Raw genomic sequence first — 72089 nt, 5'->3', positions numbered from 1 at the left:
TGGGAGTCGAAGGGAAAATCAGGAAACATCATAACCTCCTTAGGTAGGTTGGTTCTAAAAAGAGAACATACATGAATATTTAAGCGGTATGGCTTACATAAATACACATACAGTATAACCATGGCCTGTTTGTATATTTTTTAAACCGCCTGACCCACAGGCTTTCAATCCTGGTTCCTTGTTCCAAAAAACGCTTAAACAAATAAGGGCTTGGAATCTCCTTCAGCTGCAGATTTATTATTCAGTTGTTAACTTTATAATGTTGTAACTACAACATAAATTTCACAACTGCATACTGTTTTCATTGTAATATCGGGATCGCTGAAATGGTCATTTTATAAATGAGAGATGGTTTTAAGTTTTTAAAATATATGCTTCCTTCTTATTACCTTCTATTTTTTAGAGGTTTCTGTATATTTATAAAAGATGTAGATATCTTCCATCCTTCTAAGGCATTTGATGAGTTTGATGGCCTACCTGAGGTCTCTGTACATGCTGCTTTGAACAGGGAGGCCATTGTCATAAGTGCCCACACGTTCCTCATAGAACCATGTACCACCGATGTGGTTAGTCAGTTCGTACACCACAGGCGGCTCAAATGTTTTGTTTCGCGACAAGATGTGTTTGGCGGCACACAGCCCTGCAGCTCCTGCACCCACCACTGCCACACGAAGCCTCCCCATCTGAGTGAGAGAGAATACTAAAGAGGGGATGGACACACAAGCAAAAAGACACAGAAGAGGATAAAGTGTAATGACATTCACGCACACAAGCCACACTGTGGGAATGACAAACCAAACTCAGTGACTCAAAAGTAGCAGGCCATTGCGTGATCTTCTCAGATGCTGGTAAATCACACATGCAATCATGTGTACAAATCATATGTGTACTTTTGTCAATTACCCAGCAGTACAATAAAATTTGGACTCAATATATTACATATCCATAGCCTAAAACACACACACACACACACACACACAAGGTTACCCAGTAAACAAGGAACGTCCCTGGACGTTCAAAATAGGTCTAAAAGTAGTCTGTCCGTTAAGGGCATATTTTAAACAATAGTAGACGTCCAAAATGCGTTTTATACAAGTAATTTATTTCGGGACCAATTAATAACGTCAATGGACGTCCAAAATACGTCTAATAGCCGTCTTTTCAATGTTTGTGTTTGGACGTCTTTTCAACTTTCATTTTCAAGCTTAAGAGAACGTTTATTAGACGGCAGTCATTACGTTATTTCAACGTTGAATCAACGGCTAAATGTTTACTGGGTAGGGCAGTGAAAACCCTGGAGATCTCTCTCTCCCTTACACACACAAACATTGATGTACACAAAAGTCATGGCTAAACTTAAAACTGAAATATTACAATTAGTAGGTATTGTTCTCTATATTATACAGAAAATTGGGAAATTTAGGTTTTGACATTTGTAGAGTCTCATACCTTGTGACCGATGTGTTGCTTCAGTATGTTCTCGCGTTTGACTAGAGTTGCTCACACATATACTGTTGCTTTTTACCTTTCCACGCGTGTCAGGGTGAGAAACGTTGAACTGGAGAAATCTATTGCCGTGCGTCTATTTTATTGTTGATGTGGTGGAAATATTTGCGGCGTTCGCCATTTTGGACTGACTGAACCGGTCATTTCCAGTATTTTGTGTAGTATAATGTCAGAAACGCGGACTTTGATCCTTAGATAGCTGTCTTTTTAACGGGTTTAGCGAGATATGCAAACTTTAAAATCATGCTAATATGGGTAAATGTGTCTTTACGATATGAAAAGCAACAGTGAAAATGTAAGAGTAACGGTGTTATGGACTAGCACACTTTTGAAGTAAATTCCACAGTTGTGTCCTTGCAGCCCAAAGGTTGGTGTTGGAGTAATCGCCTGCGGTCTCTTCCTCTTCCCCCCACAGGTTTCACTGACCAATGGTTTTCAAGCGTTCTCCCAAACTTTCGCCCATTGCCCGCTCACATGGTTTATTTTGTGTTATCAGGTCGTTACTGTAATACTTCTACAGTTGTTCAGTAGCCCACTCCCACAGCTTTCCAACAGTCTCTACAACTTCCGTAATATACTGAATAAAATTGTACTAGGAAGATGCTCTCTCGAATTGTAATTGCAATGTGAAAACAAGTTGTCTCCTCGAATTTATATTTTTCTTTGGAATATTTTATTCGGTGTTTATTCGCTTGAGCTTGTAGTATGACTTTGAATGGTCTGGAGTCGACTCCTACAACCGGTGTTCTACGTCATTGGAAACGATTACTCGACTTTATTTGCAATGTTTGCAAATTAACAAACAAATAAATAAAATAATTGTTTTATTCATGACTGCACCACTGTCAGAGTATGCCAAAGTTGTATCTATAGTTGAAAATGGCGTGAAGAATGCACAACCCCGAACTGAGTTGACTCCACGTGTTTTGGCATTCAGAATCGTTTCCAAAGGGTCGACACAGATGCATTGATTCTTTGGAGTCGAAGAATCAAGTATTTGGGATTCGACTCCTCAGTATTTCTTTTATTGTATAACACGACCTAGATGGCTTTCTAGCATCAAGTTAATGGAAATTATTTTACATGTATCATCCTCCTTCGTAATGAAATGGACTACAACCTGCAAGTATAGATCTATGAAGTGCACTTATATGTTGAAAAGGGACTTTAAAATAACATATGTGTGCTTTGCGAGTAATTATTTTTTAAATGAATACAAATAAACAACGTCAGCCAACATAGTTTATTGTTTTTAAAGGTATTGATGTTAATATGCGCCATGGCAGGAATTTAACCTTTAGCATTATTTCTACAAAACCACAGAGAATTTAAAAATCAGTTTTTTTACTTAGTCCCATCTTAACAAAGCATGTGATAATGTGGTCTATTATTCTCTATCTGCTCATTGTGTTTGGCAAGTAATGGGAAATTAATATGTGTGTTATGCAATCAAAAGGAATATTTATGTGCCTCCATGCAGTTTAAGAGACAATATGAACACTCTTAAGTATTTTGCCTGTACTGTATTTAACTTTTTTTTCAAATTTATTTATTTTATTTTTTTTATTTTAATGAGCATTCTTTCTTCCAGAAGATCCTGTTACTGCAGGGAACGTGCCACTGCAGGGAATGCACAAACCTCTTCTATATCTGTAAGTAAGGATGTGTGCATGTATACAATTACCGCCATTCTTCCTTTAACCTCCACCTGCACCTTCTCTAGATGTGCAAGCAGTGCTCTGTGTGCCAGAGCAGAATCTGTTCCAAACAAGTAATTTCTCACTGTCCATCTCATTAGACACACCTATATTGTTGGTCCATCATGTAGATGTAAAATCAGAGACAGCAGCACATCTGTTTCTAAACTGTTTGTGTGGGTCATCCATTAGTCTTTCACCAGTAGTCACTGGACGCTGCCCACAGGATGCTGACACTGAGGGGTCTAAACAATCCAGCAGCACTGCTATGTCTGATCCACTCTTACCGTTACAACACACACTAACAAACCACCACCACCACATCAGTGTCTCTGTAGCCCTGAGAATGATCCATCATCCAAATCATTCCTACTAAGAATTAGACTGAAAATTAATTGTGTTTATTTATTTATTTATTTAATGTTAGTAGGATAAAACTTTTTCTCCTGATTTAAAATGTATTCTAGCAATTACAATCCATCACTAGCACATTCAAATGAACTTAATACACTGAAACAAACTGATTAGTGAATATGGGATTGGATGGTGTCTGTAAATATTAAGCATCCTCAAGTTCAGGTTTGGACATTGTTTAATTATAACACTGACCCATAAAATCACCACATTGGCTTTATAAATAATTGTATAAAATATCAAAGATGTTTGCACAGTACTGTACATTTATTTTCTTAAGAGTTTATATTCAGAATTCTATTCATTACTATGTTGGGATATATTTTTTGTGGGTTCGAGTCCCGCTCCGGGTAACTGTCTGTGAGGAGTTTGGTGTGTTCTCCCAGTGTCCACGTGGGTTGGCTCTGGGTGCTCGGATTCCCTCCCACAGTTCAAAAACACACGTTGGTAGGTGGATTGGAGACTCAAAAGTGTTCATAGGTGTAAGTGAATCTGTGTGTGTAAGTAAAGTAAAGTATATTTTATTGTCCTCAAGTGGGAAATTCATCTTGGGCTTCACAGTCACTGCATCACAAACTTACACAGCTGATACTTACATAAAAATTAACAATAAAACCTACAGCACCACTCACCACAGATACACCAGCAGACAACTCAATCAATACTGTACGCTGCATAACAGATTATAAGCAAAAATAGTCTGCTGTCTATTTTTAAGCATCTTTATAGCAGTTTTTATATTTATTTAATCTCCAATTTGATGTCCTAAAGTGTCTGCCCAAGGGTAGCAGAGCAAGTTCCTGATACAGGATGTGTGTGGGGTCGTCTAAAATCTTCATTGCCTCCCTAAGTATTGACTTTACATGTAGCCCTGGTCTGGGTGACCTACAATCTTCAGTGCAGTTTTGACCAGACGTTAAAGATTAAAGTTAAAGACTTGGACTTTAACTGAACTGTCATGTTACCATACCAGGTTTGCATGCCATATTGTATCACACTCTCTAAGATCATTTGAAAAAAATAAAAACAGAGCCTGCTACTGACACCATACTGTCACTATCCTCTTAAAAAATACATCCTCTGCTAAAGCTTAGTGCAAAGACTTTCTATATGGACGTGCTATGTGAGTGAGCAATCCATAAAAACACCAAGATATTTATATGAAGAGACCTTATGGGAATGTGTTGCACTGTGATGGACTGCCACCCCCTCCAGGGAGTGTTCCTGCCTTGCACCCAACAATTCCGAGTAGGCTCCGGACCCACCGCGACCCTGAACTGGATAAGCGTTTACAGATAATGAATGAATGAATGAATGAAATACTATCCAACTTCATAAACTGGCTCGGTTTGCCTGGTTTCTGATCAAAACTGCGATTAATTCAACAGCAGTGGAGCAGATGTGTTGAATGTAGTGTTTTTCAAAATCATGGATCTTCACAGTCAATCCTTGCCCTCTCTCATCAGACCTCACCCTCAGGCCTTGAGGCACCAGGGTGTGTCCACCTGCCACACATTATATTTTCACAAGCTTTCAGTTTTGTTTCAGCATTTCTCACATAGTGTGCATGTTAAACCAATAGCATCATCATTTGACAGTGCATCACTAGTACTGTATACATGCATTTAGGTAAACAGTTAATTCAGGTTTGTCTCACCAGTTTCTTTTCCTTTTTGGCCAGGATGATCACTCTGTTAAGTTCTACTAAAAATAAGGCATATTATCTATACCAGAGAAAACATCTTTAGAGATGGCCATAACATCATCATAATTCTCTGGGCCAACAATATTACATTTATGTCATCTTTCTTCCAGATGAAGCCTTTTTCTATTTTGTGACTTGATGAATTTTGGAAGCTCTAACAAAACAATCAGATTATCAGTTTCAAAACAGGGAAACCTAGTGAGAAACAGTAATAACTGTGTTTGTAAGTGTCTCAGTGGATGTTGAGTTCCTGATTCTGATTTAGGAGAGGCTCCTTGAAGCTACCCTGAAGTAATGGGGCTTCTAGTGGTTTTGATATTCATCTGTAACAGTGTACTTGAGCAAGGTTGTTAATGCAATGTTGATGGCTAACAGCTCCCACTTTGCTCAACAACCACAACCTCTTTATGGTCCTCCACAGCACAGTGGCCTTGAAAGATATGTGACAACTTTATACCATCATTCTGCTATGAAGTATAAAAAAAAATCAATATGAAAAAACAAACAATACATAAACAGTGCAACAGCTTAAAGATTATATCTGACTAAACACGTATACATAATACAAGTTAATACAACCTTTAATTTGAACATTAAAACAAACCACCCTATTTATTGCTATTTGGAGTTAAGCTATCCTATTTGGAATACACATGGAACAGATCACTACACCAAGAAACAATGTTTTAAAATCATGCATTACTGAACGTAACTGTCACTGTCACACTGTCATTGCATCCTGGCATGGCCTGCCCAAAACTAATGCCATTGGCCCCTTTGGATTTTGGCACTGTGAATGCTCTTCTGGAAAATCAGAGTGACTTTAATTCACACAAGCACTGTGAGGCCCCTACTACAACAAGACACTCTATTTAGAACAATATTAGCAGAGAATTTTTCATTACTGAAAGTGCTTGTAAACTTGTCAAAACACTTATTGCCAAAATTTGACTTTCTGAAGTTTCCACATTCTTTCATGATGTAAAGACACTCACAGGTCATATCTTTTGGGCTGATTGGATTTTAAATGTTGGACAACACTTTAATATTTAAACTAGACTAATTTGAACTGATACATTTTAATCATTCTTACTGTCATGCACTACACAACGCCCATTCATAATATATCTAAGGCATATTGTATTTTAATATGTCTCTATAAGAATATGAGAATGTTAATTTGTTTGTCCAAATATATGGATTACATTACATTTTTTAGAGCCATGAATATGAATTTCGCAAGCAGGCAATGATTGGTAATGAAAAGATGTGCAGTTCAAGACTTACCACCTTTGTTCATTCACAGGCAAGCTGGATAGGACCTAACAAAATAGAGTCTGTAGATGATAAGTCTCACCTGTCACACTTAATCATTGTCTAGAACTGCCTACTATAGCAGAATTTGTTTTTTGATTGACACACAAATGAGTCTGCTACATTGGCACAACATATGGAGGCAGTTTTTTATGTCAGACCAGTACCAGAGCCAGGATGTGCATGTACAGAATGTAAGTGGCAGGTAGTTTAATGCACTGAAAGTTTTAGACTTTAGACGCTCTGTCGCTGAGTCTAGTAGGTGATTAACTTTGTACTTACTACTTTCCTTAAAAAAAAGTCAAAGTCAATTTCTACCCAATCATAAATCATTGCAAATTTGCTGCAAAATGTATTCAGAACCCTTATAAATATGTGTATAAAATTGGATAAAAAAGCAATTTTTAATTGCCATACATCAGCATTTCTCATGCCATATTTGTGTCATCTAAACATAAAATATGCTCCATCTGCCAGGGACAGCTGATATATGTGAACTGTCTTCATCCAGTCATTCATATTCATGGTCAGACCAGACAAATCCACAGACAATATCAGTTGATAAACCAGCGTTGACATCAGTGCTCCTTCTGAAACGCAACCCCTGCTCCCCCACAATCACACACAAACACACACACACACACACCAAATTCATGCACATTATAAAATACTCACCCCTAATCCCAGGTTTTGCCCTAAAGCTTTTCATTAAACAAGGCACTGACAGGCTTATCTACTTTACTTGCAGTAGCATTTTATCAATCAAACATTCATGTTCCTTCATTGATAAAATATAAAGTTGCTTGCTTTTAGTAATGTAGTTTTGTAATTTGGTATGAACAGACAATAACATGCTTTCCATTATCATTCACTGTCCTGAACTGCCTGGTTTACATACGTTAATATCAGTATGGAAAGTTAAACAGTGCCTTTTACCCTAACTTCAGCATGTTTAAAAAAATGACTCAAACCACATATGTCTTCTAGTAAAAGAGGTTATAGTTACACTTAAAAAGTTAATGTTTCTCTGATTTTCAGTATGCCTTGTTACTGGTTCATGTGAGGAAGGTCTCGCAGTAGAACATGGTAATTCCCTTCATGAAAATGTTTGATGCAAGAGGGGTGCATCAAATATACACAGTGGTGTTTGTAACCCCCCTTGCTAGGGAATATTAAAGAATAGGGACAACTTGGCACGCGTACACATACAAATGAGACTCCTTTGCTGGTTGGCTGGAACAGTGTTGTGTTTTTTGGTCAGAGCCATTTTGTTTGTTTTCCATTTACCGAGCCAGGGCTGAGTATAAACACTGGATTTTTTCATTGTGCAAACAAACAGGAGAGCTCAAATTAAAGAAAAACTCAATTTAAAAAAGTGCACTGGATTGAAATTGCATAGAGTAGCATTCATTTATATGATAACAAGTGTATGTATTGACAATATGTTCCTATTTATGTGCACATTTTTTCTTCATTTAAATTTGCATGCAGCAAATTTATGCCTCTGTTGGAAGTCCACGGTGGATTTGAGATATGGTTTTGAGCATTACCTTGTTGTGGAATTATTTAGGAAAAGCCTTTTAACAGATGGATTGATATTTGTTTCAAGGACATGCTGGTGTTTTGTACCAAGATGTATTGTGTTTTAATTATAATTCGTTACAGAGACTGTGTTTACTTCTTAATTAAAAGAAAACAAAGTGAAACATGTCATGTGGCAAAGGGTGCCCAAACATTTGCATACAACTGCATTTATGCACTTATCTATTATATTGTACAATGAAGCAAATGTTCACAACTGAACTGCTTAAAAATGTAACTTTTCATCTTGGTGAGGACACAAGTGTACAGCATCGCAATCATTTGATAATTCAGTTTTGAAATTCTACAGGTAACTGAATACATGTAAAAATCAGGACATGTCTCCAGTTTTTTCATGATGAATGATGCTTAGATATTCATGGGCGGTCCACACATTCATTACATTTGTGTGGATTGCCCATGAAAGTGTCATACATTCAAACAAATCTACAACTGAGTTGCATTGTAGGTGCACACTGCGGATACGATTGGGGCAGAATTCTCACAAGAACTTAAATAAACCTGATGTTTATGATGAAAAATAATAGAAATGAAGCAAAATTGCCACAAAATACATGCTTCCAAATACGTGATTGAAGAAACATAAATGCAGTGATTGATTAAATATGTTTTTGAGAGGGTATATATGGATTGTATCAGGAGAAAAAGAAAGAAGAGAAGGGCTTGGTGTGTAGTATGATTTTAGTTGTTAGGGGCTCACCCTCTGGCAGAAGTGTGTGGTGCCCTTGAATCTAGGAACTCCACATTTTGCCCAGTATGCACCTTCCTGCACTAGGGTCCTTGTTAAGGCCCTTAATATACGTTGCTTATAGCACTATGGCTGTGTCTCAATATCCATCTCTGTGCAAGCCACAATTATAATTCCATGGAGGTTTGTAAACATGGGAAGACAATTATCCACACAGGGATGGATGGCTTATTCTGGAACGCCAATCAAAAGGAGTTGCAGTAGTCCAGTCATGATAAGATAAAAGCTTGAACTAGACTTTCAGCATTTTTTATGGTGAGCATGAAGCGAAGATGAGCAATGTTACCGAGCTGAATAAAGCAGTTATGACCAAAGCCCTAATGTGAAACTTAAATCAAAGAGCAGGCAGAGATTGCGAACAGTTGCTGAGGATATTAGAAAAGACTGTGTTTTTATACACATCTTTGGAATCATTGGGAGAGTGGAGAGTGGAGATCTGGCAACCCGTTTGGCTGTTTCTGTACCCGTTTGGAAGCTGTTTTGATCGCTCGGGTTTTCCTGTTTAATCGTTTCCATTGTTATTTCTATATTTATATCTGTTTTTATAACCTACTAACCATCCATAGATCTATCTTTTAGATTGTCTCCGCAGGAATATTCATTACAGAGGCACTAAAACTGCCACCGGACCCTGGAGTAACGTTCTTGGTGTAAGTTACTAAAATTCACTAAAAGCGGTAAGTACCTGCAATTCCATGGCTACTACTGGCTGTTTTGCCTGTTCAGAGTGTGGCATGTTTAGTTTAACGCCCTTTTCCACCTCTAGCGATAAATATAGTGGTTGTATTTGTAGTAAGTGTCAGCTAGTTAGCTCTCTGGTGGATAAAGTGGACCAGCTAGAAGTGCGCATCCGGAGCTTATTATTGTTGAGGGATAAACAGCGAGATTCAGTGTTAGCAACTCCGGGTGCCTTAGGGAGAGTTAGCACCCCCACGACTCCGGCGTTAGAGCCCTCACAGCGGGGTGAATGGGTGACGTCTCGGCGTCATAGCCGGAAAGCTAAGGCTGATGCTAACGCTGAGGCCAAAGCTAGCCCACCGGGACACCACGCTCCTCCGATTCGCGTGTCAAACAGGTTTGCCCTGCTCAGCGAAGCACCCGCTGAGGAGCCTGTTAAGAGTGCTCTGGTTATAGGAGACTCTATTGTTCGGCATGTGAAATTAGCTACTCCTTTAGGGGCGCCGGCAGTAACAGTTAGCTGTTTATCGGGAGCCAGAGCGCCGGATATTAGTGGCAACCTTAGACTGTTAGCTAATAGGAGATATTCGAGGGTAGTCATTCATGTAGGGGCCAATGATATTCGTCTGCGGCAGTCTGAGGTAACTAAGGGTAATATTACAGAGGTGATTAAACTGGCCCAGACTATGTCCGATGCCGTAATCTGCTCTGGTCCCATACCAATGCGGCGTGGCGACGAAGCTTACAGCAGACTTTGGGCGTTAAACTGCTGGATGTCCAAGTGGTGTTCCGAAAATCAAGTGGGCTTTATAGACAATTGGTTACGTTTTGAGGGCAAGCCTGGTCTTATAGGTAGGGATGGTATCCACCCCACGCGGGAGGGTGCTGCCTTACTTTCTTGCAGTATAGCACATAGTCTTTTAGTTAGTCGGCAGAGTAGTGTAGATAGCTGCTGACAATCCAGAGCCGGGACCAGGCCGCAGACAGACAGGCTAAACCGACCGTCTGCGAACTGTCTTGAGGCGTCACCCAGGTTCAACTGTATTGAGACTGTGTCTTTCCCCCGAACTAAATGTAAAAGTAGAAAAACAAAATCAGCCTGTTTCAGCAACCTAATCAATATTAAATCATACACAACACCTAGCAGCAACACCTCAGAACTAAAATTTGGGTTACTCAACATAAGATCGCTAAACTCAAAAGCACTCATCGTAAATGATATTATAAGTGATCATAAATTCAATGTTTTCTGTCTCACGGAAACGTGGGTTAAACCAAATGAATATTTAGCACTAAATGAAGCCACCCCCCTAGGCTATAATTATGCACATAGCCCAAGAATATCAGGCAAAGGAGGTGGAGTATGTGTAATTTACCAAAATACCCTAGAAATTAGTCTTAAACAATGTGACACCTTTTCTTCTTTTGAGGTTCTCTCCACTATTATTACAAATCCGGTCACAAAAAAGGACGCATTTTTATTATGCAACATTTACAGACCACCAGGGCCTTACTTAGAATTTCTGAAAGAATTCAGCGATTTTGCTACAAACCTAGCGGTGTGCAATCATAAAGTTATAATTGTAGGAGATTTCAATATCCATTTCGAGAAGGAAAGTGACCCACTAAAAAAGGCATTTACCTCAATCTTAGACTCTATTGGTATTACTCAAAATGTAACAGGGCCTACACACTACTGCAGCCACACTTTAGACTTAGTTCTGACACTAGGTCTTAACATTGACAAAATTAATATCTTACCGCAATCCTCAGCAATCTCCGATCATTACTTAATTTCATATGAGCTACGTTTTAGCCATAATATATGTAAGAACCCTCGCTATTCTACAAGGCGTATAATAAAACCATCTACCGCCCTACAATTTAAAGAAAACCTACCAGAACTATCGACCCCAGTTCCAACTCCATCAGACCCAATGGACCTAGATGTACTAACTGACTACCTAGAAAATACCTGTCGATCTACTTTAGAAAAGGTAGCACCACTTAAACATAAAAGTATAAGACAGAAAAAGCTCGCACCATGGTATAACGATAAGACCCGTACTTTAAAACAAACATTACGAAAACTAGAGCGGAAATGGCGATCAACCAAGCTTGAAGTGTTTCATTCTGCCTGGAAGGACAGCCTTATAGAGTATAGAAATGCCCTCACTAAAGCTCGCTCAGCATATCTGGCCTCGCTGATCTCCAATAATAAAAATAATCCGAGAGCACTGTTTAGTGTGTTTTCTAGAATTACAAAAAATCAAGCAGGTTCTGAACAACTAATTCCAGCAACTCTCACCAGTAAAGATTTTATGGACTTTTTTAATAATAAAATTGAGAATATTAGACAACAAACTCTAGCCACAGGATCAAATCCATCCTGGCTGCCACCTGATGTGAATGAAATAAAACATAATATAACTGTAAAAGAAAGACTTGAAACCTTTTACCCACTCCCACAATTAGAACTAGAGAAGATTATCACCTCCGCAAACTGTACAACTTGCACACTTGACGCAATTCCCACAAAGTTGCTCAAAGAAGTACTACCAGCTATTATTGATCCTCTTTTAACTATAGTAAACTCATCGCTTAGTCTGGGCCATGTACCCAAAGCTTTTAAACTAGCAGTTATTAAACCTATGATCAAGAAACCAAATCTTGATGCTAGTACACTGTCTAATTACAGGCCTATTTCTAATTTGCCATTTCTGTCTAAGATCTTAGAAAGAGCTGTGGCCCAACAACTTAGTTCATATCTACATAAGAATCATATATATGAAAAATTCCAATCTGGATTCAGGCAACATCATAGTACAGAGACAGCTCTAGTCAAGATAACAAATGATCTTCTTCTTGCCTCTGATCAAGGCCACGTATCCCTGTTGGTGCTTCTTGACCTAAGCGCAGCCTTCGATACAATAGACCACAATATTCTCATAGAAAGGTTAGAAAACATGGTTGGAATCACAGGGACAGCCCTATTATGGTTCAAATCTTACTTAACGGAACGTTATCAATTCGTAAAAGTAAACAATCTAAATTCAAATTATTCTAAAGTAAGATTTGGAATTCCACAAGGCTCTATTTTAGGACCATTATTATTTACATTATACATGTTACCGCTAGGCACAGTTATAAGAAACCATGACATTAACTTTCACTGTTACGCAGACGACACACAATTGTATATTTCAGCCAAGCCCGATGACAAACACAGATTAAAGAAAATAGAGGACTGTGTAAAAGACGTGAAAGGCTGGATGTTGCGTAACTTCCTCCTTCTAAACAGCAACAAAACAGAGGTCCTGCTTTTGGGTCCAAAAGTGACAAGAAATAAATTATCAGATTTAATTTTAGATCTAGCTAACTTTCCAGTTAAACCTGGTTCAGCAGCAAAAAATCTTGGTGTCATAATTGACCCGGATTTATCATTTGATCAACACATAGGTAGTATCACTAGGACAGCTTTTTTACATCTTCGCAATATTGCTAAGATTAGAAATGCCTTATCCCTCCAGGACGCAGAAACATTAGTACATGCCTTTATTACTTCAAGGCTTGACTACTGTAACGCACTACTGTCAGGATGCACCAGCAGCAATTTAAGAAAACTTCAACTAGTTCAAAATGCTGCAGCTAGGGTCCTCACTAAAACTAGAAAATTTGAACATATCAGCCCAGTTTTATCATCACTTCATTGGCTGCCTGTTAAATTCCGCATTGACTACAAAATTTTGTTATTAACATATAAAGCTCTACATGGGCTTGCTCCTGAATATCTTCAAGATACAATTTCCTATTTTGAGCCTCCACGTTCACTCAGATCACAGAATACTGGATTTTTAAATGTTCCCAGAATTCAGAAGGCCTCAGCTGGGGGAAGAGCCTTTTCTTATAAAGCCCCCCAACTCTGGAATGATCTTCCAAAAAATGTTCGGGACTCAGACACAGTCGCAATCTTCAAATGTAGGCTAAAAACTCATTTGTTTAGTTTATCATTTGGTAGCTAATGCTCCCCCATAGATAAAGGCGGCAGAGCCGGGGGGTCCATGGACACAGGGAATTATAGTATACTGAGTGCTGTCGTCCCGCCGCTTCTCGCGATCACTCAGGTTTGTTGACGGTGGAGCGGAGGGATGCCAGTGTTTCAGGATGCTCCCGTGTCTGTGTGTCCTTCTGGTTCTCTCCTTTTAGTTAATGCTGTCATAGTCAGATCTGCCGGAGTCATTAGCCACACTCTGGAAATTTTCATATTTTCTACTTTACAAACACAAAACAGTTCAAAACTAATTCCATCCCTTTACATCTTTCCGAGTAAACGACTGCCCACCTGTCTGTCTGGACACTGATGGATGACTGTCGAGATCCTCCTCCACGCTTCAGACCAGCTGCCCACGCTCCAGCAACCACCAAGTGCCTTGAAGCTGTCCCTACACTGAAGTTCTCATGGACTACTAACTATCATCACCAGTAGATTGACCAGAGGAGGATGGGTCACCCCTTGTGAGCCTTGGTTCCTCCCAAGGTTTCTTCCTCAGCTGGGGGAGTTTTTCCTTGCCACTGTCGCCCCTGGCTTGCTCACTTGAGGGTTTTACATTTGTCTTTACATTTCATGTCAAATCTTGTCTTACTGGAATTCTGTGAAGCTGCTTTGTGACAACATCAGTTGTGAAAAGCGCTATATAAATAAATTTGATTTGATTTGATTTATAATTTTTAATGGTTCTAGGAAGAGATACTTTCTGAGGATAAAGACCACCTCAGCTCATTTCTATAATTATTATTCTTGCAATCACTATAAATACCTACATGTTGGATTTAATAATATGGAATTTTATTTTTGTCTAATATTGTTGATTTTCTTATTAAAAAATCAAGAAAAACATTACTGATTTGAATGGCTAGGATCTGTGAATTGGTGCCTGATTTTTTGTAAGTTTAGACATCACACTAGAGCAATATAAGTTTGTCTTCATAAACAAATTATTTATGCTAGCTCATTATATGTATGCTAGATTTTTTATGCAAAAAAATTATTTATGCTAGATTATATATGGTCTGTTTTTTTTTTATTTCTTCAAGAAATGTCACAAAAAACATGAATGCAATAACAATTTTTTTACTGTTAATATCACATGAAAGTTTTTAAATAAATAAATAAATAAATAATGAATAAATTCATCTATTTAACAGACTTTTAAGGAAATGTATAGTTGTGCCTCAGGACTAATTGGGGACCAGACGCTGTACTCCTGTAAATATTGTTTGTGTGCCCCAATAAAACAAATATTAGAAATCGAAATGCCCTGGCTCCCACGCCTAACATTTTCAGTCCAAAATATAATTTTGAGACATTTTCTGTTTTGTTTTCTACCTGATTACCCTACACTTGAGGTCACATTTTAAGCTCATAAGGGCAGAAAAATTGTCAGCCAAAGAGATATATAAAAATGTGGTTAACCGAGAGGTATTGCTTTCACTTTGTCTTGAAATCTGATTGCCCATCGTTGTTGCCTCCCCAAGCTTTCTGTAGTGTAAAAGGCCTCCACACGTGCAGCAGAGAGGACAGTTCAGCTTATAACCAATTATAGAATGACTCAAAACTAAGTGTAGTTGTAAGGTTGTCTTTTTGAAATCCAGCATCAGAGTTGTAGTTTTGAATGTATATGAAACTTCATAGGTAGTCTAAACGTTAATTTCACTCCCATGAATGATGAATATCTATGCATGAGAAGAAAGAAATATTAAAAAGAAAAATAGTTAAGACAAACAAGGAAAAAGACATTTAACATATTTTAACCTGGATGTGATGTTTGAATGAAATGATGAAATGGTGCAGTGTTGGTATTCTGTACTGTGTGTACTCTAAATAGCATAGCTTAACTTTTACAACCATATTGTTCGAAAAGGGGGAAATATGTAATATGTAATATGCTTGGTATGTGCTTGTTAATACAAATTATTTAAACCACATAAAGGAAATGTTTACCACTGTGGGGCAAATGCTATTCTCTCTGCTTTGTTTATGTTCAGAAGCTTCACATCTTTTAAGGTGGAATGGTATGTTTGAGAAAAACAACTTTTTGTATGTGGCTGAAATTAAACTGTTTTTAATTCACTGTTTGAACTACCAGAGAAACTCATTTGTAACTCAAGTTGTTTAGTTTTGTAGCACATTTGGTCTGTGTTAACTTTCATACAGTTTAATCAGTCTATACATACAGTTTAATTGTTTTAATACAGTCTATTGAATTTGGAGACATATCCACCTTAAGTGATCTGAAACAACAATAATAAGTCAATATTACCCACGTTTGGAGCGGGAACAGAGCAATATCCTTATCTCGGTTCATGCTTTTTAATGTTTAGAGGCCTCTTCGATGTCTTGCAAAACACCAAAAATACCTTTTCTCTGCCATGAGCAGAGAGAGAAAAAGCCTAGCATACCGGATTGAGACACTTTTTTTTTTACTGACACCAGGGCTTCATAAACATATTAGATCAGTTTCAAGCACGCTTTTGAAAGCTTGTAACTTTTCGGATAACTAAGGTTTGCTTGTGTATACAATGTTGATATTATAGTGATGAAGATATGAATTTGCCACTATGTTCTGGAGGACCATAAATAAGCCATGGTTGTCCTGTGGCCTCAGGACTGTTACCCAACTTCGTATCAACAACTTTGTTCAAATGTATGATTATAGAATGACAAAATTACAAGAAACCTCGTTCCTTCATTGCAGCTTCAAGGTACTTCAACTACCTGAACCAGCAGCTCTGTATTTGTTTACCCATTTAAACATTAATATACTGAGGTTTTACTGTTTCTCACGTGGTTTCTCTGCTAATACTTATAATACTTATTAGACCTTCCACATTTCTCCAGGTCATCACAAAATAGATAAAGTCTTCATTGGGAATAAGGATGGCTTAAAATATTATTTTGCTGGCCCAGAGGATTATGATGAGTTTATGGCCATCTCTGATGTTATTTATTCTGGTATGGATTTCTAAAATCAGTGGATAGTGGAAACAAACAGAGTGGTCATCCTAGTCAAAAAGGATGAGAAACTGTTAATATTCTGGCAAGTAATGTTCTATTTTGGAGATACAATGAGGTACATTGTGCAGTCTGAAGTCATTTATGCAGTACAGTGCTACCAAACGATGTTGCTGTTCGGTCTTAACATGCACAAAAACGCATAAGAGCAGCTGCATCATGTGCTAAGATTGTTAAAATATCATGTGTGGCAGGTGGCTTTGGAGTCAGGGCAAAATTAGAGGAGAACGAGCAGGGGCTGGCTCTGAAGATCCATGAATTTATAAAACAATATGCTCAACAAATTTACCCCACTGTGTGCTGCTGTCTGAATAGTTGAACAATGCACAGTGACACCATTGGCAGCAAAATGATGTTGAATGTCTTTGGAGCTGGTCTGTGGGTTGACTATGACCTTCACCCCTGTTTATCTGAGATTTTTCTTGGCCTGCCACTCTGGGCCTTAACCAGAACTGTGCCTGTGGTCTTCCATTTCGTCACTATGTTCCTCACAGTGGAAACTGACAGCTGAAATCTCTGAGACAGATTTTTGTATCCTTCCCCTAAACCATGATGTTGAACAATCTTTGTTTTTGGGTCATTTGAGAGTTGTTTTGAGACTCCCATGTTGCCACTCTTCAGAGAAGATGCAAAGAGGAGAAAAACTTGGCAATTGGCCACCTGACCCCTTACTCATATTTGAATTCACCTGTGTATGTAGGTCAAGGGTCAATGAGCTTAAAGAACAAATTTTGTGTTCCAATAATTATTGCTAAAGATATTCAAATCAATAAATCGACAAGGGTGCCCAAATTTATGCACCTGCCTAATTTTGTTTAAATAATTATTGCACGCTTTCTGTAAATACTATAAACTCAATTTCACTTCTCAAATATCACTGTGTTCATCTGCTATATGATACATTTAACTGAAATTGCTGATCCAAACAACTAATGACTTTTAAGGGAAAATCATGATAATTATCAGGGGTGGCCAAACTTTGTCATACCACTGTATATTGATGATACATTTACCAATAAATGCCACATTTCAGTAATGAATTGTTCATTTAATTAAATCACGTGATTGGGATGAAATCCATGCAATCCATCAAGAAGTTTAAGACAAAATGTTTGCCTTTACTTTATATTCATTCATTACATATCTTTATGTCATGCTCAATTAATTTATGTTTATTTGTATTCTAGTTACATGTATGTAATTAAGTTACCAGTGAGCGTATGTCACTGTGTTTTCCAATACCGAAGGAAAATGTAAGCATTTGTTTGTTCTTGCCTGAAATACAAGTCAAACATCTATCAACATCTATAAAAGAATGAAAGAAGTTTAAGTGCATTTCTTAAACTTCAAAATATCACCCCCCACCCCCCACCCCTCAGGTTGTTATTTCTCTGTGCTGTGAGGTTGGCCAAACAACCCTTCTGAGGGTCATGCCTGCTTAGTGCAGGTGGAGGATGTTTGAGGTCATCTAGAAAACATCTTGCTGGATCCACTTCAAATATTCACCTTCCTGGGGGTCACATCATTCAAGACCAGCTGCCTTTAAAATCAATCCAAAGCAACATTTCTCTTCTACGGCACAAGACTCTAACTTGGATGGCAAATAGAGTGCAGACCCCTTCATTTCTTAGCCTCCACACATCACTATACCGAGTACCCCTTACAGCTGGTGCCTGGACCCTATGTATTGACATGTTTGGGAAAGACACTTTTTTTTTGGCACGCAGAGCACTGCTTGCTCACCTAGAGAAGGTGCAGAAAGAAGTTAAAGGACGAATATCTATAAACGTGTTCATCCCCACATATCTGCTAGATATGAATGAGTTCTGTGCATGTTCTGCAGTGACAAGACGTCACTTTTTCCCAAGGGAACTTACTATCCTGGAAGAAAAGAAGTAAAATGCAGTTATAATATCTTGTGATTCTCTAAGATTACATGGGAATGCCCACACAGCTCAGTTCTTACAAAATAAATGAAGAATTAATTCATTAACATTCGGTAACTGCTTCATGTTAATTAGGGTCGTACCCGGAACCATTGGGCACAAAGCACACACTTCACATGGTGCCAGTCCATCATAATACATCACAGACTCAAATGTGTCAACTTTATTCATAAGTTACAAAAATGCTGAATAAAAATCCAGACAGACAGACAGTTAAAAAAACTTATTCAAAATGTAGTAACAACACAAATGTTTGTGAGATGGTTAACATTAGATTGATGTCATCATTTCCATTATCATTTAGATAATGTTACTGCAATATTAACAATGAAAGTGCACTGTAGATTGGCATTAACTGTTGCATCGCCAACTCCCTATTTGTTGCAGTGAGAAGCTTCCATACAGAGGTGTTGTTTGAGACTACAATACCAGTATTTGTTTTCTTGTGGAGACCCACCAAGCAATCGTCATTCCCCAATTCTCAAGATTTACATTTGTTTCTATAGTAGCTACGGGTGTTTGAAATGTTTCACTTCTACACACTCTCTTGCTGTTTCAAAAATAATAAATTAACAAGAATACTTGGATCAGCTCTGTACAGCTAGCAATAAATTAAGAAATTAAGTTTTATTTAAATAAATTATCGGCGGCACAGTGGCACAGCAGATAGTGTCGCAGTCACACAGCTCCAGGGATCTGGAGGCTGTGGGTTCAATTCCTGCTCCGGGTGACTGTGCGGAGTGTGGTGTGTTCTCCCCGTGTCCGCGTGGGTTTCCACCGGGTGCTCCGGTTTCTGCCCACAGTCCAAAAACACACATTGGTAGGACTCAAAAGTGTCCATAGGTGTGAGCGAATGTGTGTGTGTGTGTCTTTGTTGCCCTGTAAAGGACTGGCGCCCCCTACAGGTTGTATTCCTGCCTTGTGCCAAATGATTCCAGGTAGGCTCTGGACCCACCGCCACCCTGAACTGGATAAGAGGTTACAGATAATGAATGAATAAATAAATTATGGCATTCATACTTTAAAGTCAAGTTTAGAAAATATTGTATTCATGTTTGAACCTCCAATGTTTTGCAATCAAGATTAAATCATGTGTCTTGATTTGGTCATTCTCTCTCATTTCTCACACAGAAATTGCACTACATTCTCTGCACCTGAGCTGATGTGAGATGGTCTAAATGACAGTGCAAACAGGCTGTGGTCATATGAACCAATACATTGGAAAACGATTTCTGGAAAAATGACCATGGACTGTCGAACAGCTGCAGTCTTGTTTCAAGAAAAAAATTAGCAAAAATCCAACTTGCAAAACTGCACCAATTAAGTTATATCTGCAAAATTTAATTTAAGTTGGTCAGTGAAAATATTGGAAACCGTTTCTTTGTAGTTTTTCAATCAAATAAAATTTTAGAGAATGAACAAATCCGAGATTCTTGTTTTAACTCTATTTTAAATGGGGTTGTAGTTGGTTTACTAAAAAAAGCATGACAATGTATGAATTTCCAGTGCATCCAGGTAGTTTTTGAGGAAAAGTACATCATTAACCTCTTGATCTGCAGAAATACTTGACACAGTTACTCACAATGCACTTTAGAAGCCATAAGAAAATGTTTGCCAGGTTAAACAGTAAATTAATTCACGTTATATTAATGTCAATGTGTAGATAGAAGGTTATATGAAAACAACATTATATTGTTAAATATGTGTAAATAAGAATGACTCTATCTATCTTTGTGTGTGTTTTTGTTCATGTGTGAGTGTGTGTGTGTGTGTGTGTGTGTGTGTGCATGTATTACTATAATTATACGTCATAAATTTAAGACTTCCAGGTATCAATGTATCTTCTAATAGTTTGCTTAACGCTATGTAGGTTTATTAGTGTGGCTGCCCATCATTTTCTCTGTATTTACATCATCTAATACCATATACTGTTTACACAGAAATTATAAAGTAATAAAGTATAAAGTGATAATGATTAATAAATATTACTTATAATTTTCCAACCCATATTTTTCTCCCTAGTGATCCTACATTTCAGGTCACATGTCAAACTAAAAAAAAGTATTAATCAAACAAGGGCGTAACCAAAGATGGATTGCTTTCAAATTAACTTGAAACCTGATTGGCCTTATGTGATTCCTCCTGAAGTTTGTGAAACATGCAGCTGACAAGACAGTCCAGCTAATGACCACCAGCAGAGCAACTCAAAAGTAAGTTTAATTATGAGTTGCTTTTCTGTGAGCTCTATCATCAGACTTGTCTTTCTGAATGTGCATGAAACTTGCATGGGCGGGCAGAACTTTCATTTCACTCTTCTGACTGGGTAAATATCTAAGTATAATTCCATAAAAGCTCTATTGTTATGAGGAAAAAAGCAAAATGTACATAGTATTTTAACATGTAGAATAATTTGTTAACTGAATTCATGCTCGAATGAACTGTGTTGTAGTTAGTAATAAAGTTTTCTAAAAGAGCAGTATTTTGCAGAATATGTTCAACTGGGCAAGAGTTCTGGGTTGTGAGTTTGAAAAAAATGCAAGTGGTGCTTAATGTTTGGAAGTTTTAAAACCTTTTAAAAATAAGTCTTCTTAAACAGACAAGTACAAAGTGAATTATTTACTTTTATTTGTTGATTATTTATGTCTGATCCAGTTTACTTTTGGTGAAACTCATGTAAATCATTTACTTGGACAATCACTGTATTGTGGCATCTGCATTAAGCTTATACGAATCCTTAAATACAGCATGAAGGATCTTTGCATAGTGCATGAGAGTAAGAACAATTAAAATTAATTTTTAAAATTGCAGAGTGTAATGGTGGGAGGTGTTCTCTCTGGGTAGAGTCGGGCAAGGGTCTGTGGCGAAGTAAGGTCGACTCGAAACAACACAGAAGGGTTTGACATAGATATTAACAATATATACATGTGTGCTCTGTCATAACAGAAAATTAAAAAACAAAACAAAAAACAAAAATCTCTATTAACAGAGGAAAAGGCTGTAACGACGGCGAAGTCATTCAAGTCTTATTATATACATTAGATTGTTGCTACATTCTCTACCTTGCAGCTTCAAGGTACTTCAACTACCTGAACCAGCAGCTCTGTATTTGTTTACCAATTTAAACATTAATATACCGAGGTTTTACTGTTTCTCACAAGGTTTCTCTGCTAATACACTGTAAAAATGTATTATATATTTTGTTAGACCTTCCATATTTCTTCTGGTCATCACAAACTGAATAAAGGCTTCATTGGGAATAAGGATGACTTAAAATATTATATTGCTTACCCAGAGGATTATGATGAGGTTATGGCCATCTCTGATGGTATTTATTCTGGTATGGATTATCTTCCTCATGTCTAGAATCAGTGGATAGTGGAACCAAACAGAGTGGTCATCCTAGCCAAAAAGGATGAGAAACTGGTGAGTCAAGCTCTAATGTTCTCCTTTGGAGATACAATGACTAAGTTCAGTGTGTTTTCAAGCATATCAAAGAAGTGTTTATTTTGGCCCAAGTCATGTTTGCAGTACAAGTGTTCCACTGTCAAATGATGTTGTTGTTCATCTTAACACACATCAAAATGTGTGAAAATTTCTGATCAAGTGCTGAAAGCTTGCAAAAATATCATGTGTGGCAGGTGGCTTTGGAGTCGGGTGTGGTAGTTGATGATGGACTCACTCTTGTGGCTCAAGCCCTAAGGGTGAAGTCAGAGGAGAGAGGGCAGAGGCTGGCTCTGAAGATGCACAAGTTTGTAAAATACTACATTCAACAAAACTACCCAACTGTACGCTGCTGTCGGTTGATTTGCATTTATTATCCACGACAAACTGACAAACTATGGAAGCAAATCTGTCTCATCAGACTTTGAAATATTACCACCTTTAAATTTGTAGCACTGAATTTTTTTGTACTGAAATTATGCATCTGAATCTTGTTGCTTTTGAATTTAAGTCTTCAGATTTCCACCTCTGAATATTTTGCTTCACAATTATGCGTCTGAATATAATTGCTCTTGAATAGAACTCAATAAAAAAAATCAAGCTTAAAAAAATTTCTCAAATTCGATAGGCCAAATTCAGATATCAAAATATGAGTGACAATATTCAGAGTACACATCCGGGATACAAAGGATGAGCAATAGATTCATTTGGATTTTCTGTTTCACCTTAAATGCTGCACTAGTTGCATTCTGTCGCCGTTAGATGGAGAAATACAAACACAACTTAAATATCGTGGAAAAACTACACGTTTAGCTTTATTTTCAAAGTGTCGCAAAAAATCTAAAAGGCTAATTAAAGACACAATATAATAGACTTTTGATATCCTGAAGGTGAAGAAATTTTACTGTGGAATTTTTTTGTAACGGCCCTGTGAACAGAACATGTGATATGACAGAATGTGGAAACATGAACTGTGGCGATACAGTCGTGTGAAAATTAGAACGCACCATGAAAGCCTTTGTCTTTTTGAACATATTTAAACATATGTACATTTGGCTTTCATTTGAACAGCATTGAGAGATGGAGCTTATACAAATAAAACTGAAGAAAGTACTTATAAACATATGTTGTACAGTGTAATTGGCTTTGGTAGAGAGGATTTGGCACATTTCTCATGGGTGCAACCCACATACTCAGCTCTACTGCTCATCCCACAAATGCATGTTCCTTACAAATGTGGCACCATTGAAAAGGGAAATTAACAGGCTTTTAAACGGTGTAAGATTTATTGCCAAGAAACATTGTTACAACAAATAAATAATCTACAAACACAAATTTCTATATAAATATTTATAATATTAGAAATAACCAGACATTGTGAATATATATACCAACATTCAGTGTTTAAACAAACACAACTTTATGAATTAAACTCTGCACTTTGGGGTATTATTTTTGTATTACACCTTTTTGTAATTATATAAATTTCAGATTCTTGATAATCTGACAATTAAAAAATAAAAATGTCATAGGACATATAGCCCAAACTTCATGTTTCCACATATTCATCATGTCACTTGCTATATTCACAGGGCCATGACAAAAATTCCAAAGTATAATTTCTTCATATTCAGGATATTAATATTCTGTTATATTTTGCCTTCAAGATAATGATATGAATTTGATATGAATAGGGTGACCAGATGTCCTCTTTTACCCAGACACGTCCTCTTTTTTAGACTTAAAAAAATGTCCGGGCGGAATTTCACAAATGTCCGGGATTTTGTTTTTCTAGAGCTTACATAGAACTTCGAGAAGCGTTTCGTTTACAAACTAGTCCCGCCCTCCCCTACTCCGATTGGTTTGCTTGAGTGAGAAGGGGGCGTGGTGAAGTAGCCTATAATCTTCGGATTGGATTGTCTGACTGTAGAGCTACCGTTATTGGTCCATAACCTTCTCTGTAAACATTTATTTGGTCAGTCTGCACGTCAGTAGTCCTTGTTTACGTCAGGCAAAGCTCATGTACCGACCCTCATCTCGAGCAGCTATGCTGAAACATAAATTTAAGTTCTCAGATGAATTGAAAAAGAAATTCCCATGTTTTGTGTAGCAAATAAAGGTGTAAAGGACCTAAGAGCACACATAGGTTCAGCTAAGCATACAATGGCAGTGAGACACGAGAGCAACTTCAGAATGTATTGTTTGAATTTTTTTAAGCTTGTTTTTTTTATCTGAATTTATTAACCTTGAATAATAACAGTGAAAACGTGTCCTGAAAATACACAAGCTCAATTCAAGAGCAATTATATTCAGATGCATAATTGTGAAGCAAATTTTTAAGAGGTGGAAATCTGAAGACTTAAATTCAAAAGCAACAAAATTCAAATGTATAATTTCAGTACAAAAAAAATCAGTGCTACAAATTTTAATTCAAAATCTGATGAGACAGTTTTGCTTCCATAAAAACCCAGCTGTGTAGTGTAGGTGGATAGAAGGGTAAACTAAATCTTAAAAAAGGGGGAAAAAATACAAAAACCAAATGTTTTTTGATTGCAGCACTAACATTGACATTCACCTGGAATGGACACATGCCTGAAATACTGCTGTGGGAGCAGAGCAGCCAAAGAAGACTTTGCACATTGTCATAGCACCTTCTATTGACCAACTGGCCTTGCTCTGATATCAGGCACATTTGGGCCTATTCCAAGTCACTATTCAGGCTTACAGTCCAGTTAGGGCACTGGCAAGTTTTGCGGTGGCCTGATGTGGGCTAAATGCCATGAGCCAATGTCAAATTGTGTTACAGCAAGTGTCAACCCAGATTTGGTCCATAGCCCATCTGACATCTGAACTGAGCCAGCCAGACTCACCCTGATCTAACAACATCATTCAAGACCAAATGTGCGTCAGTAACAGACCTGCAGATGTGCCACAATTGGCCAAATATTCATTGCTATCTGGGATGGGTATACTGCACTCTCAAACAGTAGAGAATAGTTTACCAGCCAAAAATATCCAAACACCACTGTCCTGTGGCCCGAAACTAACAACTTGTACAGGATTATGGGATGACAAACCCAGACTGTGTAGCAACATATGATCTACTGGTATGATACTATAACTGTATATTTGCAAGGAGAAATATCCAGGTAGGAACACACTCTGGACAGGGCACCAGTTCATTACAGGGCATATAGCAATCACTTAGTCACGAGAAACAGATACAGAGTATTATGACAGAGAGAAAGAAAAACAGAAGCTGACTCAAAACACCGTAATCACAGAAATGTTTGCAGACTGATTGTATCATTATATTTAAACCTTTTGACCATGTCACCACTGAACAAACTGTATTTTATTAGAATTGGGACAAAGGGCAAAGTAATTCTTATAATTTTCCTTTAGAATTTGCTGATATACTTCACAAATCATTGTTCCTTTAAATGATGGTGAGCCATCCTCGCCCAGATGCAGCAAACTGTCTAATCCTACTTACCCTGTAACTACAGTGAAACAACTGGGAGAGGGCTGTTAGCATGTGCTGGTACTGCTGCTTCCATTTCCCTTGTGGGTAGTGCTTCTGATGCCTTTTCAGAAGCTAATAATAACTAATACATGTGTTAAACTGTATTTCTTATATATTTCTTACATATTTCTTACACGCACATGGTAGTCAGAACAGGCAAACCACGAGGGTCTAGATAGAGCCTTACCAGTTTATGGCACGGTATTTAAAAATCTATTCACAATCCGTTTTAACAAATCACATTAAACACTGCCTGTTCGCTAGCATCCAATTACATTCCTTCTTCCTCCAAGACAGTGCTGTCTCCAGAACCATTCTGAATAGTGATTTTGCAACGAACACATTCTTCTTACATAGGTCTATTGCAACTGACACTGGATCCTTTGCTGGGAAGGATACATTTTGCAAGACAAGGTCTAATCCAACACTTCAGTGGCACCACTTTTGCAGAGTGGTGAATCTGCCAAACTGAACTGTTAAGGCTTTACAATATATTACTTTAATTTTATATGATTAACACAACAAAAAATTGTTTCTATGTGGAGAGTGTTGCAAAGGAAATAGTCATGTATATGGACAGAAGTGTGTCGTTGTGGAGAGTGTCAGACCACTCCTGGTATGTTTCAGGGGAGTGCATGAAGGCCATAGGACATAAATGTGGCTTCGGATATAATGTAAGGGCCAAGCTGGATGAGAGCCAGTTTGAAGAAGAACCAGAATGTGGAGAAATCAGGGATAAGGGCTGGTGACTGGGGAAGAGAATCAGGAGACACAGTCACAAGGGGAGCAGGACATGCATGAGAAACAGCAACAGAGGGAGCAGAAGAGGCTTGAGGTAATTGAAACACTACTGTGATGCTAGGTGTCAGGGAAATTATCAACTAATAATAAATGAGACTGAAAGTGGTCTTTGAGTAACCTTTATTGAGAGCAGCTAAAAGCATGCACTAACCCTCTGCTCTGCTCTGGCAAAAAGAAAACTCTGTTTAATACCTACACACACACATAAGCACTTCACCGTCATATAAGGAGTTATTTTGTAACTGAGCCAACGGAAGAAAGAGAAACTGAGTTCTAAGAATCAGCTACATCCCGTGTCGTTAAAATTAAACATGTCCTTGATCTCCTGTATGCAGAAGTTTAACTCTTTCAACCTTTACTCCCATATTCTCCCATCACGTTCCTTTTCTACAAAAGACTCAGTGAAACACTTTGAGACAAACAGACTAATGCAACATACATTTCATAAAACAGCTCATCTTCATATAAAACAAAGACTTCTACTAAATGTCAGTGATTACTACTAATTATTAGTGATTACCATTTAACACTAGTGATTCAATGAGCACTCATACAGGATAAAAAGCATGCATTTAAAAATTCCCTTCACATAGGTGTATGTTGTTAACTGTTGCATTGCCAATTCCCTATATGTTGCACTGAGAAGATTCTGTATGGAGGTATTGTTTGAGACTACAATACCAGTATTTGTTTTCCTGTGGAGACCCACCAAGCAATCATCATTCCCCAATATATATATATATATATACAGACTCTATCTATCTATCTATCTATCTATCTATCTATCTATCTATCTGTCTGTCTGTCTGTCTGTCTGTCTGTCTATCCATCTATCTATCTATCTATCTATCTATCTATCTATCTATCTATCTATCGATTCTTACTTTAATTGCATTTTAAACAGGGTTGTAATACATCATGAACCTCTTGATGTCATCTGCAGGAATACTTGACACAGCTACTCATAATGTACTTTGGATGTCATAAGAGAAAATTTGTCAGGTTAAAAGGTTAAACTGTAAATTAATTCATGTTATATTATAGTCAATGTATATATATATATATAGATAACAGACTCCACATATCTATCTATCTATCTATCTATCTATCTATCTATCAATCTATCTATCTATCTATCTATCTATCTATCTATCTATCTATCAACTGATCAATCTAGATACCTAAATACTCCACCCCCCCCGTATTTACATCATCTTATATCATATACTGTTCACACAACATTTTTCTACCTTGCTCCCAGTAATTATGTGTTATTAATAAATATTACTTTTTTGTAATATTTCTGCCACATATTTTTTCCCTAGTGGTCCTACATTTCAGGTCACATGTCAAAATAATACAAGTATTTATCAAACAAGGGCATATTCAAAGATGCATTGCTGTCAAATTAACTTGAAACCTGATTGGCTATGTATGAAGCCTCCCCAAGTTTGTAACTTGCTGATTAAAAGGTTTCCCTATGTGCAGCTGACAAGACAGTCCAGCTTATGACCACTAGCAGAGCAACTCAAAAGTAAGTTTAATTATGATTTTTTATCTGTGAGCTCTAGAGTTGTCATTTTCAATTGGTATGACATTTTCATGGACAGGGAGAACTTTGATTTCACTCCTCTGAATGGGGATAATCTAAGCATAATTCACACCAGTAGGAAAAGCTCTATAACTAGTAAAATAACTAGCAAGATAACTAGTGAAAACAAAGAAGCACTTTGTGCCTGTGTAATGGTTTTAACACCCTTTACCTTTCTAAAAGAAGTTTCTTATACACTGAAGTATGAAGATAATTATTTAGAGATTTATTTATTTAGTTATTTTTACATTTTTGTCTGATCCAACTTCCATCCATCCATCCATTATCTGTAACCGCTTATCCAATTTAGGGTCACGGGGGGTCCAGAGCCTACCTGGAATCATCGGGCGCAAGGCGGGAATACACCCTGGAGGGGACGCCAGTCCTTCACAGGGAAACACAGACACACACACATTCACACCTACGGACACTTTCGAGTCGCCAATCCACCTGCAACGTGTGTTTTTGGACTGTGGGAGGAAACCGGAGCACCCGGAGGAAACCCACGCGGACACGGGGAGAACACACCAACTCCTCACAGACAGTCACCCGGAGCGGGAATCGAACCCACAACCACCAGGCCCCTGGAGCTGTGTGACTGCGACACTACCTGCTGCGCCACCGTGCCGCCTGATCCAACTTGCTTTTGGAATTTGATTATTAATGAAAGTAAATCCTTATTGCTAATAAATGCATGCTTCTAAACTTTATGAACAGAATAAATGTTTTAACCTAAACTCAGGTGATTCATATATCTTGACAAACAAATGTATTGTGGCATCTGCATAAAGCTCACAAGAATCCTTAAATACAGCATGAAGAATCTTTGCATAGTGCATGACAGTGAGGTATATTTAATCATAAGGCCTTAAGTGCAGTATTAAAAAATGTTCACTGTTTTATATGATTCATATGCACACATATGCTCTGTGATGGGCGGCATGGTGGCGCAGCAGGTAGTGTCACACAGCTCCAGGGACCTGGAGGTTATGGGTTCGATTCCCGCTCCAGGTGACTGTCTGTGAGGAGTCGGTGTGTTCTCCCGTGTCTGCGTGGGTTTCCTCCGGGTGCTCCGGTTTCCTCCCACGGTCCAAAAACACACGTTGGTAGGTGGATCAGCGACTCAAAAGTGTCCGTAGGTGTGAATGTGTGTGTGTGTGTTGCCCTGTGAAGGACTGGCACCCCCTCCAGGGTGTGTTCCTGCCTTGCGCCCAATGATTCCGGGTAGGCTCTGGACCCCTGATCTGGATAAGTGGTTACAGATAATGAATAAATGAATGCTCTGTGTCTGTTTTTCACAGAGAGAAATGTTTAGGATAAGCTGTCAGTGAGACTATAAATTTTACCCCTCCTTTAGTCCCTTAAACATGCAAATGTTAACCAACCTCTATGTTTACCATATTTGGAAAGGAGCAAGAACCATATAGATCAGAATACTCCTCTCACGGGATCCTTAAGAACCCGTAAGACACTGTTTTGGTAAATAAAGATGTATTTACACCTTTAACCGTGTCTGTGGAGATTCTTTTCCATCACCTGTCTTCACAACACAGCAAAGTTAACAACAACAGTAAGAACAATTCAATTTTTTTTTTTAATTTCAAACTGAAGGATTTCTATAGTTGCTCAAGCAATAAATAAACAAATAACTATCAAAGCACCTCATTAAAATTGTAAGTGCTGTTCTCTCTATGAAGTGTTCTACAAGTATAGCTTAACTCAAATTTGTCATAGTTAGAAGTCTTTAGTGTTTATTTGCCTCATGTATATTGTATACTGATGTAAACAATCTGTAAAAACTCTTAATCTGTTGCAGTATTTGTGCACTCTACTGTTTTTGATCTTGTGTTTTTGAAAGAAATAGATAATAGTTCAATCTTAGTTCTTAGAAAGTAGCTAATAATTTTTTTAGTCTTCCTTCCTTTCTTGGTGACCCAAGCTTGCTTATGTTTAAAAAACTGGAGAAAACAATGATGACATAAAATGATAACTAATCTTTCAAGGCCAGTGTGATGTGGAATGTCAGAGCTCTTACAGAAAAACTTTTAATAGTCTTATTCAAGTGCACACTTTTACAAGAATGGTAATAATAATAGAAGACCATATTTCAATGAAGCTTGAGTATCTCACCTACATCTGATTTAGCTCTTCACTGTCGTACACACTAAGACACTGATACACTCAAAATGTTTTATCAATTCTCACTAGCTTATCCTGATCTTCCACATGAAAACTGTTAATTGCCTGTGTCCTTGTTAGACCTTCCACATTTCTCCAGGTCACACAACATGAATAAAGGCTTCGTTGGGAAGAAGGCTGGCTTAAACTTTTATTTTGCTGGCCCAGAGGATTATGATGAGGTTATGGCCATCTCTGATGGTATTTATTCTGGTATGGATTATCTTCCTCATTTCTACAATCAGTGGATAGTGGAACCAAACAGAGTGGTCATCCTAGCCAAAAAGAATGAGAAACTGGTGAGTCAAGCTCTAATGTTCTCCTTTGGAGATACAATGACTAAGTTCAGTGTGTTTTCAAGCATATCAAAGAAGTGTTTATTTTGGCCCAAGTCATGTTTGTAGTACAAGTGTTCCACTGTCAAATGATGTTGTTGTTCATCTTAACACACATCAAAATGTGTGAAAATTTCTGAACCAGTGCTGAAAGCTTGTAAAAATATCATGTGTGGCAGGTGGCTTTGGAGTCGGGTGTGGTAGTTGATGATGGACTCACTCTTGTGGCTCAAGCCATAAGGGTGAAGTCAGAGGAGAGAGGGCAGGGGCTGGCTCTGAAGATGCACAAGTTTGTAAAATACTACATTCAACAAAACTACCCAACTGTGCGCTGCTGTCGGCTGATTTGCATTTATTATCCAAGACCTGACAAATCCAGCTGTGTAGTGAAGTTGGATAAAAGGGTAAGGTAAATTTGAACAAATCTATGTTTTTTAAAACGAATATAGCTCAGACTACAGTAAACAGCAAAAGTATTAACTTGTAAAAACAGTACTATGCAAAAGTCTTTGAGAAAATGAAATGTCATGTCACGTTTTTAGAGTTGCCATCCATTATAAAGTTTTAACCAATTCTCCATTCTCCATTAAAAGAAATCGGATGTTTAGGTGGTGCAAGTATTAATATTAATATTAATAGTTTTTACATAATAATACTTCCAATTTGTATTTGTTGTAGTGTAATATAATAATTTACTAGCAAAATTGATTGCCAATTGCTTTTGATATTTGGCCATCAAAACATTTTCACTTTTCAGTTTGTACATAAAAATATTTGTGCAATAAACACTCCTAGATCACTTCATTCATTCATTGTCTGTAACTACTTATCCTGTTCAGGGTTGCGGTGGGTCCGGAGCCCATCCGGAATCACTGGGCACAAGGCAGGAACACACCCTGGAGGTGCCAGTCCTTCACAAGCCAACAGTCCTTCACAAGGCGACACACACACAGACACTTTTGAGTAACCAATCCACCTACCAGCATGTTTTTTTAGACCCATAGCGGGACATTAACCCACAACCTACAGCTCCCTGGAGCTGTGTGACTGCCACACTACCTGCTGCGCCACCGTGCCACCCTCCCACTTTATGTAATATCTATATATTTTTTATCTATTTTTTATTTTTGACATTTTAAGGTCAGTATCCCCACAGTATGAACATGAAGCAGGTATTATTGAATTGGTCCGTCAGGCTCAGTGCAGCCAGGACAATGACATGGTGGTGGCTGGTGTCCTAAGTGATCAGCAGTATAGGTCAGGGATGCTAAACAAAGTACCCAAGTGGATCAGATTCAAGAGATGCTGATTGGATAAATTTAAGTAGGTACATGCATATTTACTTAGCAATGTATTTTGACTTGCTGCTATCCTGTCAGTCACCTGCAGTAGACAGGTACCTGAAATACTGCTGTGGGAGCAGATCCGTCAAAGGAAACTTTGCCCAATAACAACATAAATGAAAAGGAAGCTCTTTTCTCTGTATATTTGACATATTACACATTATTGTACACACACACACACACACACACACACACACACACACACACACAATCCTGCTAAGGAGGATGATGCCATTGCGCCCTCTATTGACCAGCTGGCCCTGCCCAGATATCAGACACATTTGGGACACAGTTAGGGCACTAGCAAGTGTTGTGTTGGCCAGGCGTGAGCATAATGTCATGAGCCGGGCTCAACTTGGGTTATGGCATGTGTTACAGCAGATTTGGTCCACAGCACATCTGACATCTGGCTAATGTCCAGTGTCCAAACTACTGATGACACTCAGTGCAGATTTAGTGAGCCTTTTAAAATACAGTGCAGATAGATCTGATTAAGTTACCAGTGAGAAAATATCAGTATGTTTTCTCATACAAAAGAAAAGTATATGCACGTGTGTGTTCTAAACCAAAGTACATGTCACACATCAATCAATAGCTGTAATGACCTAAGCATCTGTGTATGAAAAGAGTTTATTTTTATGGACTTTTTCTGAAGCTTCAAAATGTCACCTTTTTTAGGTTCTTCTTTCTCTGTGTTTTGAGGATGGCCACTTTGATAATTTTGTCCATGCACTTAAGAAGAAAATATGGCAAGAAGATAACGTTAATGACTCTTCTGAAGTTCCAGCATGCATTCTGGATTTGGAGGATGGAGATCAGCTGGAGAACATCTTGCTGGACCCACATCTTCCCTCAAATGTTCACTTTCCAGGGGGTGTCATAATTCAAGACAACTTGCCTCTAAAGCCAGTTCAAAGCAACCTCTCTATTCTACGACACAAATCTCTAACCTGGATGGCTAATAGCTTTCAGAGCCCTACATTCCTTAGCCTCCACACCCCACCATACCCAGTACCATTTAAAGGAGGTACCCAGAGCCTTAGTATTGACATGTTTGGGACAGAAGCTGCTCTGGCACGCAGAGCACTGCTTGCTCATCTGGAGAAGCTGCAGGGGGAGGTTAAAGGAAGATTGTTAGTTCATGTGTTTATGCACACATCCCTGATTACAGATTTGAAGGATTACTGTATGTGCTCTGCAGTGACAAGATGTAAAGATTTTCCAGAGGAATTTACTCTCCTGGAAGAGAATTTTGAATACAGAGAAAAAAAAGAGTAAAATGTAGTTCATGGTAATGATTGTATCATCTTGTAATCCTCTTAAAATACATGGGAATGTTTATGTTCACACAAATCAGTTCTTACTAGTTGCAAAGTAAATGAAGCATTCATTCATTAACATTCTGTAACTGCTTCATTCTAATTAGGATTGTGGTGCGTCTAGTGCCTACCTGGAATTATTGGGTGCAAAGCAGAAACACACCCTGCAGAGGGTGACTGTCCATCATAATACATCACACACTCTATCAGTCATAAGATAAAAAGATGCTGAATAGTAAGAGACCGACAGACAGTTTGAAAAACAAAAGCTGAAAGGCAAAGTGATTAATATTCAAATGATCTCTTAATTCTACATGGGAGGTTATATGTCAGCAAAAGTCTTTATAGTTTCAGACTTGTTAAGAAAGATAAGTATTCATTAAGTTCATTCATTAAGGGTCGCTGGTTCAACTCCCTGGAGGAAAAATCATTCACAGCTGAAATGCTCTTGAGCAAGGCACCTAACGCCCAAACTGCTCCCCGACGGTGAGGCGGTTGGTGACACCCTGCTCCGGTTGTGTGTATTCACTACCACGGATGGGTCAAATGCAGAGAGGCAATTTCCCTAAGGGGATCAATAAAGGTGTTCCTTCTTTCATCTTCTTCTTCTGATGAGTGTCCTGATGGGTCTGGTTCTTACACATTGGGTGCAAGGCAGGAAAACACTCTGGACAGGGCACCAGTTCATTACAGGGTATATAGCAATCACCTAGTCATGAGAAACAAATACAGAGCATTACGAAAAACAGAAGCTGACTCAAAACACCGTAATCACAGAAATGTTTGCAGACTGATTTTATCATTATATTTAAACCGTTTGACCATGTCACCACTGAACAAACTGTATTTTATTATAAGGCCAAAGTAATGGTTAACATTTTCCTTTAGAATTTGCTGATATACTTCACAAATCATTGTTCCTTTAAATGATGGTGAGCCATCCTCGCCCAGATGCAGCAACCTGTTACCCTGTAACTACAGTGAAACAATGGGGAGTGGGCTGGATTATGTATTGGACCAATTTTATCCCTTTTTATATTCTGTAAATACACAAAAACTAAAGGAGAGCTCTAATTCTGTGTTTTGTGGTTCAAGATTTTTTCGGACATTGTATTGAGTATCCACACATCACAGTAGTATAAAGAGGTCCCAAATAAAAGTGATGATATGACCATCAGTGTGTTTCATGGATGGGATAAAGTGTATATGGCGGGGGGGTAGGGGGCGAGTGGATTGAATATTCAACCAGCCTACATGTATCCTATGGATTATCATATCTGTATCTGGATTATCATATCTGTACTAATACTGTTGCCTTAATCCCAAGGTTAATCCCAATTTCTCCCAAAATTTAAGTATCTAAAATAGGAGGAGGTTTAGGTATTTCCACGATGCTCCAGAACATTGTATGAAAATCATAAACATACATTGGTGCAAACAAATTACAACCGACTTCATTAAAACTTCATTAAAACATTTTTTGTCACTAAGAGGGAACATACAAAAGCAATTAAAAATAAATAAATAAAAATAAAACTGTTACACAGTAAAACATGCATCACATTTCTTTACTGACACATGTTATAAAGAATATAATGTTCTGGGAACAGGTCAGCTTCAGACAGTCCATCCATCCATTATCTGTAACCGCTTATCCAGTTCAGGGTCACGGTGGGTCCAGAGCCTACCTGGAATCATTGGGCGCAAGGCAGGAATACACCCTGGAGGGGGCGCCAGTCCTTCACAGGGCAACACACACACTCACACATTCACTCACACCTACGGATACTTTTGAGTCGCCAATCCACCTATCAACGTGTGTTTTTGGACTGTGGCAGGAAACCGGAGCACCCGGAGGAAACCCACGCAGACACAGGGAGAACACACCAACTCCTCACAGACAGTCACCTGGAGCGGGAATCGAACCCACAACCTCCAGGTCCCTGGAGCTGTGTGACTGCAACACTACCTGCTGCGCCACCATGCATGAAAAACAGAAAAGGCATGGCTAAAAGTTGTACAACGGTGCCTAAAACCCAGCATATTATGGTCACACACTGGATAGCACCGTTAGCAGGTGCTGGTGCTGCTGCTTCCATTTCCCTTGTCGGTAGTGCTTCAGCTTCTGAGGCACATTTAGAAGCTAACAAAAACTAATACAAGAGTTAGCTGGCTCCAGATTTATGGTCACCCTGAACTGAGTAAGCAGTTTCAGATAATGAATGAATGAATGAAGGAAGAATGCTTGGATCAGTAGAGACTCTGTACAGCTAGCAGCACACACAAAATATGTTTCATTTAAATAAACACCACACAGAAATTGCACTACATTCTCTGCACCTGAGCTGATGTGAGATGGTCTAAAAGACAGTGGAAACAGACTGTGGTCATATGAACCAATACATTTGAAATTGTATTTCAGAGATTTCTGGAAAAATGACCATCGACATTTTGACCATCGAACAGCTGAAGTCTTGTATCAAGAAAAACAATGGCAAAAATCCCACTTGCAAAACTGTGACAATTACAGCAGTAGCCTCAGGCCTCAAATTTCAAATGATTATATTTACAAAGAATCATTAAGTTGTCAGTGAAATTATTGGGAACCACTTCTTTGTAGTTGTTTCAATTAAATAAAAATTTTAGAGAACAAACAAATCTGAGATTCTTGCTTTAATTGCATTTTAAACAGGGTTGTAATACATCATGAACCTCTTGATGTCATCTGCAGGAATACTTGACACAGCTACTCATAATGTACTTTGGATGTCATAAGAGAAAGTTTGTCAGGTTAAAAGGTTAAACTGTAAATTAATTCATGTTATATTATAGTCAATGTATATATATATATATATATATATATATATATATATATATATATATATATATATATATATATATGTATGTATATATAGATAACAGACTCCACATATCTATCTATCTATCTAACTTTCTATCAACTGATCAATCTAGATACATAAATACCCTCCCCCCTGTATTTACATCATCTTCTATCATATACTGTTCACACAACATTTTTCTAACTTGCTCCCAGTAACACAAACAATTATGTGTTATTAATAAATACTACTTTTTTTGAAATATCCCTAGTAATCTCCCTAGTTATCCATCATTTCAGGTCACATGGCACACTAATAAAAGTATTTATCAAACAAGGGCATATTCAAAGATGCATTGCTGTCAAATTAACTTGAAACCTGATTGGCTATGTATGAAGCCTCCCCAAGTTTGCTTGCTGACTTGCTGATTAAAAGGTTTCCCTATGTGCAGCTGACAAGACAGTCCAGCTTATGACCACTAGCAGAGCAACTCAAAAGTAAGTTTAATTATGATTTTTTATCTGTGAGCTCTAGAGTTGTCATTTTCAATTGGTATGACATTTTCATGGACAGGGAAAACTTTGATTTCACTCCTCTGAATGGGGATAATCTAAGCATAATTCACACCAGTAGGAAAAGCTCTATAACTAGTAAAATAACTAGCAAGATAACTAGTGAAAACAAAGAAGCACTTTGTGCCTGCGTAATGGTTTTAATACCTTTACCTTTCTAAAAGAAGTTTCTTATACACTGAAGTATGAAGATAATTATTTAGAGTTTTATTCATTTAGTTATTTTTACATTTTTGTTTGATCCAGCTTGCTTTTGGAATCTGATTATTAATGAAAGTAAATCCTTATTGCTAATAAATGCATGCTTCTAAACTTTATGAACAGAATAAATGTTTTAACCTAAACTCAGTTGATTCATATATCTTGACAAATATATTTATTGTGGAATCTGCATAAAGCTTACAAGAATCCTTAAATATAGCAAGAAGGATCTTTGCATAGTGCATGACAGTAAGAACAATGAAATTTTATTTTTAAAATTTCAAACTACTGGATTTCTATAGTTGCTCAAGCAATAAATAAACAAATAACTATCAAAGCACCTCATTAAAATTGTAAGTGCTGTTTTCTCTATGAAGTGTTCTACAAGTATAGCTTAACTCAAATTTGTCATAGTTAGAAGTCTTTAGTGTTTATTTGCCTCATGTATATTGTATACTGATGTAAACAATCTGTAAAAACTCTTAATCTGTTGCAGTATTTGTGCACTCTACTGTTTTTGATTTTGTGTTTTTGAAAGAAATAGATAATAGTTTAATCTTAGTTCTTAGAAAGTAACTAATACATTTTTTCCTTTCTTGGTGACCCAAGCTTGCTTACGTTTAAAAAAATGGATAAAACAATGATGACATAAAATGATAACTAATCTTTCAAGGCCAGTGTGATGTGGAGTGTCAGAGCTCTTACAGAAAAACTTTTAATAGTCTTATTCAAGTGCACACTTTTACAAGAATGGTAATAATAATAGAAGACCATATTTCAATGAAGCTTGAGTGTCTGACCTACATCTGATTTAGCACCTCCTCATTGTCGTGCACACTAAGACACTGATACACTCAAAATGTTTTATCAATTCTCACTAGCTTATCCTGATCTTCCATATGAAAACTGTTAATTGCCTTTGTCCTTGTTAGACATTCCACATTTCTCCAGGTCACACAAAATGAATAAAGGCTTTGTAGGGAAGAAGGCTGGCTTAAACTTTTATTTGACGCAGCTGCGGGGACCTGGAGGTTGTGGGTTCGAGTCCCGCACCGGGTGACTGTCTGTGAGGAGTTTGGTGTGTTCTCCCTGTGTCTTGGTTGGTAGGTGGATTGGCAATTCAAAAGTGTCCATAAGTGTGAGTGTTTGTGTGTTGCCCTGTGAAGGACTGGCACCCACTCCAGGGTGTATTCCTGCCTTGACCCTGAACTGGATAAGTGGTTACAGATCAGTGGATAGTGGAACCAAACAGAGCAGTGTGTGGATTGTAAAGCGTCCTTGGGTGTCTAGAAAAGCGCTATATAAGTGTAAAGATACATACAAAGAGTGGTCATCCTAGCCAAAAAGAATGAGAAACTGGTGAGTCAAGCTCTAATGTTCTCCTTTGGAGATACAATGACTAAGTTCAGTGTGTTTTCAAGCATATCAAAGAAGTGTTTATTTTGGCCCAAGTCATGTTTGCAGTACAAGTGTTCCACTGTCAAATGATGTTGTTGTTCATCTTAACACACAAGACAATGTGTGAGAAATTCTGAACCAGTGCTGAAAGCTTGCAAAAATATCATGTGTGGCAGGTGGCTTTGGAGTCGGGTGTGGTAGTTGATGATATATATATTGGCGCCCCCTCCAGGGTGTATTCCCGCCTTGTGCCCAATAATTCCAGATAATGAATATATATATATACTGGGCCCTATCAGACACATTTGGGACAAAGTTAGTGCTCTGGCAAGTGTTGTGTTGGCCAGGAGTGGGCAAAATATCATGAGCCGGACTTAACTTGGGTTATGGCATGTGTTACAGCAGAATTGGTCCACAGCACATCTGACATCTGGCCCACGTCCGGTGTCCAGTAATCTTGTGGCTAAACCAAGGAAGCCAGACTCACCTTGAATTAAACTCAACGTCTGATGTGGGTCATACCAAACATTTATTGCTATCTGGGATGGGTTTGCTGCACAAATTTTTCAAACACAAAATTTTCAAGCACCACTGTCCTGTGGCCCGAAACTGACAAACCCAGACTGTGTAGCAACATATGATCTACTGGTATGATACTATAACTGTATATTTGCAAGAAGAACCATCCAGGTAGATGTCTTAGTAGAGTGGACAGTAATAATACCTGCTTAGTGTTGGTCCTGTGGGAAACATAGAAACAGCTGAAACTACAGATAATACTCAGTGCAGATTTAGTGGGCCTGTTAAAATACAGTGCAGATAGATCTGATTAAGTTACCAGTGAGTAAATATCAGTATGTTTTCTCATACAAAAGAAAAGTATATGCACATGTGTGTTCTAAACCAAAGTATATGTCACACATCAATCAATAGCTGTAATGACCTAAGCATCTGTGGAGTTTTTCTGAAGCTTCAAAATGTCATCTTTTTTAGGTTCTTCTTTCTCTGTGTTTTGAGGATGTCCACTTTGATAATTTTGTCCATGGACTTGAGAAGAAAATATGGCAAGAAGATAATGTTAATGACTCTTCTGAAGTTCCAGCATGCATTCTGGATTTGGAGGATGGAGATCAGCTGGAGAACATCTTGCTGGAGCCACAGCTTCCCTCAAATGCTCACCTTCCAGGGGGTGTCATAATTCAATACAACTTGCCTCTAAAGCCAGTTCAAAGCAACCTCTCTGTTCTACGACAGAAATCTCTAACCTGGATGGCTAATAGCTTTCAGAGCCCTACATTCCTTAGCCTCCACACCCCACCATACCCAGTACCATTGTGATGTGATGTGATGTGATTTTACCCCAGTTGAACGTATTCTTCTGGAAGAAAAGATTGAAGGCATTTTGAAAGGTGAATGAAATCAAGAAGGCAAAGTAATTAATATTCAAATATCTCTTAATTCTACATGGTTATATGTCTGCAGAAGTCAATTCCTCACTATATAACTTATTAGTTTTATTTTATTTTGTCCACATTCTCATCTCTGTTACAGTTATCCATTTCCCACACATCAATCACAACACACAACTCATTCTGTTACAGCTCAACCCTAGACTGGGCTGTAACAGTAGACTTGTTAAGCAAGATATGCATTCATTACATTTCTGTAATTTAGGGTGATCAGCCGTCCTCTTTTACCTGGACATGTCCTCTTTTTTAGACTTAAAAATGTCCGGGCGGAATTTTACAAACGTCCGGGATCTTGTTTTTCTAGAGCTTACATAGAACTTTGAGAAGCGTTTCGTTCACAAACTCGTCCCTCCCTCCCCTACTCCGATTGGTTCGCTTGAGTGAGAAGGGGGCGTGGGGAAGTAGCCTAAAATCTTCTGATTGGACGGTCTGACTGTAGAGCTACCATTATTGGTCGATAACCTTTTCTGTAAACATTTATTTGGTCAGTCTGCACGTCAGTAGTCCTTGTTTACGTCAGGCAAAGCTCATGTACCCAACCTCATCTCGAGCAGCTATGCCGAAAAGTAAATGTAAGTTCTCGGATGAATTAAAAAAGAAATTCCCATGTTTTGTGTAGCAAATAAAGGTGTAAAGGACCTAAAAGCACACATAGGTTCAGCTAAGCATACAATGGCAGCGAGGGTCCGAGATGTGTCCTCTTTTTCTGCATCTCAGATCTGGTCACCCTATGTAACTGCTTCATACTGATCAGTGTCGTGGTGGGTCTGGTTTCTTCCCAGAATTGTTTGGTGCAAGATAAGAACACACTCTGGGCAGGGCGCCAGTCCATTACAGGGTGTGAAGCAATCACCTAGTCATAAGAAAACAGAGCATACAGAGCATTTATACAGAGCATTTAGACAGACAGAAAGAAAAACAGAACCTGACTCAAAACTCAACAACCACATATATCTTTGCAAATTGATTTCATCATTAAGTTTTAGACCATTTGACTTATGTTAACCATTGGTTAAATCAACAATGAACAAACAGAAAAAATACTTGTCATTGCTGTCTAAAGAAAAATATGCATCTCTGAAAACAAGTCCTTGCACATCACAACAGTGTGTTTCCATAAACACAGAAAACTTGACTGGACTGTCTGTGGTCCAGATCAGTCTCCAGCTGAAAATGTATCTGGGGATTAGCCCAAATGTCCAGAACCATGCTCACCTCTGAAGATTTATTTGCCCATTTACAGAAGTGATATGTAATCTTTTTTTAAGTGAAAATATGTGGCAACAGAATTCCCAAACAAATCAATATATTCTATGTGCAAAACATAGTAGTTGCTGACAAATGTTTATTTCTGAGGTCTAATTAAAAAAATATTGGTACAGAAAATAATTGGCACAAAACCTGCATTACCAATCTTATAACCTCCTTCTGTAACAGTCCAGTGGTGAAATTTAGGGGTTGACAAACTTCAGCATCATTTCTGTGTCTGACCCATTCATTCCAGGACAAAACACACCACCACAGCATCAGTGTCACTTAAAGTCATCACCCAGCTTTGAGGCGGTCCTGATCAGTGGAGAACAAAGTAATTACGTTGCTTTTAATTACATTTAATATATTCAGTTTACTAAATGGGTTTTGCAACAATTAGAATAAAGTTAGTCCAATACAAAGTGTGACTAATTACATTTTAGTTGTAATTACTGCCATTCAAATTTTACATATATTAATAAAATGCTTAAAGGAGCAATCTGTAAGATATTTACTGTACTTAGTCATAAAATGTCCAGGGTATGCGATCATATGTTAAGGAAACATTCATTCAATCATTCATTGTCTGTAACCGCTTATCCAGTTCAGGGTCACGGTGGGTCCGGAGCCTACCCAGAATCACTGGGGGCAAGGGAGGAACACACCAATCCTTCACAGGATGACACACACTCACATATACACACCTATGGACATTTTTTGAGTCGCCAATTCACATACCAACGTATGTGTTTTTTTGGACTGTGGGAGCACCCATAGGAAACCCATGCTGACACAGGGAGAACACACCAAACTCCTCACAGACAGTCACCTGGATCAACCCAGGATCCTGGAGCTGTGTGAATACGACACTACCTGCTGCGCCACCGAGCTGCCCTAGATTAAGGAAACAGTCAAAGCTAAAACATAGCTGCCTCTCATAGCATTGCTAAAGCAATATATTCTCTTTGAGAAGTGCCCAGTCCGTAGCGGATCTCCTGTGATCCTGACCTCCGAGGTCCTGGTATAGCCACCTATGTATAGATTAAAAGGGGAAAAACACCATAGGTTGTGTTTTTTATATAAAGAAAGTGAGACATAGCAACGTTTGAAGGGTGTTTGTGTTTTATATGAAGACGGTGAAACATCATTATTTGTTTGTGTTAAAGAGATTGAGGCAGATTCATGTGTGTTTCTCCATGGTGTGTGTGTTTTAAACAAATTAAGGAGTAAGAATTGTGTTTTAAATGCTCCTCATATTCACCTCCGTGGAACGGAGAAATTAAGCTTGGTTGAACACAGCAAATATAAGCGTTTCAATAGTAGGTAGATATTTTAGTGACATGATGTACACTTGGCTGTGTGTTTTAAAAGGATAAAATTGGAAATAAAAAGTGTTTGAAAATGAGTTTTGTTTAGAAAACCTAGCACTAGCATTAGTTTAGCATAGATTTTTAAATGTGGAAATGAGTATTCAACAAAAGCTGGAGAATAATGCAAATAAGACTCTTAAACAGACCCCTTTAAGGTGGACCTAAATGCTTGAATACAAAAATTGTGAATAAGAAGCGAGGATCTGCCTGCTAAAGTGTATGGTTGAACGGAAAACGACACAAGGCCTACATTCTTGTAAATGCGGGGGAAAACAGCTGCGGCTCTTTCCATTTTTGCCTTTAGTAGGTAAACATTTATTGACATCACATGGCTTGTGTGATATAAATGGATAAAGTGGAATAACAGTTCCTTCAAAAAGTTTCAAAATTTTAGTGCTAGCTTCAGCTCTTAGGGTGGAACAGAGAAATCAAGAACCTGGCGAATAACGCCAATAAGACTTGTAAACACACACATGTAAGGTGGAATGAAATGTTTGACTATGACAATTGTGAATAAGAAGCAAAGAAGATGTTTTAGTGAAACGATGAGCAGTTTAGTTTGTAAATATATTGATAATGGCATATTCGTCTTAGCTACTGCCCAAAGTTCTTAAACTCATCTGTTGCTTGTTAATTCAGCTTTCCTCAAACTGGCAACCTGGTCAAGCTTCATCTTCATCATTGGACTCATCTGAAACATCTCTGCTGTCGGCCAGCGGTCAATGATGCTGACAACTGTTGAAGTTGAACCACTTCCTGTGGCTGATGGCTGTGATTCACTGCTTGCTTAAGCTTGCTTACTGAGGTAAATGACTGACAGGATTGCCAGGTCTAGTGTTTGTCAGAACTCTAGCAAAATAGCTAGCTAAAAGAATTTCAGTAATTGTTTTGAAATCTTTCATCAATATTAATTACATCTCTGCAAGCAGATATGAATGCCCTGCAGTTATAAGGTGTGACTTAAGAGATTGAAGACAGAGAGAAATAGGAGTAAAATACAGTTCAGGCAAAATAGTTAATTTTCATATTATCTCTTAAATCTCTTACATTGGAGTTTTGTGTGTAAAACAGACGTTGACCCAAAACCCTGTAATCACATAAATCTCAAGGTGCATAACATAAGATTAATGTCATCATCTCCAGTACATTTTAGACCAGTGGGTGTACATATGAAATGTGTTACTCATTGGTCTAATACATAATGAGAAGTACAATCTGACATTAATATTTGAACAGTTCCAGACGTTTGACTCATCTTTAAAACTGTGTTAAACTAGAAAGCAAATTTCAAGATTACATCAACAAAGTACAAACACGTAACATAACAGTACAAACAAACATAAATACAATACTGTGCAAGGTAAGGTAGAACTTCATTCAATTTAATGAAGCAGGTTTTGGATGGTAAGTGTCAATACTGCAATTTGTAATAAAGATTTGGAAATAGTTCAGCTATTAGTCAGCTAACACTCACATATTAAATATATAGATCTTGTCAGATATTTTCTTCATTGGTTTTTTGTAATGATATTATATTGAATATTCAAAACAAAAACACATCTTGCTGACAAATATATATTGAGATGTTTATTAGACTGAACTAATGTACAGCACTTAGTTTAATATGAACAGCCTGAGTGTAGTAAAATGTACTTTTATAAAAAGTATTTTAGTTTATCAAATTGTTTACAGAATATTTAATACTGAGGTAACATAATAAACATAGGAGTATTACACCCTATTTATTAATTTGTTGCATTTAGAATAACATTTATATTTTATCACTGTCAGGTTAAAAAGTAATGATTAAGTTGAATAAATGCCAAGAATTAAAAATAGACACAGTGTATTCACCACTGCTTTACACTTCACTAAAATCTAAGAGTACATATATGACAAGAGTTTAAAAGGTTAATAGGTTTAACTATTGTTTTAGATTATCATGGTATATGGGTAGGACATATTAATTCAACAAGCATACTGTATGCGGTATGCTGTCACTACAGCCCTGGATGTATCACAGATCTTTACTTCCTTCTGACATTAAAAGAATGCATTATGACATTTTGTGCTTAAAATATTATAACCATAACTTATATGTTTCTGTGTTTCTAAATGCCACAATTTCCTGTTCTAAAAGTGTGCACCTTGTACAGCAGGCATTTGACTCATAACTGCATCCCTGTTTGACATTGATAACAGCTGGGGTCCAGTTTTCTGACCATTGTGGGGCAAAAGCCTGGAGCGGCATTACGATATGTTAGAGATCATCTTGTCCTTGTTCTTTCTGCTGTTAAGAATATTTTAACGGAACAAGAGTCGCAACATGAGTCATCGGTTTGTGTCTAAACCTCTTTCGTAGCTTTGAAGGTCATTATGGAGTACAGCGTTTTCAGTACGTTTCTGTTATAAGATGGAAGTTGGTTGAAGACTCTGATGCTGGTGTCAGTCCCTACTTTCATAGAAGAAAAATTACTTATAGTCTCTGAATAATATTCTTTGATTAGAAGTGATTTGCCTGACAGAAAAATCAAGATTAAATAGGATTAATGTGAAGCACATGTGACAGCATTTGGCCTAACCTGATTAAACCTGGAGTAAAATATGAATATCATGCTCTGCCACCCACTGCATGTCATGCTGCTTTGAGTGCTCTTTCATTTCTGTATTTACAAAGAATGTGGAGTGGTTGGAGTGGGCACTGTGTGTAGCCTTATTGACCATAACACATGATGTGCATAAAATATGAGCTAATAATAGCTGTGCTGCTGCTGAATGGTGTCAAGAATATACATGTACTGCATTTTATTTACTTTGTATTTCATATACTAAAGTACACACACAACTGTAATGAGTATTACTGAGTTATTTTTGCATATAAAAAAATCTATATAATAGATTGTAAAAAAAAACAAGAAAACAAACAAATAACTACATTGTAAATATGTCCCTTTTGATTAAAATATGGACTAGCTCAAGCAGCAGGTCACAGTTTTGCAGAGGAGCCACTCGATGGCAGCATCCAGTCACCGCTGCTGTCTGATGTGTTAATGCACTGTGACAGTCTTTGTGTCGAGCAGCAGGCAGTGGGATGGGGGAGTAGGAGGGGTCCATAATAACAAGACAAATAAGAGGAAAATTGATTTTAGCCATGGTGTATTTGCCAAAGGGAGATAAGAGGAGATGTCAGTTTCTGGAAAATGTGGATAAAACTCTTTGTGGGGGTTCAGGTTTTTGCATAGTGGGGGAGGGATGGAAAGAGGGTGTTTTGGAGAAGGAGAAGGATGGAATTCCTTTGTTTCTGAAAGAGAAGGACACAGCCCACAGCTAATGGTGAAAGAGTGAAAGGTAGCCATAGTGCATCTCAAGCAATGTGCGATGTTGTGATACTACCAGCACGTCACTTGGGCTCTTGTAAGATATGGTGTCCAGAACTAGCAATAAATTGTAAATAAGTCAGAAAGGACATGAAAGTTGCAAAAATGTGCACAAAGATGTGCAAAAATGGAAGCAGATAGGGCGAGTGCAAGAAAAAGAACATATTTCTTCTTGCTGGGAGAAGAAAATTGAGCAGAATGGTGAAAGAAAGAGTGAGGAGGAGGGGTGGAGATGGAGAAATTGAAAGAGTGCCAGAGTGATTCAAGCCACCCCCCACACCCCCCCCCCCCCTTTTTGTATTTTACATTCAGCGCGGGTCGCTTCCTGGCACTTCATGGTTTCGACCCAGGCGTATGACGCATCACTCCCAGATGAAGGGGACCTGCTGCTGCCGAGGCTGATAATGATAATAGTTATGATGATAACAATAATAACCAACTTCCCATGTCGCTCCTGCTCGGCCTGCCGCTTACGTGGCAGGAATATCAGCTGCTCTCACACATTTTGTGAAGATGCTATGGTGGCCTGGGGTCTTTGTGTGTGTGTGTATATGTGTGTTTGCATGTGTGGAGAACAGTATGTGTTATGTATGTGTGTGTGTGTATGTATTGGTGTGTGGCAATTCGCTTATTTCTGTCCCTCACCTACTATTTCCTGTCAATTAAAAGCTTGCCTGAGTTTGGCAGCTCCACCAGCTGTAAGTCCTCCTCTCACATATGATTTTGGATGGTCAGGATGCAGGGGCACTCCTCTTATGGTGTAGCTGCAGACAGGTCACAAAGCATGACAAAAAAAAGCAAGTCAAACGATCCCTGATTTATCTACAACAACCGAATTCTTTTACAGGCTTCTGTTGAAACATTCTGCCTAAACTACACTGATAAACACACAGATTCTGTATACAATCTCTCACATTCATCACTCATTATGTTTGAAAACTTGATTTTGGGGAAAATTACACATGTTTTCTGAGGCCTGCAGCTGTTTTTGGATTTGTGCATTGTGACTCATACGCTGTAATACATGCACTCAGTATTCCGTTGCCTCATGACCTGAATCATTCTAATGCAAGACAATTTTCTTCTTTTTTTCCTGCTCAAGAATGTCTTTTGTAACACGGACAAAAGTAAAGATGTCTGTATCAGCTGCAGAATGATCAATATAAACCAAACCCATAGAACAGTGTTAAAACTGTCATACTAATTGAGTACATGATGGAGCAAATATAAATGTCTGTCATGTAAATGATTTAAAAATATATCATGTCTGCTTTATATTGAATTGATATTTTGTAAAGCAAAACCAAACTTGAAATAAATGGATGAACACTAGCAACTTAAGGCTCTGAATAGTTTCTTGATAATATGCATTACAATGGAGGTATACAGCCTTGCGCCCAATGATTCTGGGTAGGCTCCAGACCCACTACGAACCTGAACTGCATAAGCGGTTAGAGACAATGAATGAATGAATGAATGAATGAATGAACGAATGGAGGTATAGACACAGTTATGCTGTTCATCCAACATTTTTTATAATACAGCCCTTTATACAAAATTAATCAAATTAAACATCATTAAAAATGTATGTTATTCTGTCTGTTCAGAATGAATGATTCAACAACAGAAAATGACTTGCATTTCTACTTGATTATAGACCTCTGCTACAAACACAAATGTAAACTCCTGCAGTTACTATTTATGAGAATTTCAGCTAAAAGCATAGTGCAAATGTTATAATAAGCTTTCCTGCTATGAAAGGGGATCTTTTTTTCACAAACAAATCTGTATGTGTGTGTACGTATTTATTATCTCCATAAGTAGAACATTAAATGATTAATCTGTTAATAATTTCTTCTGAAAACCTCTTACTGTTGACTGTAGAGGTCCTAGTTGTAATGCTACTCATAAATAAAACTTGTTGTTTGGAGGCTGCAACTTTTTTTGTGGTTATTACTTGCTGTGAGTAACAGGCACCCAGAGTTATCTCTGGGAATGAATTCAGCAACTGAATTTGGCATTAATTAGCAACTGAATTTTTTTTTACAAAATATGTTTTCAGGGTGTGTCTATAAAAACATATATGACAGATTACAGTCAAAACTCACAGATGATACTGCTATGACCAAAAGCATGTTATACGTGTTTAACTACATAAAAAGTCAATGATACCCTTTTCCCCATATTTTTCTCCTCTACAAAACTCAGACGTGACTCATTTAACCTGAAGCCAATATATACTTATTAAAATGACTAAAATCATTGACAATTTCCTGTAGTGATCCTATTTAAATATGTCTAAGCCTTCCTTGCACTATCTCCATCTGATGTGTAGAATCCCCACCACCCTTCTTGGTGTACAGTAATTAAAAGTCACATTGTATGAGCAAAATGCTTTTAATTGTTAAAAAGTGGGTTTTTTAGAGTGCAAATTTGCCCTCACACAACAGAGACTTAATTACTGTCTGCAAATGAAGGAATAGATTGAGTGCCATTAGGTGTGGGGCGGTGGGCACGCAGCCATTAGCAATGAGCTAAATTGGGCTGATTTCCATTCAGGGACACAGGACGGGTGGTGAAACAAAGAAAAGATGAGATAGAGAAAGAAGGAAAGAGGCTGATAGAAAGGGGGGAAGGGGTGAATAATAAGATTGAGGCTAAATCATGTGTATGAGGCAAATACTAAAGAGTAAAATGCACGGTTAATGAGAGATTGTCATCGTTATTGCTGTGTTTGGCCTTTTAGCGTATCTGCTGAGCAAGTCACGTTGCACCCTCCCTTTTCTGATGATAAACATCTCTGTGGGTCCCTTTAATTTATCTACCACTGTGTTAAAACGGATTAGTTCAGTCTGGCTTCCTTTTGCTATTTTTATACATGTTGAGGCCCTGCCACTGCAGTGCATTTGCGTAAATATTGCCGTAAAAAGATGCTATCTCAAAGTTATAAGGCCACATTTAGACACAAGACCAAAATATAAGACCCCATTCATGAGATACGACGTTTCTAAAGAGGGATGCACGTGCATGAAATTGCACTGCTGCACTGGTTTCTACAGACAATGAAGTCTAAAAGCTCAGGAGGCTACATCATCTATTGAATGGGGCACTGTGTCCATTGTTGAGATAAACACTGGGGTTGGTTTTTCTGGACAGAGATTAAGCCTAGTTATAGATTAAAAGGGATTTCTTGTAGAAAATCCCCATCCATGGGTTAATGTTGCCAGACACTGAGCTTAATCTGTATTCTAAAACCTGTGCTATTGTAAATGTAGATTGAGCAAAGCTAATTTGCGCTGCGGTGGACAGACACGACTGCCTACCAGTCTGCAGCTGCCTCATACCACACATTAGCCATTCATTGTGGGGGACAGGAATTCCATTTGAGCTTATTATCATAAAGAGGTAGCTTTTGTCTAAAGATCAGGATTTGTTGAATGTTTGTGTGTTTGTTTTCATTTTATCTTAGAATTCATTTTTATGTTTATATTCATTGTATGTTAATTTGTATTTTGAATGTGTTTCACATGTCTGGTGTCCCTTAGGGACCTTTTGCCTGTGGCAGCTGAGTTAATGTGGAGGACAGCTGGTCTAATTGATTCCTTTTTTTTTGACCTTTTCCTTTTGAATGCTTTGTTTCTTTCACACTTTTGACATTTCCCTCTTTTCTGGGTTTATTCTGATATGGGTTTGTGTGTGCGTATGTGTGTTTGAGGATAGTAATGGGTCTGTGAGCCTTAATCCTATTTCTGATGGCACTGTTTACATATCTCTTGACGCGTGTTAGTGTTAAAGCACTGTGTTTATGCATGCAGGTGTGTGTGTGTGTGTTTGTGTGTGTGCATGTTTGAGTAAGTGAGTGAGTGTGGGAGAGAGTGATAATGCGTTACTTTCTTCTGAGGCTTTTCTGTCACTCGTTCTTTTCATCCCTTGAACATTTTAACCCCAGCATTTTTGATGCTTCATATCAAAGCACCTCAGAAAGATGAAAGGGAATGGACAATGTCCATCAGCATGTGCGCAAAAGAAACAGAGCAAAATGTAAGGAAAGAAAAGAAATATATTTTATATAGTAACTTAATGGAAGTGCATCTTGCAGCACAAAATGTTCCTAAATGTTTCTGGCCTGGACATAGTGTTCCAGGGCAAAACCTATAATTAATATAGATCTATATTATGAAGTATCCCTTCAAAGGGATAAAAAGCTACTTTGATGTTATGGACAACACTTCTGTCCAATGTGTTAATTCACATTCTGCTCTGAATGACTTTGTTTACATCTCAACTCAAAAATTAAAAAAAATTAAATGAAAACAGTTGGTGGATTTCCTCTTTAAGACTATATCTAAAAGCTGCAACCATTGCAAAAAACATATAATCATCCTAAATGTTTTATGGCTGAACAATTAGAGCTTTTAACCCATAAAATTCAAAGAACAAGGTAGGGCTTTACATGGTTACAAGGTAATTCTTCTCTAGCATAAAAATGATGGCTGTGATGAAATACATTTGATACTTCATAGGCAAGATTTGTTATAATACAGCACTAATTCTTAAAGGCTAGCTAGCTATACTCACCAGCATTGTTGTTTTTGCTTTTTCAAAACCTGTCTCTCACCTGTCTTACACTACATTTCAGTTTACTTCTTTCCTTCAATCTGCCTTTGTCTGTCTACCTAAATATAGACTCAGAAGCTTCCCCATTATGGCCCTCTTTATTAACGTTAAATGACAGGATTTTGCATGTTTGCACAGCTCCAATCACAAGACAAAACACCACCTTCACACAGTCATGCTGATGTCAGAGGAGGCCGTGGAACATGTGTATTTCGTAGTGAGTGGGCACACAGCAGCAGAGTAGCAGCACAAATCAGATTTATTGTGAGTGTCACCCATTTCCCTTCCGCCCTCCATGTCACTTAACGTCACTTTCACATCAACCATTACATTGGTCTGTTTCTGCTCTCTCTCATTTTCTCTCTTGCTCCCTTTTCTTCACAGTCTGCCCCTTTTGCTCTTTCACCATTTGTCTTCTGCTCCTATCCATCCATCTCTTCATCCACACTGCTGCATCTCCATTGCCATTTCTCTTCCTTTTATCAGGCTGTTTGTGATCCCCCTATTTATCATGTGCTCTTAAGCTTTATTATTGGTGCACTGTTATGTGCAGATGGAAGAAACTGTAGCTATTTATAGTGATAAAACTACTCTGACCCTTTCATCACAAAAGAAATGAAGAGTCACTTATGAATCCCAGAATGAGCACAGTATAGAAAAAATATGTAATGCAATAGATATTAGGGGTTATCTTACAAGAAGGACAGTAAAGCTATATAGTACTGCAGGAGTATGTAATAGGCTTTATTATTCACTCCCTCACCTTTTGGTGGTCTATCTCAAATAATTTCAAAAGGAGAGAAAATGCAGCTTCTCTCACAGCTGAGGCTGATTACTGAAGCGTTTCAAAGCCATTTGATTGAAAATGAGTGCAACTCGAGCGTGAAAATGGCAAGCTGTTTGTGATGTCACATAAGGCCTGACTCATACTGTAGTTCTGCATTCTGCCTTAGTCCAAAGGGAAAAAAAATCACTGCTGCTGCAGATGCGGCATGGAGATAGTAGCTTATTTTCACAGTTAGAAAATCCTTTTTCCCCTGCAGGTGCTATAAACATCTGACATTTGCATGTGAGCGCCTGACATTTGTTCTGTCACAAAATGAATGACGCTCGCCTGTGCTTTTGGCAATGGACTCGGCAATCCCCCCTTTTTGTCTGAATGAAAGGGGGAGTCTTGTTCACTGAGGTAGGTTCTGTTGGGTTTTTTTTTAACCTGAAGCAGGTCCAGTGGCTTGCCAGCTCAGCCTGAGGCAGCCATGTTGGAGCTGAAACGAAATGGCGCCGTACTCTGTTTTGCTCTTGTGCTTTTTTGAGAGCTTGCCGTCGCATTTCCCAATCATTGGTGCGGCATGCAGCCTCTCTCTGTTCTTTTTGCTTCCTTAGAATGCTGTTGTTTGCTTAAATTGCTCTCTTCTTGCGCTAGAAATCTGGAACAGAGCGTGCGGCTTGCAAAAGGGTGGCTGATTGCAGCTATTGTCTACAGAGTGTGGCTTGCAGGCACTCACAGGATAACTGCTGCTCAAGGAGACTGATGCGGTGGGGGGGTGAGAGAGAGAGAGAGAGAGAGAGAGAGAGAGGAGAGAGAGGGAGAGAGAGAGAGAGAGAGAGAGAGAGAGAGAGAGAGAGAGAAAGAGAGAGAACGAACACTAAATGTTGAATGGGTTAAGTTTATGGCTTATGGCTCTAAAACCAGAGTGTTTCTAGTTTGTAAAACCCTCCTGAGAGACTCCCCGCATTCAGGCACATTCACTGTTTCAAGAATGTCACATACTACTCTGTGAATGGCATCGTCTCTACAGAGCGGAACACATACTGAATGAGCCCTGTTTCTTTACTATAACCCTACTGTATGTAAGTACAGTATCTCTCTGTGTATGACCAGTAATCATGCACTTAGCTTAACTCTTAGCACCTTGCAGGCATGTTCAGTCAATTAAAGGTTTATAGGCACATTTTCTGCAATAACGGTAGTTTTAGTAGTAAAAAGTTATTTTACAAATGTATGCCTTTATAATTTAAGTGCTTGGGCAGTTGGTTTTAAACCTGCCTACAGTAAGTAGTGTGCAAACGTAAAATACCATTATTAATATATTTCCAGTCATAAAAGCTAAATAGAAAAAATATGAAGGAAGCATATCTAACAGAACTATAAACTCTTATTATAGAAATGTCAATAGTAAAATATAAATCCACTTTTTTCTTTTTCAAAATTTAAACTGTCTACCTATTGCCTTAGTGGCAAGTTCATTATTCTGAGAACCAAAGCATCTTTTTTTTTTGTTTTGCCAATTCATGTCCCTGTTTGCTTATGTCTATTCAGTAATGGCTTATTGATAGCCAATATTGATCTTATAGTGGAAGTATGGACAAAAACACTTACTGATTTTGCACAGTACTGTGTATCTGATGTTTTGTGGTTTATGTATAATCTGAAATATTTTATAATTAACCGAGATATATATGTACACTATATGGCTCCACCACTCAAAGCTCTGTTGATTTGTTGATATCCCAATAGTTTTTAACATGTGTTTCAGTAGTGAAAGTGTTTGGGAATAGGTATGACACCTAAGCTGGACAAAGGTTTATATTAACGAATACAATTTCATATTTTATGGGCACGGTGAGGGGGAATTTCCATGTTTACAGATGTGACAGTCTTTCGTCTTTGAACATACGTTATCATATGCTGGCATTATGGGGAGAGAGAGAGAGAGAGAGAGAGAGAGAGAAAGAGAGAGAGAGAGAGAAAGAGAGAGAGAAATGTGGTGTGTGCGTGTGTGTGTGTGTGTACACTGTATATAAATTGGCAGGTTGTAATTAAATGTGCAGACCTCTCCACTATCTCCTCCTCCAGCCGTGCGCCAGTGACGCACACGACGGCTGCAGAGAAGTGAGTCATCCAGCCCCGAGGATCACCACCCCTCCCTCTGTCTCTCCAGCCTCCCCACCCGTCCCCCCTTTACCTTTCTCCCTCCATTCACTCCCCAGCACTCTCCATGCCTCTAGCCTCACTTCTCTTTCCTCCAACATTTCCCCTCAGAATGTTTTACCATGTGCCCAATTTCCTTCCCACTTTATGCATTCCTCTGTATCAGTCTCTCTCTCCATCTCTTTCTTGTTCTTCCAATTTCTACAACTTGTCTTACCTGTGCATCCCTTTTTTCTCTCTTGCTCATTTTTGTTCTACCTCCTCTGTAAAATCAAACAGCAATTTGTATTTCTCTCCTTGTTCTGACCTCAACTATTTTCATAAAAGAGTTTTTTTTAATAATAATAAAATAATTCAGAACAGTAGGAGACCAAGGCGGTTGGGATGATGTGGCGACTTATCTATTCTGAACTACACACACACACACGCACACACACACAAAATATGACGAAGCAGATGACTTTTCACGCTTCAGCTCTCGCCCCACTTCAAGGAACTCGAGAGAAGTGATCGATGGCTCCAAGTTCTAGGAAAACAAAGGAAAGAAAGGACTGAAAAATGATGTGGAAAAGAAATAAAGTCAGAGGGAAAAGACCACAGCTTGCCACAATTACCAAACAGAGCCCTGAATCATTATCTGAGTCATAATTAATAATTACCTTGGTCTTTGGACAAAGACACAACCTGCCAAAGAATGACAGCGCTGATGAAAACAAATTAAATACTAAGGAGAGAGACCACAAAAAAAGAGGGATTTAGGTTATTAGACCTATGGGTCAATCTTATCAATGTGCCTCAGTGATAAAGGCAACAGTGCAGAGTGCTCTACTCTTTACTCCAGGTTTTAATCATGCTGGTACTCTCTTACTGAGCCCATGTATGGCTCTCTGGTCATTTATAGAGCGAGTGGGAAGAAAACACATTAAATTCATGACTCATGTAATTGTGTGCACTAGCCGGGTCCATTTTTTTTCCTAAAAAGAGAAGTTTATCCCTTGAAAAAAAAGCAATTTAACGCCTAACTTTGCATGGTTATCCAATTAACTTCATCCAGCGTGAGGATGTGCACTGGGGAAATACCGATGTCCATAAGCATTTTAACACCCAAAGTGTTATAAAGGATTGTTTCAGCAAAACCTGTTGTGAAACAGAACCAATTATGTGGCAAATACAAAAAAAGCCGAGATGAAATGCAGGGCGTGGTGTTCAGGGCCCTGGGAGCGAAACTAAAAATGTGTGTCAATTTTGAAAATCCTCTAAACGGACGCTTTCTTGCTTGTGCTCTGACTCATGCAGTTCTCCACTGAGCTGGACTGGTGGGTTGGGGTGGGGTGGTAGACAGAGTCACAGTGAGTGCACTCCAGTCCCCAAATCTCCACTTACCCTCCTCCTCATCACCTCCTGCAGTTGTGCTACTGACTCTGTAAATCTCCAGAATGACTGCACTAGGACTTAGAATGCATTATGCATTGTGAAAAAATATGTGGCAATGTGTAGAATAGGCATTCTCTCAATGATGGCATCAAAAGCACATGCATTTCTTAAATATCAAAGTTCAAACAACCAGCAGCAATCAATAATCCATACCAGCACATTAACTGATAAGCTGAGCAACGGCACAGAAAGTCATTTTTAGTGACAGTCAAATGAATCTATGGGCCAAGAGTGTTTTGTTAAAGCATCACATAAAGCCTCCAAAGCTTGTGATGTTTTGACAGTCAAAATTAGTCCTTCATTTGCGGGTGTTTCAACAGTCCTACATTTAAAGAGTTTTTCTGGCTTTAAATGGTTATATTGTGCTGTAAGAACAAATACTTGCCTATTGTCAGAATTATACGTAGATGCTTGCACTAGTGCATAGACCGTCCCTGTATTGTTTTGACACATTGCAGAGCTGTGAGATCAGCCTGTCCTTGTCTATATCTTAGGTTTCATCCAGAGAATGTGGGTTGTAGGGGTCACAGGGAGGGATGAAGTGTTAGGACCACTTCATCAAAACATTATCTGAAACAACAAGGTCACTGCTCTCCAAAGGACACCCTATCCACTCAGCCCAGACAAGAGGCTGCCCACCCAGAGTTCAAACGAATTCAATATCACCTTCCTTCACTTTCTGGTTTGCTGTAGGTGTAATAACTGTGATTATGACTACAATATATTATCAAATACCTTGGACATATGATTTAAATATATACAAAAACAAGTACACAAACTATCAATAGCATTACACAGCTCTCTGAAGTTGTGCATCATTCTGTAGTAGACATAACATATTAGTAATTTAAACTGCTTTTCTCTATATATTAAAATAAAAACAAATCACTTTCAAAAACTGCCTCTGTCATGCCATGGTGGTAAACAGATAACCTATACCTGATACATTTTATCCTGTGTATATTTTTCATTCCGTGTGACAGGAACCTCTAAATTATGAGGTAATTTGGCTGTCAAAACATGAAGAATGCTACATAAATGTTACAAGCAAGCAATCACTCCTACCCACTGAAATGATTTCACATGAAAATAACGTTAGTACTGCACTAAAAAAGTAGGCTTTCACATACTTTATGTGATTTTTGACAAATCAGAGTCTTGATGGAAGAGGCAAATAAATAAATCTGTCAAACTCTATATTAAATATTGTATGCTCACGTGGGGTACACACATTTTCTGGCAAATAGATACGTAATGTGCTAAATTACAATACAGATGGATTTGCAAAAAAAAACTGTAAAATGAGATTCAAAGAATCAAAACATTTTCATATTTATAACTTATTGCAGCTATGAACCATAACAAGTAACAAACACATCTTTACAAAAATTGAAAGTACAAATTTCTATTAAAAAGAAAATTGATTATAATTATCTGCCATAGACAAATCATTAGCAGTATATTCAGTCTTCATACTCGTGATGTAATATGCACCCACCAAACTAGACTAGCTCAAAGGCTCAATGAGTGTGTGTGTGTGTGTGGGGGGGGCATTCATGTTTAAAAACTTTTGGAAGAATCATAAAAAGAGTGAAGAATGAGAGAGAGTGAGAGAGGGGCATGACAGGGAGAGAGAAGAGTGAGGAGAGAGAGAGAGAGCGGTAGAGAGAACGCTGAGATTCAGTACAACAGCATGTCAAACAACTAAAGAAACCCAAGAACTAGATGCGAGCTGAACAATGCTGTGAAAAGGCAAGAGGCATCTGCAAGATATGACTTAATTTGCTTGGATTTAGTGTAGTGTTTGTGCACTGCAAATTCATGTTTTGCTTGTTGGACATTATTGGAATTCCTTTTATTAGTGTATTGTTGACTCAGGGTTGGTTGAATCTGTGGATGCAGAATCTGTGGATAAGGAAGACCGACTCTATATTCCTATTAATAAACTATAGAAACAAGCCATCACTGATGCTGTGTCAGCAATTCCCAACTTTTTGTGCCAGTTGTTTACCTATTTGTGATGTTTTTTATGCTACAGCTTAACATCTGGGTAATTACTTTAAAGAGAAGATAAAATGACCTCAGCTTATTCTTGCTGAGTTTGCTTTAAATGCAATATCATCTCGTTTTGAAGTGGCCAGATCTGTCATGGTAATGTGTAGCCATAATGCTCATTAAAGAACATATTGCCCTCAACTAACGAGCCATCTGCTTTTGTGAATGTGATACTCTTACACAGTCAAATACAAGAGCAGCTCTGTTCCCTTCATGTCTTATAACAGTTACACAGCAAACAACATCCCTACCGCCGTGCAATTGACTGACTGGTACACAAGTGACCTCGGAGTGTATGCATTTGTATGAGGCACACCATGGCGTGATTTGATGGATTGAATCAGGCAGTGGTAATTAAACGATTAATAGTACTTAGCTCAAGTCAGTTCATCTCCTGTGCTGGCTCCCACAGGGCCCATCATCATGGGGAAATTACACAGATGTTATCTCTCGCCTACAGACACAAACACACACACACCCACACGCACACAATCATCATATAGAAGGAAGCAATTTCACATACTGAGATGTACCTAATCACCAGCATAGAGGGTTAACACAACAGCTGCTGGGGGCATGGACTATAGTGCACTTCCTCTAAAATGAAGACTGTTGTTTAAAGTATCACATGTACAGATTGGACTCCAGGTGTAAACTGATGAGATGTATTTTCAGTGGTCTGAATAAGGGGCATATGCTATGACACAGCTTGCAATATGATAAACACCACTGAGCTGGTCTTTGGTCAACATTAATGCAGTTTAAAGGGGAATCCCACCCCAGTAAACACGACCCTGGACGTTCAAAATAGGTCTAAAAGTAGTCTGTCCGTCAAGGACATATTTTAAACGTCAATGGACGTCCAAAATCCGTCTTAATAAGTTAGTTAAGTGGTGACCAAACGATAACGTCAGTGGACGTCCAAAACGCGTTTTATACAAGTAATTTATTTCGGGACCAATTAATAACGTCAATGGACGTCCAAAATACGTCTAATAGTAGTCTTTTCAATGTCTGTGTTTGGACGTCTTTTCAACTTTCATTTTCAACCTTAAGAGAACGTTGATTAGACGGCAGTCATTACATTATTTCAACGTTGAATCAACGGCTAAATGTTTACGGGGACCCCTTTATTTCAACATTTCTGCATAAATCAGTAGATGACATGGAAACAGCCATTCAGAAAAGTTTGGTGTAAAATGGTTGATTGAAGAGAAGTCAACTGACTCCGCTTTCTTTACAAGATGGTGTCAGGGACCACATCACACACATAACCATTGTATTGACTGTCCAAACAGGCATCATGCATTTATAACCATTCGTGTATGTGTGGGAGGTTTAATCCTATCAACACTACTGTGAAAAAATCAGATTGAGTGTGTTTCCATACAGAATTAGGCATTTCACATCAAAAGCATGACTTTGTTGATAACTTCATTCTTTAATGCTTACATTTATTGAACTTTCACTTTGCATCTTAAACCAATGCTTTTCACCACGTTCGCCTTGTTATTTAACAAAACCAAATTACTGTTTACAATAGCCCAGTACATACATCAAAAAGACTATTCATACATTTAAACAGCTTGAATTAAGTTTATCTATGGCTCAGTTGGTCTATCACTGACTTCTTTGTTCTTCAGTGATCCAGGGTTTCGTGCAACGGGGATTGGTTTGGAGCTTTTCGAGGTTTTTGAGGGAAACGATAACAGACAGGGCGAGGTGTAAAGTCCACCTGGAGCTCAGAAATGTTTGCACTTTCTACGAGAACGTGACTCTATTCTGTAAGTTATCGTTGTTCCCTGAGGCGGTTTAGCGCATACTCACACACCATCTCCATTCATCTTTTCTTTCTCTGCCTCTCGCGCTCTCTCCCTCTCTCCGTCTCTTTCGCCTCACGCCACCCCCCTCCTCCCTCTCTCTCTCTCTCTCTCTCTCTCTCTCTCACACACACACACACACACAAATACACACGCGCGCGCCCACAAATTCGTTCCCCTCCCTCCCTTTCGATGGATCAGAGCCTTGTAAGCTGTGGGTGTCTTGGATGAGTCACATCGGCAAATTACCCAGTTTAAAGCCTCTCTCAAATGACTTCCCTTCCAGTCGGCTGCCGCGCTGATAACCGATAACAGTTTTCATTTCCACAAGGAGTTTTGGAGGACACTTGTGCGCGCGTCTGTGTTTGGTGCGCGTACATTTGCTCGCTCGTTGCGCGCGCGCGTGTGTGTACGTGTATCTGTGGAGAGAGAGAGAGAGAGAGAGAGAGCGTGTATATAACTTGTAAACCACGTGGCTACAAAACAATAGGATACGGAGTCCCGGTGAAGCCATTTCCCTTGTACTTAGGCTTTGTTCGTGGCTGGTTATTAAAGAAAGAATTAAAGACAGTTGAAATCATTCCCTAATCATATTAAACATGACAAAACCTTCATCTTACAATCAAACATGTAACTGACTCAGTAATCGCTCTCTGAATCTTTATTTTTCTGTCATCCATTTGCTGACCTGCTGGCCTCTACTGCTTTATAATCTCATAAACATGAAGCTCCCCGGTGCCTAGCTCACATCGCACTAATTAGTGTCTGTTCTTTCTCCTGTGTAGCATTTCTGACTAACGGTTCCTTTAAGACACATTTGGACCCGACTGACCCTGTTTTTTTTCTGAGACTTTTGTCGCTGACGTATCCAAAGAGGCTTAATGTGTTTTTTTTCCCCTCTAATGTTTACCACGATACCGAACTGAAACGTGAACTTGGCAACATCACATGGCGAGCAGGGTTCATGAAGCATTGTATTCCTCCACCTATATTCCGCCTCATGCGCAAGGATTGGCTAAGAGTTCATACTATGAGCGAAGAGCCAATCAGAACTCAGAACATAGGCCCCGGTTAACCAATCACAGCACAAAGGGGGCGGGATTTGTTGTAAAACGGGTGCGGAAAGACTCAACAATAGAACTTCATAGTGTGACACGGTAGCGCCCTCTGCCGTCAGATTATGTTTCAGCACATCTTAGCATCCAGCTCATCATTCACAGCCACACCGTAGGCTTCTCCCAAATATGAAAGAACTGATGAAACCTCACTCGAAAAGGGTGTATCTAAAATGTGGTACATGAATGTACCTACCGTAAAATCTAGCTAATTCTTTTAGCAAGTGGAAGACGCGGACAGGTGTATAATAATAATAATGCTATTAAAGGCGCTGTTTCTGTGCCTATTGATTGACCAGTCAGAAGGCAAGAAAATGTGAATATGAATAGTCTAGGTGGAGTGAATGAATAATTGTATGAATGGTCTGGCTGTGTGTGTGGGTTATTAATAAAAAACACAGCAGAAAATAATATACAAATGTGGATTACAGCCCAATTTTAAGTGCACCTAAGGTATGTGGTGCTGATCAAATGAGCTATAGCTATATAATCCACTTGTTTATCGCCCCATACCAGGCTCCGGACCCACCGCGACCCTGAACAATGGATGAATGAATGAATGTATATAGTACTATATAAAACCTTTTATGTGGAATCAAATCCTTCACTCCTTTCTTTCAGTATTTCTGTGTTCTGTGTTTATTTCACAGATGTCGTGGCTGACAGCGCGTCGTTTTATCAAGTATCACCAAACATTCAAAGTGACAGTTGTTGGGTGAACGTCAGAGAGAGAGAGAGAGAGAGAGAGAGAGAGGGTGATTGATCGCGGGAAAGCGGAGGCTCTGGCTGATATGAATCGGCTCATTAACTCCGAATACGAAGCCCAAACCTCGGACGTGATTCGTCACTGACGGGTTCAAAAGCACTGGCGCGACCAAAGCTGGACAAAGGCAACACCCGCAGAGGGAGCGCTCACAGCAAAATCAGTTCTCACTGTATTTTTAAATGTGTATAAGATGTTTTTTGTTTCACCAAACTAACAACGAACGACCGCAGTATACGACCACCTCCTCGGGGTACAGTGGAATCACATGGCTCTGGACGACAAACATGACCCTCAGCGCTGAAACAGGAACCGACACGCTGCTGGGTTGCCGCATGCAGCACCATTTCACTGCTCTCTCTCTCTCTGTGTCACCCCTTGTTTCTAAAGCATCATCATCATCGCCTCCTCCTTCTCCTCTTTTCACGTTGTCTCGCTGAGGGGCTTCAGTCGGGTCGCTGAGCCCCCTGCTGTAACTGGCCGGGTTTTCAGCGCTGCGTAAAGCAAAACACACCCCTCCGTGTCCGACATTTTGGGCAGCCACGGCACTGTCTTTCTTTTGCTGCGGCGATTCAGCCACTCAACATCCCCCACCCGCCCCCGACCACACAATCTCTCTCTCTCTCTCTCTCTCTCTCTCTCTCTCTCTCTCTCTCTCTCTCTCTCTCTCTCTCACACACACACACACACACACACACGCTTAGCTTTCTTGCGTGGGTGCAAAACGCGGGTTCCACACCATTACGCCCGAGCCGCAGAGGGTGGGTGGGGGTGTTAGTCTTCCCCTCAGCGATCATTTGTTTCGTTCATCTCGTGGGAGGATAGAAGGGCGCTTTTATTCACACACTGCGTGTTGTGGCACTTCCATTAGAACTTCTTTGCATTAATGGCATTAATGGATCGGTCTCTTTCTTTTTTATTATATATCTATTGCATCTCCTTGCTCCATAACTGCTATAGCTGTTGTGGTCATAAAGAGCGCAACCTTGACAACGTGGGCCCTGCATGAGGACCCAGGAAACACAAGACTGACAGATTCATGCCGGCGTCGACTGCAGAGTGGAACGAAAGGCTCCATGTGGGTTTTAGCCTCAGTTTATAGGTTACATTTCCAAAATTAGACCATTTATACAGACAAACGAGAGCAACTGTTATTCGGTTTTGCATGTCTGGTGTTGTTTATGTCGTAAAAGAAGTACCGTGAGAAATAAGGGAATGTCATGGTGGAGACAGTCCCAATCAGGTGAATACAGACAACCATGGTTTCTTACGTCATAAACATAAGGAACCATCATACAGTTGACCGAGGTGTGGGTGGAGACGAGAGCTGGGGACAAACTGTAGACCTGTGTCACTGAATATGATTTTGAACAATGCTGTGTTTTTTTTCTTGGAAATATTGTCTAAATATGTTATTTAAGGTTTACATGAAGGAGTTAACCGTTTCAGCGCTACTGGGTTGGCTTGGGGAGGTGAAGGTGCACTAATGCTGAGTGTTTGCCCTCTGACCTCTATTAAGCTCTTATCAGGCTCCACAGTAGAGCTCTGCTGCTTTTTGAGCTTCTAGGCACACAACATCGGAGGCAGATTGGAGGTTCAGTAAAACGACATAAACACATAGGCCTCGGCTACACTCTCGCAAAATTCTAAATGACCGGGACCAGGCAGTAGCGTGCAATTATTACATGATCAGAAACAACAGCTGATACCGCGCGGTCGTTAGATGATCAGAAACAAGGCTGATTACCGTGCGCAAATGTCATGCCAATGGTTGGATCAGGAAAGCGCACTGGTGTTCCGTGACGCATGGAAGCATTTTCAGAAAGGTTGAAATTAGATTCCCGTGATGATGATGATGATGATGATGATGATGATGTCACGGCTAGCGGGAGGGACTTCAATATCTACTCTGCGACAGATCCAATTACACGAATCATAAACTGGGTTGGGTGTGGAGGATGTTGGCCCTGATCCTACACAGCATTACCCCATTAGGCCTGTTTCGAAAACCCAGAATAATATGATTAACGATGAATTTGTAACCCCGCGAAAGAGGGGAGGAGGGGAATAATTTTCTCTTAAAGGGGGGTGAGACGGGACTAAAATATGCCAAAGGTCCTCCCTCGCCCTCTGCTTTATGTATTTGTTTGTGCTGTAGAATAAGTGAAAACAACAACAACACACGCCTCAGGCTGTGAATGAGTGCAGAATGCGAGGCGGACACGAGGTCATTTTTACAGGGAGACAAAGAGCGGTGGACTGACATTAAACTGTCCATGTGCACGGTGGCCCCCCCAGATGCTAAGGCTCCTCTCCGACAAAATATGGGGCTCCTCAGAGCCAGCAGCACGAGCACCTCTCCCAGCAGATTCGCAGTAGGCGAATACTCCCTCCCTCCGTCTCACCGAGGGCTTCGGTAGGCATGGAGGGGAATATTGGGGGAAACTTCGCTTTAAATGCGAGCGCGTTGGTGCTCCGCGCCGCAGCTCTTAATGGAGAGGCCGGTTTCATTCATGCCGTTTCCGTTCATTCATCAGAGCGACGGAGCGCGAGCGACGCACGAAATTCTTATCAATGAAGGGGGTGACGTCAAACGCGCCGCGAGGTTTTTTGGCGTCACGTGGTAAGCAGCGTCGGTACATATTGGCGCTGCGCTGTCCGCGGTGCTGAAAAACAAAAAAACACAACTACAAAGAGGTAAGGATCCCGTTTTCTCCGCGCGTTCAAGTGCAGTCCACAAATGACCCATTTCACATGTGTCACAAAGAGCCGAGCGTGAACCAAACTGTGCTTCATCCGGGGGGGAAAAGAAACTTTTACCTTCTTCCAGTCTGAATGAAATTCAGGACCAGGATCAGCTCCTGAACTACACACGTGTTGAGACACGAAGACGCACAGACGCGCTCTGAGCTCCGGCTGCTTTGGTGCGGGATAGCAGGTGAGTGTCGTGTCCACGGTTTTGTACAAACGCATCTTAACATCCTACAGAGTCAGAATAATAATAATAATAAAAAGAAAGAAAGAAAGAAAGAAAGAAACAAAAACATGCTTACCTTTGTCAGCCTCTTTCCAGCGCTGACTGTACGCTTGACTACAAAGAAAAAAAAATAGGCTTCTTTTTTACAGATACTCACCTCTGGCAACAAATACTCTAAATCTAGGTTTAATCTCAGAAAATTGGTACCAAGTCATTGCTCCAACACCTGAGGCAGGAAGAGCTAGAGAACACGAGAAAAGAGGTAGTTCTTCACCAGCGCCGTCATGAGCAAAACTTGGAAAATTTATACAGCTGTGCAGAAATAAAAAAAATTAATAATAATATGTATCAATACCGCGTAACATTCCGCATAGCACTGCCTCGTTCTCCAACAAGAGCTAAACTGGTATTTGATGCATGTTCCACGTTTGTAAGTTTTGGAGTACAGCGTGCATTCAGAAAACATCCAACTGCTTTGTTTCAATTCATTAGAGTCTTCCACTGCAGGGATAAGTTTACTAAAATAAAACGTAACGTCCTGAATTCGAACAGATTCAGTAGGAGTTATTACTGTTCGTCTATTAAAATTATTAGATCAGCCGCTGTGTGACAGAGAGCGACACAGACACAGTGGAAGCTCGTTGAATAAAATCTGGGCGCTGTAACCACACAGACTCCATTTCTCTTGGGCTTTACGGTGTTGTACCAGCACGGATGCATTACGCAGTGTCACAGTCATCGGAGTAAGGTGCGACAGTGTCTTAGGGAAGTTAGATTCTGATGATAATGTCCGTTTTCCCGCAAGCAGCAGGATGGATGCTCGGGTGCGAGATAATTATAAAGCGCACTGCAACAGTAGCACGATCATTCCGCTATTAACTCTGCCCTTCGCTTTTCGTGCAACAGTGCAATCGCTTTGGGAATCCAGGTGCATTTGGAGCTACAGTGATGATTACATTCCTTTCATTTTCTCTCTCTCTTTCTATTTTTTTTTTGCCTTGTTGCGAGGTAATTTTATACACGTCACGACGTGCACATTTCAACCGAAATCATCATGGAAAAATGTTATTAGATGAGGCTATGTACTTAAATACCATTACAATGCATGTGAAAAGGCATTGTTCTTATTCATGGAAATGTGTGTGTTACATAAAACGATCCACTCCTGGAGATTTGTTTCCTGATAAAAATGACCACGAGGTTAACCTCTTTTTTTGTTCCTGTCATTTCAAGGTGCTTGCCCTGTCCCCTCTCCCGCCCTGGCCCGTCTGTCCTGCATGGTCATGATCTGCTGCCATCCCTCTTCCAGTACCTCTACTCTCCTGCTAATCCTGCTCAGCATTGCTCCACAGCTGCCTGCTGCTGCCCCGCTGCTTACTGAAAGCCCTCTCCCCAGCACCAGCAATGAGACACTCCAGCTGGTGCATCCGGACCTGGAGACAGCAAATGGAGCAGCCAGGACACACAGGAAAGTGGACAGGCTTTTCCAGCCCCCCTCAGGACAAGACCACCTCTCACACATGGATTCTGCCAGGGCACTAGCTTCAGTCCTGCTGGAGGCTCTCGATCACCAGGAGAGAGAAGAGATAGGTGACCGAGAGAAGTTCGAGGAATATGTGGAGAGGGAGCTGGGACAGGACGTGGAAATGTGGAGGGATCTGAATGGAAGCAGAGACCCAGAACAAGGCAGAGGAGAGGTGGAGAACGTGAAGACTACAACACAGTCTGGAATGACTGAGGTGACTGAAGGTGAGGAAAAGGGAGGAGAAGAAAATGTAGGATTAATAGAGCCCCAGCTTTTCAGTGAGAATAAGGTAAACAATATGGGAAAGGAAGAGCTTTTGCAGAGTTTGCTCAGTATGAAATCTGAAGTCCCACACCAAATTGCCACCTCCCTTCAGCGTAGAACCAGGGGTTATTTCCAAAACATTGACCTTGGGCTGCAGGACAATGAGATCCTCCCACCCCTAAAGGGCTACAAAGCCTATAACCAGCAGCTGGCTCTGGCCAGTAAGAAGCTCAAGTGGCAGGAGGAGAGAGAGCGCAACCCTTCACAGCTTGACAGGAACTTCATGGATGATTTTGACTTCATGGAGGAGGAGGAGGAGGTCCTCCCCCGTGAGGAGGAAGAGGCGAGGGCACGAGCTGAGCAGGAAGAGGTGCGGAGGCAGGAGGCGGAGGCACAGGAGGCGAGGGAAGAGGAGCAGAGACTAGCAGACATTGCCTCGGACATGCTTCTGGAATACATTGGCAGAAAAGAGAAAGCAGCTTCTTATGTGAAAGACATGAAGAAAATGTCACTGCTCAACAATGTGGCTGAGGACAAGCGCTCCAACGAAGTGGAGGACAGTGATGATGACGAAATGGACCCCGAGACTATTGACAAGCTGATTGAAATCTCCAGTAAGCTGCACCTACCTGCTGACGATGTGGTTGAGATCATCACAGATGTGGAGGAGAAGAAGAAAAGGAAGGACGCACCCCCAGTCAATGCCCCCCGTTTCCGCCCCTTAGTCCCCCTCAAAGCCAAGCCCAGGGCTCCTGCTTACCAATACCCCAAGTCCCCAAAGAAATCCTTCCACAAGGTGAACCCATACAAGAAATGGTACAAGGAGAAAAGCAAAGCAAAATTCAACAAGCAGGACTACTGGTTTAAGCCACAGAAGCAGTTACTAGCATACCCCTCTTTTCCATATTACCAGAAGCCATATCGAGCCTATTACCCTGTTTACTTTCCACCTCCTGAACCACGCTTCTACACAAACCCCAGCCTCTCTTTTGACTACAACTTTGGGGGCTCCATGGGTTATGGCTTCAAACCCCCCAAACGCAGAAACAGAGACAGAGCCAAGGCAAGGGAACGAAACTGGGTGCAGGCGCCTCGCCAGCCCCAGAGCCCCTTTCCTTTAGTGGACACAGTCATTTCTAACTATATCCTCCCTCATCCTCGAACTTACCAGACTCTACCTGTGCCCAAACCCCGCTCACCCCCCAGTGCACCAGCTGCACCCAGCTACTTTTACCACCCTGACTATGCGTACGATGAGCCAGAGCCAGTGCCAGACAGCGATGAGGAGCTGGAGAACTTCATTGAGAAGATTTACTACAATCGCAGGTTGTTCTAGAGGCTGGGAGGAAGACCAGTGATATTCTATAGCGATGAAAAAGAGTGAGGAGAACAAAGAGAAAATGGAGTGAGCAAGGGCATAATGTTAGGGACTGAGAAAAGACTAATTCTATGTTACTTCTCCACTCTTGTTTTTAAAAAACATTCCAGGTCAGGCCAGCAAAGCGATGTTAATGAGGTTATGAACCCTCTCTGTGTGTTTGCATTCCGTTCCTCTCGCAGTTTACATTTTCATTTGGTGAGAGAACTTACGGGTGAATTTGTCAGGTTTCATTCAGGTATGGTTTTACTCTTGCATGTCAAAAAAAAACAAAAAACAAAAAAACATTTTAGGTGCCAACTGCAAGAGACCCATGTTTACAGAAGGATTACTTTTCTGTTTTGGTCACAAGTGATTAATTAATGTGAATTTTAAAAAAGGGTCTACGCTTGAAGCTGAAATCTTGAATCACTTGGCACTGCAGGGCACATCTTATAGCTTTCTGTAACTCCAGTAAAATGATTATAACTACTGAACCATCTTTTTCACAGGCTGTGTTTAGGTGTGATTATTAGTGCTCCTATTGCCTTAAAATGGATATATTTAATTCATGTGCATGCAGGTCTTGCACCAGACAAAAAAAAATCATAACTCGTGAAGCAGAAATATATAGCCACCACAAACAATACTTGAAAGAAAAAATCTTCCATTCTGTTTAAAGGAATGCAAAATGGTGGGTGTTTTAATGAATGCGTGCCCTGTTTAAGGTAATTTCCTATATTCTTTCCCCATGCCAATGATTTTTCTGTACACCTCACGTATCTTTTTCTTATGTCAAGTTTAAAACTTTTGAAAACACCTTTATTACTGTTATGGGTTATTGGGTTACCTCTAACATTCTACCAACACGCTATCTTTGTCTCGAGGGTCAACTGAAAGTTGTATATATTACGTCTATTCAATGAAGTTTTAAAATGTTTCAAAGGTTGTGAGAACTGAACTGAGGTTGAAACGAACGTCTGCACGTCTATCTGTATTTGCATCTTTAAAAAAAATCTGAAAAAAAAATGTGGGGGAAATTGCCTCTTTGAAAAACTGTGGTTATTAAAAAAAATACACAAAAAAACCCTGCGAAAGAAAAATAATTATGAAAACAAGTGTTTCCACAAGTGAACCAGTCTTGTGAAAGGAATTTGTTGTTGATGTCAACTTCCAGATTGTAAGTTGTACAGTGTCAAATAAACAAGTGTGTGCAATGTGTAAATAACAGCATGCTGATTACTAGTTTTGCTATATGACAAAAATAAAAGCAACTATTTTATTAAAGATCAGCTTTTTTTAAAATGCCTTATTGGAGAGCGTTTGATTAGTCATTCAGAATAATGTGCCATTTATCCATTCAAGTGCACTATTTCATATTTCACATCCAACAAAAATGGACATAGAATCATTTTTCCCTTTTCACCCGCCTGTAAAATTGGAAATACAAAAGGGTGAAATTATACATGTTATAAGTAAAGCCAGAGCTGCACTTGGCAGCTGAAGGGGAAATTTGTGTGAAAAAAAATGAAGGTAGAACAGCCTAACTACCTAACTTAGATATTAAATATCAACCTAAAAACAACATAAAAAATATCAATTTACCGTGTAGTTGCCTGAAAAAGGTAGGTTCCTTGCTACAGTTCTGAAATTCAAACAAAGAGGTGATTCAAAATGGTTTTGTATATTCACAGACACAGTAACTTGTGACTCTATAAGTCACATACTGCTGAAAAATACCCCTCCATTTGAGCCAACCAATAGACAGTTATTACCTTCAGTGAAACGGGGAGACATGAAAGAGTATATGTTTAAGAGGCATTCAAAAATGCAGAAAGAGAGAGAGAACAAGAGACTGGAATGTAGAAAGGACAATGATGTGACGGGAATAAGTATGGGGACACATGGAACCAAAAGAGAGGGGTGGGCTGAGAGAGAGAGAGAGAGAGAGAGAGAGAGAGAGAGAGAGAGAGAGAGAGAGAGAGAGAGAGAGAGAGAGAGCTGCAGTGATTAATGAGTCACATGATTGACGGGTGAGTCATCTACTGCCATGCACCACTGCAGAACCCCAAGCATTACGATTTATACTCACATGCTGGACACAAACACCCACACTCTCATACACCCTCACCAGATAAAATGTTTGGCCACCTATTGTAGGGACCCAAGCAAGAGCTTGCAGACACGCTCATATGCTCCCACCTACACATTCCCTCACCTGCCCCCCCAACATATGCCCACCTACGATCACGCATCCACCCATATACTCACAGGCATTGTATATAACTCAAAGGCCTTTCCAGATATGAAAAACTGCTTCATAATTAAATGCAGAGGAATCATTTTGACCTCTGAAATGTATAATATTGTGCGAATGGACATCTATTGTCATAAGTGCGCATAATATTTCTGAATAATGCAACCACACACGGGGTAAAGCTGGTTACATTAGGTTTTTCATTCTGCCATGACACGAAATGAGTCTTTGCTCATATTATTTGTACAATTTCTGATAAAATATACTTACGCCCCATAGCAACACAAGGCTGACATCAGTGGGTTTAGCTTTTTCGAAACCCAAGGTTTCATGTTATAAGCAGAATACTGAGCTAAAGCCTCCTTTGAATTAAGCATTTGAGAGGTTGCTACAAGCAGTGAACCCGCTACAAATTGATTCAATATAACTACAGATGTCCACCTACTGATAAGGGGCCAGTGCATCTTTCAGCCAGTAAACCAGCTTCAGAAACACGGTACTTCATTGCATTCTGTTTTTCTCTTCTTTGATGGCATGCAGAAGCCCTTCGGTGAGCCGTGATGAGAGGAGATCTATCAGCGAGCATAGAGGAAAGTAGTACCATTGAGCCACTGTCAAAGGGTGCCGGTGAGTCATAAGCACTTACATTCACTCTCGGCCTCCACTGAGCAGTTCCACTGCAATATGAAAAGAGTCTGTTACATTATGCCAATAATTACTGTAAATGGTGACATAACCATTTAAAGCCTACACAAACACACATACACATATGCTGGGTTGCACACATGAAAACACACTAGCTGTTTTACATGCAAGCTGTAGCTAACAGTGCCTCCACCCATGCCAATTTGTTGCATTTACTCATCACTCGCAACAACACACACACACAAACACACACACACACACACACACACACACACACATGCACGCACGCACGCACACACAGACAGCCACACAAAATCAAGCTCACAAAACATAGTCTAAGTCAGTGACGGCAGAGGCACAGATACTTCAGATATAAAAACAGACAGATAATTACACTGAGTCATACACAGTACTGGAAGCAGCTCTGATGATGCACTCCACCAAGTCAACCAACCAGCATTCGACAGCGCTTCAAAATGGCCAAATCATTCTCCTCTCAAACTTTCCCAGTGACTAAAGCACATCTTGCGCACTCCCTATATTTGCCTGATTAGTAATAATTGAGCCAAATCATGTAGAGTTCCATGAGATTGCAATAATATCCCCTTGATCCTCTTTTATACGCCAAACCTTTATACATGATGATAATTACAGTATAATTATCAACTCCCCTTCCTGTGCAGGAGCTGCTGCTTCTCTGCTTGTCTCCGTATTGCACTCCGAGCTTCCTTGCTGAGGTAAACAGGTTGTTTTGCAAATTCAGATCTTGCTATTCAGTCTGCTTTCATCTTCAGCGATCTTCTGAATGTGTTCGCGCCATCATGCACAAATGTATAGCTATGTGTTTCTGTCATTGCATTACAATACAGTATGCAAAGTGACAGCCTGAGCTTTTTGTGTTTACACTGTGTCAATTCCTGTCAAAAGCTTGGGAAGTATGGCAGAGTGCTTACAGCCATGGGCTTGCTGCTGGAGGCCTGTCATGTTTCTGTTATAGTGCTCTAAATATACAATGACATAAAACGTTTAACCAGCTCCAGTGAGAATCAAGCTCACTCCGTTTTATATATTGTGCCTGTTCAAAGAGAAACATGTACACTTTACCGTAACATGTTGCTTTACAGGAGCAAAACAACCCCCCCCCCAAAAAAAAACCCATTATAAAAAACTTATAGCGATTATATTTTGACGCAATGTGAAAACAGCTGCTATGTTCAAATGGAAGAAAAATGTAAATGGGAACAAAGAGTGATACAAATAAAATGACTCTGACAATATGCATCTTTTGACATAACTCTTTTTCTCTTTTTTCACTCTCTCTTCTTTACTCTCTTTGTGCATCATTTCTCAGCCAAATTATTATCATCACTGTGTCAGGAACACCTGCAAAAAGGTTAATCGTGAAAACTGTGGAGCAAAGCAACGGCATTACCACTTAATTCACCCTTCCCCACTGATGCTGTTTGTGCCAGAGGCAGCGCTGAAAGGGGGAGAGGAAAAGGTGAAGAGGGTGAGAAATTGATGGAGTGAACGAAAAAGGGGAGGGAGTAAAAGAGAGAATGAAGGTGAAGCTTTGAGTGACTCACCCTGTGTAAGTACGTATCCAACAGCTCCATAAAGTGGTGGGCCACCTCCACACTAATGAGCTCACTGCACAGTCATAAGCACTTACATTCACGCTCGGCCTCCACTGAACATTTCCACTGCACAAAACAGAGAGAGATAGAAAGAGAAGAGAGAGAGAGAGAGGAGAGGGGGGGGGGGGAGATAAGTAATATAAATGTACAAATAGAAGCTTACATGCTGTGACTATTTGGTAAGACCTAAACAGGATGATTAATGTTAATGAGTAACTTATCTGTAAATAAATTCTGCACTGATAGGTGTTTGCAGAGGAACATCACCGGTGCATCATTTATCTGAAGCTTACAAATGTGCTAATCCCATTTATCTCTCCGTGGTCTTTGTCTCTCTGCAGGGTGGCCCACATTACGGACATGGTGTTCCAGCCATGGGGTGACACCTGAGCTGGCCTTCGCTTATTCTTTACAGCAAATCTCTTGTGAGCCATTCTGGCCCATTCATTATTGAGCAGTAACGGTTTTCGTTTCGTGAAAAGCGAGAACAGAGCGAGAGAGAAAAACAAACAGCAGGTGCCACCACCCAGACAGACGTAGTGGTCAGTGGTATGGCCAGCAGCATGGAGAATAACCAGACAGCCTGCTTGGGGTGAGTAGACAGGTCTAAATATGGATCTTAATTTGGAAATTTGGAAAAAGCAAGAGTGCATCTAGGTGTCCTGGCTTGGGCCAGATTAGATCATTGGTGTGTAATTTGGATTCAGTGATAACCTCTTATTAAGTGAGTTTAGTAAGGGAGAAGATAAGCATTCTTGCTGGAACAGGATAGAAAGTGGCTTGTAAAGGGAATCACACTGAGGCCAGATTATATGACTACCGCAAGTCTCAGTTCTTTTTTTAAGGACCTTTTAAGCATGATGTTACGAGTAACTGTGTCTGATGTTGCTTTCTCTGCTTTCCATCTAAACCACACACACAGTAGTGAGATACAGGCAAACAGTTTACCACGTTCCCTAGCTTTCGAGGAGCAGGGCAAACAGCAGACGCAGCATCA

General features: G+C 39.3%; 2 protein-coding genes across 4 annotated transcripts in view; one reads left to right on the top strand and one right to left on the bottom strand.

The window, feature by feature from the left end:
* Positions 1–1998, bottom strand: part of LOC136674952 (uncharacterized) — a 4795-nt gene extending 2797 nt beyond the window's left edge. The window contains exons 1-3 of one of the 3 annotated variants that reach the window (XM_066651284.1): positions 1833–1998; positions 478–700; positions 1–54 (exon numbers count right to left, since the gene is read on the bottom strand). The exon at positions 1–54 is cut by the window's left edge and continues 85 nt beyond it. In XM_066651284.1, the coding sequence (XP_066507381.1) occupies positions 1–54; positions 478–683 (260 nt within the window). In that variant the 5' untranslated portion in view covers positions 684–700; positions 1833–1998. Of the gene's footprint in view, positions 55–477; positions 701–1449 lie in introns of all 3 variants that reach the window. The other 2 variants (XM_066651281.1, XM_066651282.1) reach the window with 2 other exon arrangements.
* A 61125-nt stretch (positions 1999–63123) lies between these two features.
* Positions 63124–67808, top strand: si:dkey-175g6.2 (uncharacterized). Its single transcript, XM_066651495.1, has 2 exons — positions 63124–63368; positions 64641–67808. The coding sequence occupies exon 2, from the start codon at positions 64685–64687 to the stop codon at positions 66530–66532; it is 1848 nt and encodes a 615-aa protein (XP_066507592.1). The 5' UTR covers positions 63124–63368; positions 64641–64684; the 3' UTR covers positions 66533–67808.
* Positions 67809–72089: the final 4281 nt, after the last annotated feature.

This window comes from Hoplias malabaricus, chromosome 18, assembly GCF_029633855.1.
Source record: "Hoplias malabaricus isolate fHopMal1 chromosome 18, fHopMal1.hap1, whole genome shotgun sequence".
Lineage (NCBI taxonomy): Eukaryota > Metazoa > Chordata > Actinopteri > Characiformes > Erythrinidae > Hoplias > Hoplias malabaricus.
The sequence above is the reverse complement of the archived record's forward strand: the minus strand, read 5'-3'. Positions and strand labels throughout refer to the sequence as shown.

Bases quoted from the DNA above. Each gene is read 5' to 3' on its own strand.
- si:dkey-175g6.2 (XM_066651495.1), top strand. From the start codon at position 64,685: ATGGTCATGATCTGCTGCCATCCCTCTTCCAGTACCTCTACTCTCCTG.